The sequence below is a fragment of the Crocuta crocuta genome, unplaced genomic scaffold (genome assembly GCF_008692635.1).
Source record: "Crocuta crocuta isolate KB4526 unplaced genomic scaffold, BGI_CrCroc_1.0 scaffold97, whole genome shotgun sequence".
NCBI classification, from domain to species: Eukaryota; Metazoa; Chordata; class Mammalia; order Carnivora; family Hyaenidae; genus Crocuta; species Crocuta crocuta.
Genome location: NW_027531999.1, coordinates 2185913 through 2254420, shown reverse-complemented (window position 1 = coordinate 2254420; position 68508 = coordinate 2185913). Strand labels below are relative to the sequence as shown.

Below are 68508 nucleotides of genomic sequence, written 5' to 3'. Positions count from 1 at the left end.
GTCTCAAACTCTAAAGTGGACATACCTATTTCTCCTTGCAATTCTATCAGCTTTTGCCACACATATCTTCAAGCTCACTAATTCTTCCCTTACTCAGCTTCCAGTCTATTGATGAACCCATCAAAAAGCATTCTTCATTTCTGTTATATGTTTTTTATTTCTAGCATTTCCTATTGATTCTTTATTAGGATTTCCATCTCTCTGCTTATATTACTCATCAACATTTTCCATGCTGTCTACTTTTTTCTTCAGAGCACATAATATATTAATCAGCATTTTAATTTTCTTGTCTCATGGAGCCTGAGTGGGTCAATCAGTTAAGTGTCTGACTCTTGATTTCAGCTCAGGTCATGAGCGCATGGTTCATGAGTTCAAGCCCTGAGTCGGGATCTCCACTGACAGTGCAGGGCCTGCTTGAGATTCTCTCTCTCGTTGCTCCTCCTCTTCTCTCTCCTCTCTCTCTCTCTCTCTCAAAACTAACTAAACTTAAAATGAATAAATAAATATGTGGAAACTAATTTGACAATAAACTATTTGTAAAAAAATAAATAAATAAATAAAACTATGTTTCTGTGCTTCCCCCCCCCCCAAAAAAAAAAAAAAAGAATAAATAAATAAATAAGTTCCTTGTCTCATAGTTCTAAAATCTTTGCTGGATCTGAATCTGGTTCTGATGCTTGCTTTGTCTCTTAAGATTGGTTTTTGCTTTTTAGCATGCCTTGTAATTTTTTGATGAATGCTCACATGATACACCAAGTATAGGCCTTTAGTGTGAGTTTTTATGTTTACCTGCTAGGAGTTGGGCTATGTTTAATGTTTGCCTTGCTGTGGTGTCAAAGACTAAAATTTGCTGTGGTGTCTAGAACAAGAGTTCTTACTTTGTCTTCCCTATTGTCTTTGGGTATTCCTAGAATAGGAATTTAAGAATGGCGTCTGAGGCATGCAGTTCTTTTAGCTTTAATCTCCTGTTATTATTCAGGAGGCCTATTGATGAGGTGGCAAAGTGTGGGAGAAGCGGTCTACAATCCTATAATTAGGTCTCAGTCTTTTAGTGAGCTTGAGTTGGTTATTTCCTTTCCCCCATGTCAAAGGCTAGAGGAGGCTGGAGTTGGGTCTTTCCCTTCTGCCAGTTGGGTTAGGGTTTGGTAAAACCCCAGTCAGTTAGGCTCCAGTAAAATAGTTTTCCTTGAGGGACAACTTTGTTAAGGAGAACTGAGAGCTCTTTAGCACTTTAAAAATGATTACTTTCCTCCTTCCCCTGGAGGGATTTTTCTCTCTTCCTTACATCGAAGAAAATCTGGTATAGCTCTCAGTGGTAAAATTTAGGAAAGTGTAAGGGCCTTCCTAATCCAGGGCCTCTTAGGAGTTTTAAACTCTCAAGTGAGTCTGCAATGAGTTTCCAACAATATTTTAGTTGTAGTTTAAAGTTTTCTTACTGAGGGGTGCCTGGGTGGCTTAGTCGGTTAAGCGTCCGACTTTCGCTTAGGTCATGATCTCGCGGTTCGTGGGTTCGGGACCCGCGTCGGGCTCTGTGCTGAATGCCAGCTCAGAGCCTGGAGCCTGTTTCAGTCTGTGACTCCCTCTCTCTCTGACCCTCCCCTGCTCACGCTGTCTCTCTCTCTCTCCTAGAAATAAATTTTTTAAAAAAAATTTAAAAAATAAATAAATAAAGTTTTCTTACTGATACTGGCTCCAGCTGCTGGCTTTTGCTCCTGGGCTTCTGTTCCCTGTTAACTGTGAGTCTCTGTATCCACTTGGCTGTCTCTCCATTTTCAGGTCAGCAGTTTGCCCTGTGACTTCAGTTCTCTGCTAGATCTAAGAAGAGTTGTTGATTTTCAATTTGTTCAGCTTTTTTCTTGTTGTGAGGTTGGAAGTGATGACTTCCAAGCTCTTTACATGTCAGAGGGGACCAATATGGTTTCAATGTTAACCATTTGTGAACTATATGATAATGAGCTTCATTTTCCCATCTGTGACTAATAATACCTACTTTGCAAATTTGCAAACATTTGGGGTTTGTGTATGCAAATCACTTAGCTATGGTATAGGAGTTTAATGAGTGGTTGCTTTTTTATTGGTTGACGGCACACTTCTCCGAGGATCTGGACACATTCCAAATAGTAATCTAATCTGGACTAAGGATTAACAAACTTTCACCATAATTAAACTAAGTAAAACTTTATGTATTCACGTCTTTCATTAGAAAACGAAAACTCAGTTCAGTTTTCAGTATCTTCCAACACTTACTTTATATTATCATTCAGTAAAAATTGGTTTTCTGAATGATGAGTGTATTAAAACTTCATTCATTCCATATATATAAATTACTTTCTTGATCTTCTTGTTTTGTATCTGCAGCAGCAAATCACTTAGGACCAGAAAGTTCATTAGAGTTAGAAATGGAAGAAATGAGAATGAGTCCTAATTCCATCACTAATTAGATGAATGATTTTGGGCAAGTCATTTTCATACTTGAGTATCAGTTTCTTAATTCAAATCACAAACTATTTGAAATAGATGATCAAAAACTCATTTCAGGATTAAATATCAAGCTTTTTTTTCCAGGAATCTCTACACCCAAGTGGGGCTCAAATTCATGACCCCAAGATCAAGAATTGCATATTCTTCTAACTGAGCCAGTGAGGCACTCCTAAAAATTCAATCTTTTAATCATTGATCGAATTAAGAACTAATACTTTTCATTTCTTGATGTATTAAATATTTATTTATGAGCTCTTGGGTATACTGCACAGTATTAGCCATAAGGTATTAAGATAAAGAAGTAGAACCAAATAAACATAAAGCTTATAGTTCAGCTAGGAGTCAAGCATTATGCCAATAATCACACAAGTAGATAATCACACATTGTGGTAGGTTTTGTTAAGATAACTTCAGTGTTAGTGGATAGTGGGCCCTAGAAAAACTGATTTTATTGGAAGGTCACAAAATATTTTTCTGAGTAAGTGACAGTAAGCAATGGCCAGGTAAAGGGTAGGGAGTAGAGAGCATTCCTGGCATAAGAAATAGCCAGCAGAAAAGCCCTGAGACAGGAAGCGCTTGACACATTAAAAAAAAAAAAAATGCAAAGGTGGCTGGTTAGGCTGGAGCCTCGTGAGCAGTGGGGAAATGATGGAAGGAGCCTAGAGGAGCAGACAGACAGGGACTGGACCTCCAGAGATCCTTGCCTTGTCAGACTTTGGTTTCTCTCTTAGTGTAATGGAAAATAACTAAGTTCTTCCAAAGTTCCTTGAAGCTAAGATTTAACCTCACTCTGTAGACCTTACTCTCGTTAAGATCTACAAAAGAACCTGTCTGAAGAAATTGTATCTACAATGACTAATACAAGAGTAACTCAAGAGGCAAACACTGAATTGTCTTTGGTGTAGGATTTAAGGCAATAGTTCTGTGTTGGCTACAGAGTGGAATCCCCAGGAAAGTTTTAAAAACTCCCACTGCCTTGTTCCCCCTTTTGTGAAATTTCATCTAATTAGTCTGGGGTACAGCAAGAGAATTTCTCAAGCTTCTCAGGGATTCAAATGTGCAGCCCAAACTGAGAACAATTGGGAGGGAGAGCTAGAAAGTGCAAAGTTTTTGTTCCATCACATATTCATCCGTTTTCAGAAGGAATTTTTTAAAACAGCCAATATGTTTGCCAGGAAGTGTTCTCAGTATTTCACAAAAGTAGACCCTTCTAATTCTCACAAGAATGCTCTGATTATTTTCTTCACTGGATAAACAGGGACATTAAGAGTTTGATTAATTTGCCCAAGGCCGCATCACTAGTAAACAGTAGAGCTGGTATTTGAACTGAGGCAATCTGGCTCCAAAGTCTTCATTCTTATCTACTTTGTTATAAGATCTCTATTTTTGGAATCAGAAGAGAAGTGAAACCTGCCTGCTTTTCACATTGTCAGTACTAGTCTAATAACTACTTATGGGACTTCAAGTCCTCCAAAAAACCTACTTATTAGACTTCAAGTCCTCCAAGACCTGGTCCCTAATAAAAAAGAAAGAAAGAAAGAAAGAAAAGCACCCCCAGGGTACGTGGCTGGCTCTGTTGGTAGTGCACGTGTCTCTTGATCTCTGGATTGTGAGTTCAAGGCCCACACTGGGCATAGAGCTTATTTTTTAAAAAAAAGAAAAGAGAAGAAAATCGCCCTATATAGATTAAGACCAGAAAAAAAGTCATAAACAGAAAATAATCTCTCCCCCAAAGAGAACAACTTACATTGTTTTTTAAAACTACTTAATGAAATTCAAGTACAGTAAAGAAAAAGTACTAGAAACATATAAAACAGAAATCTCCAACTAAATATGTTGGTAGATAAACTGAAAAAGATTCATCACTATAATGGCCTGGAAGGTGAAGTGTAAGAACTCTCTCAAGGTGCAAAGGAAAACCAGACATGGAAATCAAGAGGGCAAACAAGCAATTAGAGCAGAGAGGCAAGAGACCCAACATATAAATAGCAGGCACTCTAGACAGTCAAAAAGAAACATTCAAGAGAGCTGAAAGATCTAGTTTTGTAAATTAAAAAGGCTCCCAGAATCCAGGGTAGACTGAATTGATAAGAAAATACACATTCACAACCTGATAAAATTTCCTGAACTCTGTGAATAAAGAGCAAATATTATTTGCTATCATTTAGAAAGAACAAATTGCTGAAGAAGAAAAAAAGAACCAGATTTGCATTGGACTCACTGTCAACCCCAGAAGCTTCAAGGCAGTAGAATAGCATCTTTACAAAGGGAAAAGGCAAGATTTTCAACTTAGCTATGATGTAATTAGTCTGTCAAGTGAAGGATGAGTCCTTTTTTTTTTTTTTTTTAAATGCTTATTTATTTTTGAGAGAAAGCAGAGGAGGTACAATATTTGAAAATGGGCAGTAATTCAGGGATGCCTGCCTGGGCAGCTCAGTTGGTTAAGTGTCCGACTTTTCATTTTGGCTCAGATCATGATCTCATGGTTTATGAGATGGAGCCCCTGAGTGGGGCTCTGCGCTGACAGCATGGAGCCTGCTTGGGATTCTATCTCCCTCTCTCTCTGCCCATCCCTGCTCATGTACTCTCTCTCTCTCTCAAAATAAACAAATAGACTTTAAAAAAAGAAAGAAAGAAAATGCACAGTAATTCAGAGAATAGATCATTCACATGCCTCATCTAGAAAAAAATCAAGGAAAAGAAAACAAATAAACTCATGGATATGATTAATGAAAGAGAGCAAAAATAGACACAATTGGGCATGAGAAAGAAGACATACAACATATTCAGCAGAGATTAAAAGGATTATAAGAATAGGACTAGCAATTCTAAAACAACAAATCTGAAAGCCTTTGATCAAATGGATAATTTTCTAGCAAAATATAATTACCAAATATGTGCACTTTATATAAAAACTGCAATCTCTATAAAAGAGATAGTAAAGATGATCTCTTTAAAAAAATTTACTGCTTGGAAAAGGCTCCAGTACGAGATGAATTCACAACTTCTAAAGAACAGAGAATTCTGTTCCTTTTCAAGAAAGTTATTGTTTAAACTGAAGGATTCATAATTTATTATAAGAAGCCAGAATAAGTTTAAAATATATTTTAACATTTCCATATAAATGTTAGGCATATTTTATCCAATTCCATAATAAACACAATCGGGGTAACAGCTAATTAATAATACATTACTGGGGCACCTGGCTGACTCAGTTGGTAGAGCATGCAACTCTTGATCTTGTGGTCATGAATTCAAGCCCCGTGTTGGGTATAGACCTTACTTAAAAATATTTATATTACTTTTGGAAAAATGTTACATTAATGCTACATTTGCATCCAAGAATATAGTGTGTTTTCCCATATCTTCAGGTCTAATGTTTTTTTAATTATGCCTACCAATAAAATTTTATAGATTTCATATATTTAATCAATATTTTCTTAAGCATTTTATAGTTTTTCCACTATTAGGAATAAAATATGGCATATATTTTCATTCTCTATTTCTAGGTGCTTGTTGCCAGAACATTGAAAAGCCTAATGAATTTAGTATGTTGCTTTGATACATAGCCACTTTACTAATCTCTTACTAATTCTACCAGTATTTTATTGAATACCTTAGGTATATAATGGGTAGAAGCAATAAAGATGTTATTAATGCTGTCACGTCCACAGTTTCCTGGAAAATAAAAAAAATTTTTTAGAGAAAAAGAGAGTGTGAGTGGTGGAGATGGGCAGAGGGAGGGAGAAAGAGAATCCCAAGCAGACTCCAAGCTGTCAGCACAGAACCCTTGCACAGCCTAATGCAGGGCTTGATACCACAACCCTGAGATCATGACTTGAGGAAATCAAGAGTTAGAAGCTCAACCAACTGAGCCACCCAGGTGCCCCTAGGAGTTGTTTGGTTTTTTTTTGTTTTTTGTTGTTGTTGTTGTTTTTTTAACGAAAACCACACTGAGGGGGCATTATAGAGACATAGAGAAGACAAATCTTGTTAATTTCTTTTTTCCACAGAGCATCCCAAGGGTTTCTATTGGGGAAGAAAAGAATGGTTGAATTTCAGCCAAGCTTCACCTCCTTTCTAGTCAATCTTAATAAATAATGTAGTTCATAAAATCTATGCCTTTGAGAGGTGTTTTGTTTGCTTGCATAGAAGTGACAAAAAATATTATCAAAAATGGTTTTCAATAATTCACTGATTTAACAAAATATTTTTAAATGCCTACAGTGTACCGGGCACACTGTATATATTTTGTATGCACTGGGCATACAAAAGTAAGAAACAGTCTCTGATGTAAGGGGGCTTACAAGATAGTAAGTAAACAAGCTCCTGAACATTTAATTTTGATATATAATCGCAAAAATAAGAATATATATACAGCATTATGGAAGCATTGTGAAAAGAGATTCCTAATACATTTTAAGATCATTTTTAATTATACCTGAGGAGTGCTATGGAAACAGAGTGGTTTGAGAACTGAAAAAGTAGAAATAATGTATGAAGACATCTTACTTAAAAATGAATTTGAAGTGGAAGACTCCTTCAAAGATGGAGAGGCCATATAGTATGAGATTAATATCTAAAGTTATACTGTTTGTGTTTGGAATTTGGCTCTAATGTTTCTTAATGTGATCTTAGTCAAGTTACTTAACCTTTATGTACCTTGGTTTTTCTTCTCTGTAAACTGCAGAAGAAACTAATAGTACCCATCTCATAGCATTGTTACTGGAATTAAATTAGTAATGTAAATAGAAGTGTGGTACATAGAAAATACTGAATAATTGTATTCCTGAATATTCCTTTTATTATTAGGTAAGAGAGTTGGAAGTTGAGGAAGAATATACCTGTTGACCTAGTCTGTAGTGATCTCAACAGAGTCATTTACTGAGAGCACCTGTTGTGGGTTTAATTAAGGCCAGGAATGTTGCGGACGAAATGACACAAAGGACAAGACACACACACAAGACAGACACAGACACAACTCCGGCTGGAGGAACAATTCTACGCAAGCCCCTCTTGCGGTTTATTTTATACCCGGTAACTGGATACAAACTGAAATCTACAAGATGCATTCCTTTACCAATTAAGGGCAAGTAGCCAAACACATTTCAAGGACAGGGGGGAGCAAAGGGAGGAAGCGACCACAACATGTTTACTAAGAGGCCTGCCCACAATTCCAGCCTTCTCCTTACTTCTAAGGAGGGCATGTTCCCTCGTTTGCGAGCGGACCATTAAACTTGGATATTGTGTGCAGGCCTCTTGGCAGAGCATCCTATTTGCAGGCATGCTTTGCCCAGGCAGGGAGCTCCGTGTGCAGGCACATCCCTGCGTCCCTAACCACACTTTCTTGTGGTCACTGTCGGGCTCCCACACAGGAATACCAATTAAAAGCCAGAGGTTGTCAGACTAGATTTAAACAAAACAACACAAAAACAAGACTCAACCATATACTGTTTATAAGAAACCCATAAACATAAATTAAAAGCAGGAACATAGAAAAAGATATACCATACAAACAATAATCAAAAGAGTGCTTAAAAAGAGTTACAATAGCTATATAGATATTTTTTAAGATTTTATTTTTAAGTAATCTCTACACACAATGTGGGACTCCCAGATCAATAGTCACTGACTGAGCCAGCCAGGTGCCCCTGCAATAGCTATGTTACTATCAGACACAGTAAACTTCAAAACAAAGACTACCATGGAGCGCCTGGGTGGCTCAGTTGGTTAAGCGTCCGACTTTGGCTCAGGTCATGATCTCACTGTTCATAGTTTTGAGCCCTGTGTCAGGCTCTGTGCTGATAGCTAGCTCAGAGCCTTGAGCCTGCTTTGGACTCTATGTCTCCCACTCTCTCTGACCCTCCCCTGCTCAGGCTCTCTCTCTCTCTCTCTTTTTCTCTCTCAGAAATAAATAAAACATTAAAAAATTTTTTTTAATTAAAAATAAACAAAAACAAAAAACTAACAAGGACTACCGATATCAGGAGTAATGAGGTAATTACATAATAACAAAGGGGTCAATTCTCCAAGAAGATCTAAAAGTAGTAGATGTATACGCACCGAATAACAGAGCTTCAAAAATAGATGAAACAAAAACTGATACAGCTGAAAAGAGAAATAGACAAATCCACAATTGGGGTTGGACACTTTGTCCTAGAAGTATTAGAAAATCAATAAAGATAGAGAAGATCTGAATAATTCTATCAATTCACTTGACCTAATTGACATTTATAAAAAAACAACTTGTCCCAACATCAACAGAATGCACATTCCTTTCAAATACATAGAATGTTCACTAAGACCAGATTCTTGACCATAAGACAATCTAAAACAAATTTAAATAAACATACAATGGATGGTCTCAAACCATGACAATTAGATTATAAGTCCAAAGCAGAAAGACATATGGCAAATTCTCAAATATTTGGAAATTAAATGACACATTTATAAGTAACTATTAGTTTTATATTGCTGCTATAACAAATTGCCACACTTTAATGGCTTAAAACAAAATAAATTTATTATCTTACCATTCTATATGTAAGACACAACATGGGACCCCACTTTCCTTTTCCAGCTTCCAGGGGCCATCTGGATACTCAATTCATGATTCCCTTCCCATATCTTTAAAGCTGGCAATGCTGGATCATATCACTCTAACCTTGTTTTTTTTATCACATCTCCCTTCCTGCTTCTGGCTTCCACTTTTAAGGATCGCTGTGATTACACTGGGCCTGCCTGGATAATCCAACATAATCACACTATTTTAAGGTCAAATGATTAGCAACATTAATGCCATTTGCAACTGTAATTCCCCTTTGTCATGTAACCTTTTCACAGGTTCCAGTAATTAGGGGCTGGGAGGAGAAGAAAGGGGATGTTCTTCTGCCTTCCACAACAACCTTATTTGCTCAAAGAGGAAGTTTTAAGGGAAATGAAAATGTGTGTGTGTGTGTGTGTGTGTGTGTGTGTGTGTGTGTGTGTAATGAATACATTGCATTAAAATTTGTTTAAAATTTGCGGATACAGCTATTATAAATAACTTGTAATAGAAAAGAATAAAGATCTCAATTCAGTAACCTAAGCTTCCACCTTAAAGAACTGGAGAAAGAAGGGCAAATTAAATCCAAGCAAGCAGAAGTCAGGAAATAATAGAGTAGAAATCAATGAAGTTGAGAACTGAAAAACATTTGAGAAAAATCAATGAAACCAAAGCCAATTCTTAGAAAAATAAATAAATAAAATTGATAAACCTCTAGTGAGACTGACCAAGAAAAAAAAAAAAAAGAATACAAAATAAGTAATATCAGAAATAAAAAGGAAGAGTAGTACAGACCTATCGACACTAAAGAATAATAAGGAAGTTGGGGTTCTTAGGTGGCTCAGGCCAACATCGGCTCAGGTCATGATTTCAGGGTTCGTGGGTTTAGGCCCCGCATCAGGCTCTGTGTTGACAGCTAGCTCAGAGCCTGGAGCCTGTTTCAGATTCTGTGTCTCCCTTTCTCTCTGACCCTCCCCTGCTCACGCTGTCTCTCTCTCTCTCTCAGAAATAAATTAAAAACATTTAAAAATTTTTTAAAAAATAAAGAAATATTATGAACAACTCAAATTAGGACCAGAAGTAGAATGAGAAAAGTTTAAAACTGATAAAAGGCTATGGGAGGAAGCTGAAGCCAGAAAAGAAAAGGAACTGATAGGTAGCCCTGAGAATGAAGTTAATGACGATGAATTTGTGTTGATGCACACAATCTAGGTGGCTCAGAGAATTTTTCCAGTTTACATGAAGGGTAGTGTTCTGCGATGATGTAGTAGAAATATAAGGATATAAGACAATAAAACATGTTGGTAAAAGAAGAGTTTAGATGTTCAATATGGAGTCCAAACCTGGCAATGAGGGAAGGCAGGGGTATCAGGGAGCTAGCAGTAGGGGGGGATGGAGAGGGGTGATAGATGGACTAGCGATGGGGGTGAATTTTCTGCATTACAACTCCTCTGTAAACATTCTTTCCTCAGCAGCTGTTCTTGGTCTAGCGTCATGGAGAATTTCACCCTTTACACACAAGACTGGAATTTAGTGTAAGTGATTCAAGGGAGGGACACATATGCAAATAGGGTTGGGGAGTCTGCAGCAGATGGAGGTTCCAAGAATTGGAGGTTTGTACAAAGGAAAAAAGATTTATTGAGAATGAAGTCATAAGAGAGCTGGTATTTGTGGGGGATTGGTCATATATTTTACATCTACCATGTTCTATGCATTATTATGGACACACGATATAATGAATGGTGATCAAGGCAGACAGATCCTTATTGCCATAGGGTTTATGGCTATAATACTGATAAATAAATAGGTAATTGTAATATTCAATGATATATGCTAGGAAGTACTTAGAAAGTGGTATAGAAGAAGGGCAAGATTTTATTTTATTTTATTTTATTTTTTTATATTTTTATTTATTTGTAGGAGAGAGAGAGAGAGACAGCATGAGCAGGGGAGGGTCAGAGAGACAGGGAGACACAGACTCCGAAATAGGCCCCAGACTCTGAGCTGGCAGTCAGCACAGAGCCTGACGCGGGGCTCGAACCCACGAACCGCGAGATCATGACCTAAGCAAAAGTCGGACGCTTAACCGACTAAGCCACCCAGGCGAGAAGGGCAAGATTTTAAATGAAACCTTACCAAGCAGGAGTGAGTGGCCAATAGGAGAAAACACTCAAGCAAGTGGTGCTGAATACTATAATCCTCAGTATATATGTACTTACAAACTTCCCGTGAGAGCATCCATGGCCATTGGAAAGCTCTCCAAAATCACAAATCTTTCATAAGAGTGCTCAAATTATTTCATCAGGGCAAAACAATTTCTCTGTTAAAAGACTTTCCCATCACTGTACTGATTTATTTCTCAAGTAAATATAAAAGTATAACTATTCAGGCCTAGCTGAAGTGTTCAAGTCTCTTTAGAATTTCCAGCTCTGTGTAACTACTGACATTTAGTTTTAAGAAGTAAGCATACTGGCCTGACTCAGTGAGACTGCTAACATTCCAAACTGAACCTTTTCAGTAATTTGGAAATTGTTGGTACACAATTCTATTGCCAATCATGCCAAACATACACTTTTATCTGATACAACTTCACATTCTGGCTATTTCAAAATACAATTTATAAATGTAAATATAAAATACACATCAGAGAAGCCTGGGTGGCTCAGTCAATCATATAACTTTGGCTCAGGTCATGATGTCTCCGTTTGTGAGTTTGAGCCCCATATTGGGCTCCCTGCTGTTAGCACAAAGCCTGCTTCAGATCCTCTGCCCCCTCTCTTTCTGCCCTTCCCCTGCTCTTTCTCCCTTTCTAAAATAAATAAACATAAAATAAAATGAAATAAAATACATATCACAAGTAAACAAAGTGGCTTTTTGTTTTTAAGTTTATTTATTTATTTATTTAGAAAGAGAACACACACATGAGCCAGGAAGGAGCAGATAGAGAGGGAGAGAAAGAGAATCCCAAGCAGCACTGTGCTGTCAGCACAGAGCACAACGTGGGGCTTGAACCCACAAACTGTGAGAGCACGACCTGAGCCAAAACCAAGAGTCAGAGGCTCAACCCACTGAGCCACCCAAGCACCCCACAAAGTGGCTTCTTTACTTGTCCTTTTTAACTTCTGAGATTGTATGTTTTTAGTGGAAATTGGTAAGTTCTAAGAATCTCAAAGATTGGCTTAGATTCCTATTTTTCATTTAAAAATTTTTTTTTATTTTAGAGAGAGGGACCGAGCACAAGTGGGGGAGAGGGGTGGTGGTGGGGGGGCGGAGTTGAGGAGAGACAATGATATCATGACCCTGGGATCACGAACTGAGCCGAAATCAAGAGTTGGATGCTCAACTGATTGAGCCACCCAGGTGCCCCTTAAATTCCTTCTCTGACAAGAATATGTATCTTGAGACACTTTTTTGGGGACACTTTTAATTATTATCGTTACCTTAGGGATAAATACCTTGGAAACTATCCCTTCCTCCTTTCTCCTTTCGCCACATGTCTCTTGGAATATTCTTGTTTTCTATACTCAGAAGAAAATCTCCCAATGCTTTCTTTCTTTTTCGTGTTGAGGCACGTCTGAGTTAGTCTTGAGTGTGTGCTAGCCAACCAGGTAAATTTCATTGAGCTGCTTGTGCCCCTTTGTGGCCAGTGCTTACAATTACAGTTCAGTTTTGTTTGCCAGTGCGGTCTCTAAACTGTTGCTTTAGATGCATGAATAATCACCTCTGAAAGCTGGAAAGAACCACAGGGAAATGGGAAGAAAGCCTACTAGAAGCTAGGGGCACAGAATTGCACGAGAGGAGTGGATACCTGAGCAAGGACCAGATTCTGGTTGAAAACAGAAGGAGGTATGGATGCTAGGTTGGCATCATACATGGCCACTACACATTACTGCAACTGTTTCCGTGTTGCTTCCCACACTAAAATACAAGCAAGTCCATGAAGGCAGAGACATCTTGCCTGACACTTGGCAAAGGTTGTTGAACAACTGAACAAATGGTTTAGTTTATAGCAAGTTCACAGGAGAGGATAACTATTTTTCTTTCTATTGTCCTTCCCCCCCCCCCAGTTTTATATATTTAAGTAATTTCTACACCCAACATGGGGCTTGAACTCATGACCCGAGGTCAAGAGTTCCATGCTCTTCCAACTGAGCCAGCCAGGCACCCCTCTTATTGTTAATTACTTGCATTAGATGCTTTAAATGGAAAATGTTTTGACAATTCTATTTAATAAAGCCCCATATGTCCAAAAGCATTTCCCAAACCTAGTATTCTATAGGCTTAGCGTTATGTGTTCACTTGTTGTAATTAATAAATGTTAATGGGGCACTACATTCCAAGATCTGGAGATTTAAAAAATGTGAAAGACACAGTTCTAGCCCCCAGAGGAGAGCACATCAGATTATAGTGTTTTCCTTTCCAACCCACTTTTCAAATTACAGGCAGAGTGATTTTTTTAAATTTTTTAAAAATGTTTTATTTATTTCTAGGAGACAGAGAGAGACAGCGTGAGCAGGGGAGAGTCGGAGAGAGAGGGAGTCACAGACTCCGGAACAGGCTCCAGGCTCTGAGCCGGCAGTCAGCACAGAGCCCGACGCGGGGCTCGAACCCACGAACGCAAGATCATGACCTAAGCGAAAGACAGACGCTTAACTGACTAAACCACCCAGGCGCCCTAGAGTGATTTTTTTTTTTTTTAAATTAAATCTGATTATGTCAGCCCCTTGATTAAAACCCTTCATTGCTGAAAGGCTCTTCCAGTGCTGGCCCCTGGCTTCCTTGCAGGTCTATCTGGAGCTCTTTCCCTCTCTGAATTCTTATCACATTTTCAGCTGTTCAACCTTAGATGCTCCAAAGCTGTTGGACACAATGTCCTCTCTACTTGCAAAGCTATCTTTCCTTCTGGCCTAGGTTACTCCCCCCCCTCCCCCGGGGATGATTCTTTATTTAAAAATTTTTTTAAAATATTTATTTATTTATTTTTACAAATAGTTTATTGTCAAGTTGGTTTCCATATAACACCCAGTGCTCATCCCCACAAGTGCCCCTCTCCGTGCCCATCCCCCCCTCCCCCAGCCTAGGTTACTCCTAACCAAATGCATGCATTACTCTAGCATGCAAACCCACTTGAGTCCTGATATACCTTTGCAAGATACTCTGAACTGCTTTATCAAGATGAAGGCATTCATTGTGTAATTGACTGTTTTTGTCTTCCTCTGCTAAAATGTAATCTTTTAAAAAAAAAAAAAGATTGTATTTTTAAGCACTGTCTACACCCAACACGGGGCTTGAATCCAGAACCCTGAGATCAAGAGATGCATTCCCAACAGACTGAGCCAGCCAAGCACCCTTAAAACGTAAGCTCTTGATGGTAGAGACATTGTATCATGTTCAGTACAGTGCCTGGTACGTGGTGAGCACCTTCAAGTATTTGTTAAAGGAAAGGACTATCATGTTTGATGTGGAAAAGAAGTCTGATGAAAAAGAGTATGTTTGGCTGAGTGACTAGATTTCCAGTTGCAACATTTCAGAACACCTCTGTGGTTTCTTGGAAGAGCGTATTTCATAAAGAAGAGGGGAGGCAGGTCAGGAAAGGTAAGCAATCATGAAATAAGTCAGGTCTCTCAAGGTGGGATCAACATGGACCATCAGAAGCTTTATGGAAGAGAGAAAAACTGGGAAGCCAAGATATACTGGCTTAAGATGTATCATTCATTCATTCATTCATTCCCAAATATTTCTAGAATTCCTATTACGTGCTTGGAACAGGAGTTAGAAATTCAAAGGTGGGCCACTCTTAACACAGTTCTTGTTCTTAACAAATCTACAGCCTACCGAGAGACAAATACTCAAGCGAAGTAATTTCCATGAAGGGCTACTAAAGAAGGTCTGTACACGAAATACCTAATTTGGGGGCGGGGCTGGGGGGCCGGGAGAGGAGGAGAGGGATGGACAAAGTGAGAAGGATGGGAGATCAGGCGCGCCTTTTCGGTTTAAACTGAGACCTGAAAGATAAGGAGGAGATCTGACGGCCTGCGGAGCTGAAAAAAGTTCAATAGCTATGATTCGGGATCCCATCGAGAAATGTCAAGAGACTGAAGGGCACCTTGGCAGATTTGGCTTCCAGCGACCCCGGGGGTGAGAGGTCATTAGCCTCCTGAACAAGAACGATAACGTTCTGCCCTTCCACATTCCGGCAGAGCTGGGTTTATCTCAAATTATCTATTCCTTAATCCCGTAGACTCCCACCAACGGCACAGTGGTGAGGACCTGCAGACAGGCTAACTCTGCGGGAGACTGCGCGGAGGAGCCCCAGTCACAGCCAATTCCACCCCGGGAAGAGGCCCCAGAAACCCCACCCACGTCCAGGCACGTTTTCCTGGGCCGAGTCCCAGGGGCCGCCCACGGCCGCGGCGGTCACGTGACCCGAAGTGTGACGTAGGAGGAAGGAGACGCCATTAGAGGGAGGCGGAGAGGGAGTGCTCTTCGCCTTTTCTCGGGTGCTTGACGTGGTGGCGGCTGGGGCCCCTTCATCCTCAGACTTCCCTCGGCCCTTCCAGGCTTCGCCCCGAGGCGAGAGCGGAGACGGCGCCCGGGGTTGGCGGGTCGGTGCGGACGGGCCTGCGCCGGCCGCGGCTGTGAAGGCGCTGCGGAGGCTGTGGGGCGCTCGGCGCAGCTCTAGGGCTCGGGCGGCCGGGAAACGGGATGGCTGCGGCCGGCAGCGGAGGGGCGGCGGCGGGCAGAGCCTACTCATTCAAGGTGGTGCTGCTGGGGGAAGGCTGCGTGGGGAAGACGTCGCTGGTGCTGCGTTACTGCGAGAACAAGTTCAACGACAAGCACATCACCACTCTGCAGGTGCGGGCCCCAGGGAGCGGAAGGTGGAGCCTTGGGGCCCCTACCCCTCCGGGGCTGTGAGGACTTTGCTACCATGGTCCCCTGGATCTGGGCTCACAAATCTCAGGCCTGTCACCGCCAGAATGCCTTTCTGAATTCGCCCCGGGGGCACGCAGGGTCGGGGCATCCTGTAGACGTAAGGACAGGCTGTTGGGAAGGGAGAGGAACGGCCCTGAAAAGTCCCCCGTGTGGCTGCGCATACTGTGGAGTCCCTATCGCATGGCTAGTTTTCCCCTTTGATTTCACTTCCGCTTGGGCCCTAGGTGCCTTCACCCTACAGTCACCGACTGTCAGCCCTTTTTCTTTCTTTCGGAATTAGGAACTTAGCTGCGGATTTTATTTTGCGAACTAGGTGCTTTGTAACTTCAACGCTTACTGATGACTAAGTGTTTACGCAAGTTCCATTTTGTCCTGTCTTCGAGTAACCTGCTGATTGGCGAAACAGTCATTTTTGGAGGCTTTTTGAAATGACCGCTTGCGGGCGTGGGTTACGCAGTTTCATTGTTGGCCTTCGTGGGTCCGACCTAAGAGGCAGTCATTCTGTGAGGTCGGTCGACCCACATGCACAGGGAAAAGTCATGCAAATACTAGCCAACAGTTGGTCCCCAGGCTAACAGCTTCGTTGCTGCTGCTACTTATTTTCTTTGCTTGCAGCATAGGGCCGGCTTTCTTCTACAGTTCATCTTAAGGTTAGGAAAAGTTTTAAGCGTAATCATAGATTGGGGGTGAAGCCAGTCCTTTGAGGCAGTTGTGATCTGGTCCCTCTCCCACAGAAGTCAGTTTGCACGTGTTAAAAGTATCAACTAATCTGACTTGATCAGTTTAGTTACAGGTAGTAAAATCGAGTGTACTTTTCTTTTTTTAATGCTTTATTTATTTTTTAGAGAAAGAGACAGAGTGTGAGCAGGAGAGGGGCAGAGAGAGGGAGACACAGAATCGGAAACAGGCTCCATCCAGGCTCTGAGCTGTCAGCACAGAGCTGGGGGCGGGGAGACTGGAACTCACCAGCAGTGAGATCATGACCTGAGCTGAAGTCGGACGCTTAACAGACTGAGCCACCCAGGCGCTCCATAAATTGAGTGTGCTTTTCAGCCTGGTTGTCTAGGTTCATATTCCACTTCCATCTATTTAGCTGTGATCTATTATCTATTTAGTGTGATCTTGGGCAAGTTAATTAACCTGCCTGTGCCTAAGTTTCCTCATCTGTTAAGATGGCCGTAGTAATAGTATCTAGCTCATGAGGTTGTCAAGACAAATATAAAATCACTTAGAACCTGGTCTGTTGTAAGCCCTCCAACTTTATTACTGGCCCAAATTGCACAATAGACCTTCATTAGTGATTGTGTAGTGTGTAAGAACATCGACACTATTTAATAGAACACACAATGTCATAATTGTTGTGGCATTTGATATTTGATGCTATTATTAAACTACTGAGTCTAGAATCCACAAAGATGCTCTGATCCCACGTTCTATTTTTACTTCTGTTTTTACTCCTCTTATGTAAAGCATAATATCTGAAAAAGTGAATGGCAGGAAACTCCTTGCACTTAACACAGTTTTAATAGTTGTTACTGTTGAGTGTTGCTAGTAAAGTCAAGGGAATTTGTAAAGTAAATACCTATGATTATTTGGAACTTAGAAATTTATTTAGGTAAAGTAATAACCAAAGCTAACATTTAGTGATTTCTTACTGTGCTGAGTATTTTACTTTTTTCTTGTCATTTAATTCTTCTAACAGCCTTTGAGGTAGTTTTATTAGACCCATTTTGTAGGCAAAGAAACAGGCTTGGTTAAGTTGAATAATTTGCTGGCAGTCATTTTGCCACAAGTCATGCACGGTGCCCAAGATGAAATTTGAACCCAGATCTGATTTCAGATTTTGAGCAAGTAAGTCACACTGCCTCTGGAAGGTGATAAACCACTGCTTTAGTGGTTACCTTTGTGCTACAAATCTAAGGTAAAAGAGAAAATCATTATACTTGAGCCTCCACCTTTAAGATAATTTAGTCCTTCAACTCAAAAATTACACCTTCATTATTCATTTAAAAAACATCCTTGAAGCTAAAAGCAGCCTAAAGATTTTTAAATCTTAGAGACCACTGCAACTATACTGGAGAGGATGAACTGATGGTAGATTTTCAGTATCAAAAACATAGCAGTCCTGATTTTAATATTTATATGACTCTTGTCATAAACAATGTCAGGATTATATTGTAAAATTGAGGATTTCATTGCATAAAAATATATGGAAGCAGTGTTGTATTTAATCTCTTTCTCTTACATATCAGTTCATCTCATTTTAATTTTTTTAGAGAATTATAACCTATAAAACACAACCATATATCATTTTAATTGCCAAATGGAGAGGAGATTGTGCATCAGAAGATTAGAAGACATGAGAGGAAGAGTCTCTCTTTTTCTCAGCAGAGAAACCTATCTGTGAATACTTTGTGTTTTGCAAAGTACAGTGTCTTACAGTCATATTCAAACAGTTATGAAACTGAGGAAAACCTAAGGTAGTTTATGGTTCACTCTTCCAATCATTTGTTTAATATTTCAGTCAAGTGATTGTTCACTTTTGTCTGAACATCTTGGAGGTGAGGTGAACTGATACAGAAAGTGGAAAACTTGGTATGTCCTGAGATGGCCCATTTCATTTTTGGACAGTTTTAATTTCCAATAAATTTTTCTGTGTATAAGACCAAAATCTGTTTTCCTTGTAGTTTCCAGTTCCAATTCTGTCCTCATCCCTTCTGATAGTTGAAGACAGCTATCATATCCTTTGGTCTTGTCTTTTGGGTAAACAGCTCTGGTTCCTTTAAAGGAATCTCCTATGACATCCTTATCATTTCGCTATTTAATCATTGTCCTCTTTCCTTAAAATGTGATTCTGTGAGCTGTAGAAATTATTCCAAGTGTGCTTTGAGTTAGCAAAGTTCAAGCTATCACCTTCCCTATTGAGAATCCTTTTCCAACACTGAGATAGAAAGGATTCTATAAGCTTGTGGACCGCTGCTACATTTATTAATTTTGGGCTTGCTGTCTTAATCTTAATTGCTCTCCTCCCCCCCCAAAAGGCTTTACATCCCTCAAAATCTTTTTTCTTTGATTTTATAGTTTTTTTTTTTTGTCCTAAAAGTATTCGAACATTAAAATAGGCTTTGATAAATTTACTCCAGTGGTTAAAGCCTGTTAATGTCCTTCTAAAGTTTGTTTTTAAGTTTAAGAATCATTGATTGAGCTCCTGTGGGTCAGGCACTTGGTTGAGTTCTGGGCATGCAATGAAAAAGAATGTATGTTCCCTACTATCTGGATTAGCTGCTCATTTTAACTTTGTCACCTGAAGGTTTGCTAAGAACGTCTTCAGTATTTCATCAGGTCATTAATAAAGACTTTGAAAAGAGGAGACAGAGGGCCAAGTACAAAGCTGTGCTACAGGTCTTATTATAGTCCAGTGATGCGTGGCCAGAGGTGTATTTTTCTTTAGTTGTGCAGAGTTCTAGGATGGGGCTTTTTCAGACTATGCTTGAGCCATACATAGCCTTTCTCCTTGAGTGAGAAACAGTTATTAGAGGTGTGTTGTCCATATTAATGATAATGGAAACAGAAAACAGCTTGAGATTTACTGTTACGGGCTACTAACTAGTGAGTACAAAGCCTTTAATGAAGATATTATTCCAGCATTATAAATCTAGCTTTTTGCCCTAGTTACATCAGTCTTGCCCACAGGGAATATCATGAGATGTTTTGTCAAATGCTTGCAGAAGACAAGATACACTGTGTTTCTGCATTAGGAAACCATATGATGTGGTAAAAAGGGACAGGACTTTGAAGTTAGACTTGGTTTTGTATTTTGGCTCTTACTTCATAAGCCATTATGATCTTGACAGGTTATTCTAATGCTTGTAAACTGGCTCTTGAACTGTGATATGGGAGAATCTCACTTATAGGAGGTTTTCTTTAGGGTTTTTTTTTTTTTTTTTTAAGATTTTATTTAAGTAATCTCTCCACCCAGCGTGGGGCTCAAACTTACAACCCCGACGTCAAGGGTCACATGCTTACTGAACAAGCCAGCCAGGTGCCCCTTTACTTACAGGATTTTTTTGTTGGTTAGAGAGCCATCATAGGTAAACCTCCTAGCACAGTGCCTGGCACATGTGTGTTTAATAAGTGTTTGCTGTTGAATGAATAGATGGGACTTAATTTGTGTTGGTTTTGTTCATGGTAAATCAGTGAAAAAGGTAAGGTATAAAATTGCTTATAATTTTATACATAATATGATTATGTATATACATTATGTATAAATATGTTATTTTTTATATACATTTATTATTACCATATATTTGTTTATTGTCCATTCTAGAGTTTTGTCTGGGATTTACATCTCTGGAAATTAACTTCTTTCTTGAATACTGTGACATTGGCCATACCTTGGTGTTTTAGTACTGTTCCCTTTTTGCAGAGCTTCTCCTAGGTTACTAATAAATGACATAATCTTGTAGGTGAGCTCTCTAAGAACTCAAGATCTTTTACCTAGCTCAGGAAACTTGATCTTATATGGAATCCCCAAGCTCTCTTATGTGATTGATCTAAGCAATTAAAGTCAATGATCATTTTATACGTTTAACATTGTAATAGCTGGGGAATATAAAGAATAAGGTACTTTGACCATTATTTAGCTTTCTTGATTTTATTCTTAAATGCTTGTGCCATTTTATTGTTAACCACCTTTTATCTTTGGTATGTCTCTTTGTGTCTGTGTTCTTGCGTGATCACTTCCTTTTCTTTAGGTGTATGCCATTTCCCACCCTTATTTGAAAGTGTTTTTTTTTTTAAATTTTTTAATGCTTATTTTTGAGAGACAGAACATGAGTGGGGGAGGGCAGAGAGAGAGACACAGAATCTGAAACAGGCTCTGACAGCTGAAACAGGCTGTCAGCACAGAACCTGATGCATGGCTCAAACTCATGACCGTGAGATCATGACCTGACCCTAAGTTGGACGCTCAACTGACAGCCACCCAGGTACCCCTGAAGGTATTTTAAGATCATACAATTTAAGTGTTTTCTGTCACTTTCCACTAGTCTTTTATATAAAAAGCAACATTTTTATAATCTGAACCATCAGTCATCTTCCCTTTGAGAATTCTAACTGGAATTCTACCTATCTGCTGTGTAGTCTAGGATAGGTGGCTATCATTTGATTAGCAAAGCACTGCTGTAAGGTTGGCTAGGTAGATAGTATCTTGATAGTTTGGCAGGTGAGGAAACTAAGCTTTGTATTAAATTTCTGAGGTCCCACAGATAGTGATGGTGTACACTTTTTCTTAAAGTCTACTACTTTTATCCCCCATGCACCTTAACTAACATCCTGAGCGAAACTTGGCTCTCAGATTCTGGCAGTTGCTTTTACACTTGACATTATAGTCTCTGGTCTAGGACTCTTGGTTTCCTTACTTGTAAGATTAGTGTTTTGAATGTCTGAAACATCTTCCAAGTAGTTCTGGAAGCCACACCATTGTCAGACAGTCAATCATTTACATTATCTTTGGGGGGAGGTGGGGAAGAGAGAGATTCTTAAGCTGGCTTTACGCTGAATGGCTGATGTGGGCCTTGATCTCACAAGAGTGAGATCTTGACCTGAACTGAAATCCAGAGTCATACACTTAATGGGTTGAACCACCCAAGCACCCCTACGTTATCTTTATAAAATACAATAGTTGAAATCTCCACACCACCCCCTCTTGGCATTTTAGTAGATACATGTAGGCTAAGGAGAGTGGGTGATTTTCTTTTCTTTAAAGAGTTTTTCTGAAATTTGGTTTTAAGTTTCTGTTTTTTTTATTTCAGAGAGAGAGAGAGAGAAAGACAGCGTGAGCTGGGGAGGGTCGGAGAGAGAGGGAGACACAGAATCTGAAGACAGGCTCCAGGCTCTGAGCTAGCTGTCAGCACAGAACCCGACATGGGGCTGAACCCATGAACCATGAGATCATGACCTGAGCCAAAGTCGGACGCTTAACCAACTGAGCCACCCAGGCCCCCCTTTAAGTTTCTAATATAGAAGTATTCCATGTCTGATTGCCATTTTCTGTTTTGTGTTTTGAGCCACTCCTGAGAAGTAACTTTGTGACTCTCATTTTCAAAGTAGTTACTTGGAATGTAAACTGATTATAATTCTTGTACTTTTTGGAAACTAAGGATTCACTTTGGAATACAAAGTGAAGTATTCAAGCAGCCAGCTTAGCTTTCTTCCTTTTTTTTTTTAATTTTTAATGTTTTATTTATTTCTGGGAGAGAGAGAGAGACAGCGTGAGCAGGGGAGGGTCAGAGAGAGAGAGAGTCACAGACTCTCATACGGGCTGCAGGCTCTGAGCTGGCAGTCAGCACAGAGCCCGACGCGGGGCTCGAACCCACGAACCACGAGATCATGACCTAAGCGAAAGTCGGACACTTAACCAGCCACCCAGGCGCCCCTTTCTTTTTTTTTTTAATTGAAATGCATTTGACTTACAACATTGTATAAATTTAAGACATATAACATGTTAATTTGTTACATTTGTATATTGTGATGATGATTGCCATTGTAGCAATCCAGCTTAGTTTTCTGATAGCTAATTTTTATTGCCCTGCTACAGAGGACTAATTTTATAAATTATTTGCCTGAGTCTTTTTGTGTATTACTTAAGTAGTAATGGATACTTTAAATACTTAAGTCTGAAACAGTGTTAGTGACTGTAGCAAAAACAATGTGTTTAGTTTTATACACACACACACACACACACTCACAGATACACTTATTAATGAAGGTATGTTGAACTTAAAAAGATAATTGTAGGAAAGTATTTGCCTACAATTCAGTTACTTTGCTGCTTTAGGTATGTTACTTTGCCAGCAGTTAGAAAGCACAGTGAGTAAGAAAGCACAGTAGAAAGCCTAATAACAACAAATACAAAAAATTGATTAAGTTATGAGAAGACTGATATAGTTTTTCTTATTATTTTCTATAATTTTTAAAATTCTTTTAAAATACAAATTAAAAAAAAATAAATCCACTATGTTTTTGGATAAGAAGTCCAGTAAATAAGTATCAGGTACAAATGACAGATGTATGCCTCAGTTGATGAAATTGTTGATTTGTTAATACCCCTAATGTTTGCAAAATGAGGTCATTGGAATTATAAGTAGTGGTGCTGTAACTCAGGGTTTGGAGGAATAAGGTGGGATATCTGCCATTACTCTGATTCTCATTACTTTGTGCCTACCCTGAGAATATTTTTGTGAGTTGAGTTGATATCCAGGAACACTTAGTGTCCACATAGAGGAATGCCAGGTTAGGAATGTGTATGTTCTAGAGTAAACAGATTTGTGCAATGGAAAAAGCACTGTGGAGTCAGACTTTTACCCACTGCAGCACCCAAATGAGTTGTCTGACCTTGAGTGAGTCACTGTATTTCTTTAAATCTTGGATTCACAACTGTAAAATAGGGCTAATTAGCTACTTCACACAGTTGTTACCAAGATTAAATAAGAAAGCCCGGCATAGTGTTTGGCACACAGTATATACTATTTTTTCTTTTTCCTATATTTCTAGAACCTTTTGAATTGATACTATAATGCCACTTTCCTCTCCCCCTTCTAGTCTGGGGATTCTTCACTGAGATGTTACCAGGCCTTTAGAAATCCCTTGGGTTAAGTGTGTGAAATTGTTTTTGGTATGTGTATGTGAGTGATTTTCTTGGGAGTGTATCAGCGCATAGCTCTCCTCAGATTCTCAAAGAAGTCCCATGATCATTTCTCCCTCTCACTTTCATGTAACAGAATTAAGAACCACTGCCCCAGATTAAGTATAACTATAAGTGGCATCTGAGTAGTCTGCCCAAATTAAGTATGCCTCACACAAGTGGTTATTAAAAAAGGTAAGACAAATGTCAGCCTTCAAATAGTTTGCACTCCATCTCAATATTATATAAAATCTTTCAGCTTTATTTTCCAAAATAATTATATTTGCTTTTAAAACAGATATTTGTTTTTTAAGAAAATGTCTGTACTATATTAAAAACTTAGGATATATATAACATGGGACAACTTATATTACACGAGGAATTTTCCATATATTGGGACTTAAGTAGTTCATTATGAAGGAGAAAAAAAAGATTTAGTGAGGATCCTTGGATAATATATTAGATATTTGAGTTAAAATAATTAGATTTATAAGGAGACTTTTAGGGGCACATCTCTTACATAAATTGAGTTTTACCTGTGTGGATTTATCTAGGTACATTGTAGATGTACCTAGATAGGTACATTATACCTATAATAACAGTATTTGTGTGTCTATTGTATATGTGTGTCAGCACTGGCTCCTGCCTTCTCCAGAAGAGAAGTACTATCTCAGATCTCACTGTGGGAGATACGCTAGCATAGTGGTTATGAGTCGTGTCTGGAGCCAGCCTACCTGGATTTCAAATCCCACTCTGTCACTTACTATGTGACCTTGGGCAAGATACTTATCCTTCCTGTGTCTAAGTTTCCACATCTGTAATATTTGGATAATTATATCAACTTAGGACACTATGACAATTAAATGAGTTAATATTGAAAACCTCTTAGAGGGGCGCCTGGGTGGCTTAGTCGGTTAAGCGTCCGACTTTTGCTTGGGTCATGATCTCACGGTTCGTGGGTTCGAGCCCCGCGTCGGGCTCTGTGCTGACTGCCAGCTCAGAGCCTGGAGCCTGTTTCAGAGTCTGTGACTCCCTCTCTCTCTGACCCTCCCCTGCTCACACTGTCTCTCTCTTTCTCCTAGGAAAAAAAAAAAAATTAAAAAAAAAAAAAGAAAACCTCTTAGAATACTGTCCATTTCATTGTAAGCATCATGAGCATGTTAAACAAAAATATGTAGTCTAGTTGACAGACTTCTACCCATGAAAAGATAACTTGCAATATAAGCAAGGCAGTATATGGTATACGGTAAAGATTAGGTTCCCTGTAATTCTTCAAGATAGAGAAACTCATTGTGGATTGTATGAGTGGTATGAGAAAGCTTAAAAATTCAAGGAAGATAAGTATGGGTCATGAGCTGGACGTGGATAGATGGGATTCAAATAGAGAAAAAAGACCTCCAAATTAGAGGGGAATTTGATGGACAAATGGAATTGGAGGAATGTATATGAACCATATAAGGTGAAGAGTAAGTGGAGAAATACTAGAAGCTATTTTAGGAAGATATGGACAATTATGGAGGTCCTTGGATGCAAAGATAACAGAGATTTTTAGTTGCAGATTACGGTTCCCTAACTTTTATAAAGGAGAAGCTTATGAATAACATTATAAAAAGTGCTCAGCACAGTACTTGGTGGAAAGTAAACATTTGGTAATTGTTAGCTATTATCAGTTAGCAATAGAAATAGAAATAAAAATGTAGAGTTTCACTGTATGGATGGGCTGTCTTTGTATACCTTTTAAAAATTGCCTACGGAGGGACACTTAGGCTATTTCTTTTTTCTTTTAAAATCAATATTGATGAGGGGCGCCTGGGTGGCTTAGTCGGTTAGGCGTCCGACTTTCGCTTGGGTCATGATCTCGCGGTTCGTGGGTTCGAGCCCCGCATCAGGCTCTGTGCTGACTGCCAGCTCGGAGCCTGGAGCCTGTTTCGAAGTCTGTGTCTCCCTCTCTCTCTGACCCTCCCCTGCTCACGCTGTCTCTCTCTCTCTCCTAGAAATAAATAAAAATATTTTTTAAAAAATCAATATTGATGAGTATCTTTCCATAAAATTGTATATCCAGGGTTCCTTAGGAGAGACTTAACACTGTCCCTTAAACTCATCATGGGAAGCTGATGGTAAGTTTCCAAGGAAATGGTAAGAAGGGAAATGATAGAGCTTTATCAGCTCTAATTCATTCTTGTTTATTGAGAAATCCCCACAAACCTTATCACAAAAAGGTTATTTTGATATTAGCTGCCAGCAGGGATATAGTTCAAGTAAGCTTATTAAAAATGATATCTTACTAGAATACTTCAATGAGTTATGGTAAGATTCATTTTTAATCATGGAGACTTTAGGAAAATAATTTGGCATATTGACTAGAGTGTGAGGTGAGACCAAAGTTATAATAATATGAGATTGGTTGTCAGAGAACTCCAGAAGAAATATGAAGACAAGTTTTGGTAGTTTTGTTTTGTTTTGTTTTGTTTTGTTTTGTTGGAATACAGAATGTCAGGAGAGGAAGAGGTGGCTTAGTCATTTAAGCGTCCGACTTTCGCTTGGGTCACGATCTCGCGGTTCGTGGGTTCGAGCCCCGCGTCGGGCTCTGTGCTGACTGCCAGCTCAGAGCCTGGAGCCTGTTTCAGTCTGTGACTCCCTCTCTCTCTGACCCTCCCCTGCTCACGCCGTCTCCCTCTCTCTCTCCTAGAAATAAATAAAACATTAAAAAATAAAAAATAAAAAAAAATAAAGTACTAACATTGGAATGGAAAGCCAATTTTGAAAGGAAGATCAGTTTAATTTTAAATATATCTGAGAAGAGAGGCATTTAAGTTGACCTATATAGTAAATATTTGGATGGGATTCAGATTTTGAATTTCTTCTTATAGCATTGATATTGAAACCATGAAAATGGTTGATGTCAGGTAGATCACACAACTAATAAGTCACAAAGCTAAGGTTCAAGTCCATAGTTCTGATTCAAAGTTCATATTCTTAGCTCCTCTGCTCTAATGAGTGGGAGAGTTCCTTTATTTAATTTCATTATCAAAACATATATTTGGTCTTCTCATTTTCCCAGTTATTTATTTTGTTATTTTGCCATTTATTTTATGCATTCCCTTTTCTATGTAATCTTTGTTTCATTTAATAAAATATTTTCAGTGTAGTTCAGGTTTTGAAGGAAGGCATTCCTGGATTTGATCTCTGCTCTGCCATTTGTATCTATCTATGTATTCCTTAGTTAATCACTAAATTCATTGGCTTTTTCTTAGTTCTACATTTCCTTGGTGTACATACAGCAGAAAGTACTTCCTGAAATCTAGGTTCCTTCTTCAGTAATAATTCACCTTAGCTTTTTATGTTTTACCTTATTTCTCTGTACTTTCTTTTATCTGGATATACCTAAATGTGATGGTCTCTGCATAACTTTGGACTTGGTTCTCTATTCCTTTTTTTAAATGTCACCTGACTCTGAATTCTGATTATATTTCCTCTTCAGTTACTCTAGATTCTGTTTTCTCTTTTCTATCTTTGTGGACTTGGTTCAGGCCCTTTTTGTTTTTCTCTCCAACTTTGTAATAGCTTCCTGTCTCCAGGTCCAGTCCTGTCCTTTCCAGTCCAACGTCCTTTCCTACCCCAGAGTCATTCTGTTAAGAAATAGATCTTATAATTACCCAGTGCTTAAAAACTCTTCAATAATTCTCTATCATCAACAGTATTATTCTTAACACATATTCCTTAGGATGAATTAGTCATTTCTCTAAGAGAAAATAGGTCAAATGAGTTTGGGAAATGCTTGTATACATGCAGTTAGTTTTCTTTTGGCAGAATCTTAGTGTGCCAGTATGTATTATGAATGTACAAAAGGAATGCAGAGCAATATGCTGCATATCCCAAATACATATGACTGTAGTATACGTTTAAAAAAAAATACATATCTAGAGTCTTGGGACAGGTGTTATTGAGACCCACAAAGTCTCTACATCTAGACATGGAATCCTAGCACTTTTTAAAATTCATTCAGTCTTTGCCTATTTCTGTAGTCTCATCTCTGGTATTGATCATACTACCTTGGGGTTCTCCAGTGGGGAGGGAGTTATATGTTTCAGGCTTCAGTGGCTTCACCCATCTGTCAGGGAAATCCCGTATTACTCCTAAAGGGGAGATCATCACTTTCTCTCTGAAGCCCTCTTTGACTCATCCAGGCAGGCTTTACACTTCTTTTCTCAGTACTCTGTTTAGAGTGTACTTGGCAAGTCTCTCCCCTTTTAACAATTGTCACATGCTACTGTACTTTTCTTTACGTGTTTATATCTGCTATATATATACTGTTAGCTCCTTAAAGGCTAGAACCATTTCCTTTCATTTCTGTGACATTAGTACTTCAGATAATTACTAGATATGGATTAAATGAATTATAAAATAATTGCAGGAATATTTCAAATAATATTAGTATTCATACAGTTAAGTAAACTACCTGTAAATATTTATCTCACTTAGAAATCTCTTAGTTCTGGGGCGCCTGGGTGGCTTAGTTGGTTAAGCGTCCGACTTTTGCTTGGGTCATGATCTCACGGTTCGTGGGTTCGAGCCCCGCGTCAGGCTCTGTGCTGACTGCCAGCTCAGAGCATGGAGCCTGTTTCAGAGTCTGTGACTCCCTCTCTCTCTGACCCTCCCCTACTCATGCTGTCTCTCTCCTAGAAATAAATAAAACATTAAAAAAAAAAAAAAGAAATCTCTTAGTTCTTTCTACAATGATTAGGTAAGGTGCCATCAAATGAAATGCTCTAAGAAAAACTTTTAGGGGGAATATCTAGGAAAATATTTAATTACTGTTTTCTGTTTTTCTTTTTCATGACTTGTGTCCATAAAACAAAATACCATTTTTTTGTATTAGGATATAACTAATATTCTGTCTTCAGTGAAAATAATGTTTAGTCATTAATAAAAACTTAATGATTACTTTTTCTCCCAGATAACTTATTTTGTAATGAGATTATCCTTCCATCTATAGTTTTTAGGATAAGAAACATTTTATATGAAATATTGTTTAATATGTATCTCTTTTCCTAGGCTTCATTCTTAACAAAGAAGTTAAATATTGGTGGGAAAAGAGTAAACCTTGCTATATGGGTAAGTTAACCTTTTCAATTGAGTTAGTGAAGGCTTCTGCTATTCTTGGTACTCTAATAACTAATTGGTTGAAGGAATAGAAATTTGAATTTCTTTTTTCTTTTTAAGTGAAGTTTAGCTGAAACTGTTTTTAATAAACATTTTTTTTTCTAAACTCAGGCTAATATACAGTTGTATACATGAATATTGCTTATCATAACCTTTGAGCTAGGGGAAGAGTAGACTCAGAGGGATTCCATATCAGAGAAAGAACAGGGTGGTTGAACAGCCTGACTGTCCTACTTTCCCTCTGTGTTTCCCTGTTCCAGTTTTCCAGGGGAGTGCCTAGGAGAGGGTAGGGTGAGGGTAGTTCATCAGAGTACCTTTTGGCCCATGATTCTGGTGCACACTCCCTTTCCTTGTCTTCTCCCTTTGTGGGAAACCTAAGTTTAGGGCAAGGCCTTATCCCTGGCTTATAATGGCTTATAATGCCATTTGGGCATTCTGATTGTCTGTCAATTGTCTGTTTTGTTTTTTTAGTGGGGGTGGGAAGATTGCTGAGGAGTAAGAGGGTTGGGAGTGAAAAAGTAACCTTTGAATAATGGTAAAACATTGTTGGTTATAACTTCTAAAAAATTTTCATAACCTGTTGTTTTTTCTTTTAACAGTGCTTTGAGATTATCTGTGACTTCACCACTTTCCAATTAATTAAAAGTTTACTATAGTTGCAATAGCAGATTTATTTTTTTTCTTCTGATCTAATAAGTATTTGTTGCTTTATTTAGGACACAGCAGGTCAAGAGAGATTCCATGCATTGGGTCCAATTTACTACAGAGATTCAAATGGAGCTATTTTAGTTTATGATATAACAGATGAAGATTCCTTTCAGAAGGTATTCTATTTACTTATGGGCAGATGACTTAAATAGAAGAACAACACTGATTTTTCAAGTCTCCATTCACATGCCTTTGTTTACTAACGTGAGGAGTCTTGGTTTTAAAAGTAAAATATAGTTTGTACATAAATGATTACCACTCATATTTCTTAATGCAGTATTTAATTCATGTTTACATTTTGAATAACAGTTATTAATAGTTTTATTACATGGCTTTCTCAGATATTAGGAGAGGGAAATAATTTGAAATAAAGCCAGAAAAATTGAAGTGCTATTTTTCTCCTTGTTAAAGAAAAATCACATCTATTTCTTGATTCCATATACTTGGTATGCTTGCACGGGCTATCTAATTGTAAAAGTGAAAAAGAAGAGGGCGCCTGGGTGGCTGAGTTGGTTAAGCAACTGACTTTGGCTCAGGTCATGATCTTGCCATTCCTGAGTTTGAGCCCCATGTCAGACTCTGCTAACAGCTCGGAGCCTGGAGCTTTTTTCACATTTTATGTCTCCATCTCTCTCTCTGTCCCTACTTAACTCTTGCTGTGTCTCACTCTCTCAAAAATAAGTAAACATTAAATCACCTTTAAAAAATATTGCACTCTGTATTTCTCAAAAATAAAAATAAAACACTAAATATTTTTAAAAGAAAGATGATAAAGAAGAACTAAATTGAATTAAGCTCTTTTTTCTCACTAAATGTCCTGGAGGATATAAGTTTGAAATGACAGTCTAGGTAGTGTTTATTTTAAAGTTTTTTCATTTTTTTTACCCCTCTTTTAAACATACACCACAAATGTAGAGTTTTTGAAGTTGTTTGGACCAAAAATAAGTTACCATTAAATTTACCTCTGAATTATCATCAGTCAGGATGGTGACTAATTGTTTATTTGAACCGTCCTCTGAAAGCCCCTCATAGAATAAATATTCAGGGGTGTGAACTAAAAGGGGTGATTTCCAAGGCAGAATGTTTTCCTACCTTAACTTTCAGGTTTGTTCCTGTTGAAATTACTTGCTGTTACAGATTCAAGTATGTGTGTATGTGTGTGTGTGTCAATCTTTGGATTATTACATGTGGAAAAATTTAGTTCCAGGAATAGAAAAATGACATGATAAGTAACTTGTGGGTTTAATGATTCCTGAAAATTTTATTTTGGGGCTGCTATTTGTTATCCCTTCCTACCTTTTGGCATAAGTAGAAATGGTTTGAGTGTTTTATTAAGAAAAGTTTGAGTCTTTTAAGTTGAAAAGTGATCAGTTATCTCTTGCTACATCACAAAACCCCCAAAGCTTGGTGGTTTAAAACACTGATGTATTAATCTCATGATTTTGTGGGTTGACTAGGCAGGTCATGTGGTGTCACTCGTGCAGCTATATTGAACTTGGAGTTTGGCTGGGTCAGGACCATCCAGGAAGGCCTGTTCTCCTCCATATGGCCGTTCACTCCATCTGTTTTCTTATCCTCCAATGCTCTCTCCACATGCTCTCTCACTATTCCATATTTTAGCCTAAGCTGCTTATGTAACAAGTGGATCCCAAGAGTAGCTGCCAGGCCCTCTTAAGGCTTAAGTCTGAAGCTGGCATAGCATTACTTCTGCCATATTCCCTTGGTCAAAGCAAGTTACAAGGCTAGCCCTGCTTTACAGGGAAGGGAAATAGAAGGTATATCAGTTCTGTGTGATTTGATTACTTACAAATTAAATTGCATTACAAAAAATGAAAGGAGGTATTCAAGTTTGTTCTTTTTCATATTTTATTATAATCAATATATTTAAAATCATGAGTTCAAAAGATTAATTTACTTAATTTGAATTTACTCTCAACTGCGCCTACTGCTGTGCTTCATTCAGAGTGAAAAATGTGTTTGTTACTGGAGTCTTTGTACACCAGTGGTTTCCACCAGGAGGTGACAATGACTGGAGACATCTTTGGTTGTCACAGCTGGAGGATAGTACTGAATGATATCTAGTGGATAGGAAGCCAGGGATACTGCTAAATACCATACATTGCACAGAATAGTCCCTCACAACAAAGAATCTGAGCCAAAATATCAGTATTGCTGAAGTTGAAAAATACTGTCATACACTAAAGGATGAAAATTTATTTTGCCATTCTTGGTGTCCGTTTACATTTTTCACCCCTTTAAGTGTATGATACAGAAACTTCTATGCCCTCTAATTTGGAACCAATGAAGACTTTTTAAAAAAAATTTTAAAGTGTTTATTCATTTATTTTGAGAGAGAGAGAGAAAATGCATGAGCAAGGGAGGGGCAGAAAGAGAGAGAAGGAATTCCAAGCAGGCTCCACACTGCCAACACAGAGCCTGACGTGGGGCTTGAACTCGGGAATCGTGAGGTCATGACCTGAACTGAAATCAAGAGTCAGACACTTAACTGACTGAGCCACACAGGCACCCCAACCAATAAAGACTTTTAATTTTAAGCTTGATATTTTTAAGTTCAAAGTGACTCTGCAAGCATCTGTTATCAGAGGCAGTGGTTGACATGCTTTTGCTCAGGTAAATAGCTTGGTTTGGCTCTGTGCAAGATTTATGAAAATTGATAATTAGAAGTGTCTCTGTCTATAGTATATACAGTTATAGAGATAAATCATTCCATTGGATGTTTGTGTGCAGTTTGCAATATGATCCATCAAAGTATGATCCTAAGTTAATCATTTCTAGAAACACCTAAATATATGGGCTGTTAGACAAATTCTGCGGTATTTTGGCATTGTGGGGTTTGGGGTATTGTAATAGTGGTCATTGTAACAAGAATTGTTTTAATATTTACTCTTTTGTACACACAGGTAAAAAACTGGGTCAAAGAATTACGGAAAATGTTGGGAAATGAAATCTGTTTATGTATAGTTGGTAAGCATCATCACTTTTTAAAAAAAATGTCCTCTGTTTTCTGATGTTTTATTAGAGAAAAGCAAATAAGTAATTCTCATTTTTAAAGTTATGTGAGAAAAGAAGAGGAATGACATTTTAACATTCAATATTTTAGGATAAGTTAGGATTTGGAAGTAGTCTTTCAGGAGATTCAAACTTCAGGGAAGGGCTTGGGGAACAAGTGGGAAACTAACCATGTAAGGCTGCAACTCCCAGCCTTGCTTCAATTTGATCTTTAGTTTTTCACTGTAAGATTTTCTTTAGAAAAAAAGAATTTAGAAACGAATTTAAAATAAAATTAAAGCTAATGACTCAAGCAAGTATTCTTGTTTTATACATTTAACTATACACATTTTTGAGTTAAGGACAAATTGGACTCCAAGGATATGAATAGATTATGATATTAGTGTAGAGGAATATTCTTTTTTATTTTTTAATATTTTTATTTATTTCTAGGAGAGAGAGAGAGACAGCGTGAGCAGGGGAGGGTCAGAGAGAGAGGGAGACACAGACTCTGAAATAGGCTCCAGGCTCTGAGCTGGCAGTCAGCACAGAGCCCAACGCGGGGCTCGAACCCACGAACCGCGAGATCATGACCTAAGCGAAAGTCAGACTCTTAACCGACTGAGCCACTTAGGCGCCCCTGGAGGAATATTCTTAATAGGAAAAATAAAGGAACTGTAGAACTCACTCTTGGACTTCTGGAATTTCTCTTTGGTTCCCTTTTTCTTTAGATTATTATTTCTATGATCTAATAACTGATTATTGAGCAAGAAAGTATACCACACACTATGCTATGCTCTTAGTAGATATTATCTCATGTAATCCTCATAACCTTATGAGGGATCTATAGAGGAAGCTGATCCCTGGAGATAATTTAATGTGTCCGTTATCAGGCAGCTATCAGAGATGGGATACAAATTGAAATCATTCTGATACCTGTGCTTTGTTATTAATTCTTATGATGAGTAACCTCATACTGATTTCTTGCTTCCTTTCTGCATGACTGGAAGGGTAAAAATGGCTTAGGGAAAACCAGGGTGGATTTAGTAGAGGACCTAGAATGGAATGATTGATTTGGGTGTATTTGGCTTTTTTAAGAAATTTTTTTAACTAAAATTTAGATTTCTTACATTGTGTCACCATTAAATTGGTAAACTTTACAGTTCCAGTTCAGGGCACAAGTCTAGGAGAAAAGGCCATAGAGATGGTCTGGCCTGTTTTTTAAGTCTAGATGCTAGATGTTAGGCTAGATGGCAGGAGTATTTCAGAATGGAACCCTGGAGTAATAAACTGTGTGGGAGTTTGGGCCAAAGCTGCAGCTAGTCATTACTGAGTTTGGCCTGGCTTTGTCTAGTATCTGGGACTTACTGGGAGTGGAAGTGGCCACAGTAGGTGGATGACTGAAGAAGATTTGATTATTGGAGATTCTGGTTATCTCTCAGAAGACGGAAAGAAATGATTAACATATACGTAAAGTCAAAGAAGCCCCCAGAGCTTGTGACTTGACCAAGGTTACAAAGTAATGTTTTTTAATTTTATTTATTTATTTTGAGAAAGAGAGAGTGTGTGAGCANGGGGGGGGGCAGAAAGAGAAGGAGAGAGAGAATCCCAAGCAGGCTCCCCACTATCTGCAGGGCCCCACAGGGTTTGATCCCACGACCCTGGCGTCCTAACCTGAGCCAAAATCAAGAGTCGGATGCTTAAGTGACTGAGCCACCCAGGCACCCCTAAGTAACATTAAAAAACAAACAAGCAAAAAACTGGATAGGGGCACCTGGGTAGCTCAGTCAGTTAAGCTTCCAACTTCAGCTCAGGTCATGATTTCGTGCTTCGGGTGTTATGAGGCCCTTGTCAGGCTCTGTACTGACAGCTCAGAGCCTGGAGCCTGTTTCAGATTCTGTGTCTCCCTGTCTCACTGCCCCTCCCCTGCTTGCTCTCTGTCTCCCTCTCAAAAGTAAATAAAAATATTTTAAAAAATAGCTGGATAAATAAAGCTTATGAAATAATTTGATTTGTATATTCTTCATATTCATACTCTAAGAAGGTTTAGGAATATTGGATCTAGTAGCTTATTGCCCCTCGTAGAGTTAGATAATCCTCATTTAATGTTATATAATGTTTAATAATGATTGGTATGAAGTATAAAAACCTCTCCTTTTCTGTTGGCATGTGTGACATGGAATTTTGTTATAATTCAGTGATGAAAGAATTTTGAGAGCCCACTTACTGCACAAGGAGAATTTCACAATGTTAATGTATCTGTTTAAACAGTAACTTAGAGGACTCACCTGTTTCTTTTTTGTCCCAACACTACCCCAGTGCCTTCCCATCACCATCGCCCACCTCCAGATACTGTCTTGACTTTTTACTGCGTGGACTAGCTTTGTTTTGAATTTTATATAAATGGAATCATATAGTATGAACTCTTCTATCTGATTTTTTTGGGGGGCCTTTACATTATGCTTGCAGGATTCCCCTATGTTCTTGTATTTAGTTGTAGTTCATTTTATTCTCTGCTCTCTAGTACTTTATGAGTATTCCATAATTTTTCTTTTGTTATTCGTAGTCATTTACATTATTTTATCCCCTATTGATTTTCATTCTACTTTTTATAGCAGTTCAGTGTTTTTTCTGTTTTATTACTAAATTAAAAACAATAACATTATTTCCTAGGATTGTGGTGAAAATTCAATAATAAACACTTGGCATAGAGAAGGCATTTGACAAATATTTGTTCCTTTTCCTTTACATAATACAGTCAGTCCTTCAAACATTTGTATGGTTCACCTGAAGTGAAGGTCTTCATTCACTTCTCTAAGTCTTCATTTGTTTTTCATTTGGAACTTTTAGACATTCTCATTGTCCTGATTACTTTTTCCTAGGTTTATTTCCATATATAAGTGTGTCTTCTACACTTGAATACTACAGTCTAGACATTGTTTAAAAAAATTTTTTTTTAACGTTTATTTCTTTTTGAGCAGGGGAGAAGGAAATAGAATCTGAAGCAGGCTCCAGGCTCTGAGCTATTTGTTAGCACAGAGCCTGATGCTCAAACTCACAAACTGCAAGACCATGACCTGAGCTGAAGTTGGAAGCCCAACTGACTAAGCCACCCATGCACCCCGAATCTAGACATTATTGAGCCAGTGTATATACTTGGCTGTCTTTAAAATTCTCCATTGTCATTCTACCAACATTGGCCAAGATTGAATACACTTTTTGGCATCCATGTCAATTCAGTGTCTCTCGTACATAGATTATAGATTATAGTTAACAAAAATCTGAATCACTGTTTTATAAGTATTGCTCTTCTGTCAAGCTTTTCCCATCTTGTTGTTTTGTAATTAAGTTATTTAAACCTAAGTGTAGGAACTTTAACTTACAATGTTTCTGAATCTTTATATTTGACAATATGGGCTTTTTCATGTAAATTAAATAGTCCTTATCTAAACCACTTATAATGTGTTAACCAGTAATGGAGAATCCCGTATTTAGCTAGCAAAGGTTTTTTCCTCTCAATTTTAATTAGTCCAATGATTAGCATTCTTAGCTGTGGTTGGTTTGCTTGATAGTATTTTGCTTCTAGTTTGTCCTTAACATTTGTGTGTTTATTAAACAAACAGTTATTTTTAATAATAGTTACCATTTATTAAGTTCTAAGTACCACACATTTATGATTTCAGTAAGTCTTCTGGCAACACTACAAGAAGGTATCGTTGCTATTTCCATTTCACATATGAGAAGTAGGCTAAGAGTTTGATACTTCCTAAAGTACATAGCTAAATAGAGTAGACCTGGGATTTTAACTTAGGTGTGTCTGCTACATCAAGCCCATAGTCTTAACCAACACTATATAAATTGCTTACTATGTACCAACTCTGGGAATATTGTAGTATAAGAGTAATTGGAAAGGAGCATCTGGGTGGCTGAGTTGGTTAAGTGTCTGACTTCGGCTCAGGTCATGATCTCGTGATATTTGAGTTTGAGCCCTGAGGCGGGCTCTGTGCTGACAGCTCAGAGCCTGGAGCCTGCTTTGGATTCTCTGTCTGCCTCCCTCTGCCCCTCCCCCACTTGGACTCTGTCTCCTTCTCTCTCTCTCCTCCCCCCAAATAAATAAACATGAAAAAGTTTTTTAAATAAAAATGAAAAGAGTAAGTGAACAAAATAGATGTTGTCCTTTTCTTCCCAGAGCTTATGTATAGGAAGAGGGAGAAAAACAAACTATTATTATATATTACAGTAAATGCAATGACAGGGGAAGTACAGAGTGTTATGGTAGCACAAAAGCAAACCTAACTAAATTTGAGGGGGTGGGGATATTAAAGGAAGATTTCCTAGAGTGTTAGATTAACTAAATAAGCTAGATGAAGCCAGCAGGGTGGTGGTAAAAAGTGTGTTGCCTGTCATGGGCTTTAATTTTCTCATAACAGTATTGATTTTCCATTTGATCATTCACTGTGATGAATATGGCTGATACTAATAACTGCTCCTTATTAAGTGTATGCTATATACTAAGCCTTTTACATATATTTTCACATCAACTGTGCTAAGTTTGTTGGCTACATTTCTACAAAGTGATACTAAGAGAGGTTAGTCATGTCCCCCAAATTATATAGTTATGAAGTGACCCAGGACAGAAAACAAGTTTTATCAGGTTTAAAGCCTTTGAAAGCTTCTTTTGATTGATTAGGCCACACACTATTGAGTCTTAGCAAAACAGGCTTCTAGCTCTTTATTGCCATTAGGCCATCCGCCCTTAGCAATGGGTATGTCCCTTCCATGATCTTAATTCAAGTGTGTATTTATAAAAAAGATAACAAGTTTTTACTTCTTAGCAGGGTGGCTTTTCATCTTACTCTTCAGTACCTTCAGCCAATTTTTCCTAATCTTTATAGTACTGTACTTGGTGGTAATCTTTTTTCAGGTGTTTCAAGCTTATTTAGAAAGTTCCCTATGTAGCTGCATAGTAATATTGAAACAGATATGAGCCTCAAAGCCTTAATTCTTTAGATCTCTTGCTTTTTAAAAAAATTTTTAATGTTTTTATTTATTTTTGAGAGAGAGAGAGAGATAGACAAAGTATGAGCAGGGGAGGGGCAGAGCGAGAGAGGGAGACACAGAATTTGAAGCAGGATCCAGGCTCTAAGCTGTTAGGACAGAGCCCAACTCAGGGCACAAGCTCATGAACCATGAGATCGTGACCTGAGCCAAAGTCAGACGTTCAACTGACTGAGCCCCCAGGCGCCCCTAGATGTCTTGCTTTTAAAAGAACTATAGGCACTTAAAAAGTTTTCAGTTTTGGAAAAGTCACCAAAATGCAGTTTTTTTTTCTCACTTAATCTGTGCTATCAATCCCTTATGAATACTGATTGTTCAAAGAAATAGTAGTAAACAAAAATTTTTTGTTTAAAAAATGATTAAGTTATTAAGGTAGCTATTTTAATGATAACTAGATTTATTAAGGTTAGGTAAGTTTAAAGTGTCATCAGATAATATTAGATCATAGCAGTGTCTGAATAATTTCCCCCAAATATTCATTTGAGGCAGTACTCAAATTATCTACTTTCTGTATCCTCATTTTTTCAAAAACAGATATTGATAATCCTGGTGGAATTTGAAGACAGAGCCATTAAATACTGCAAAAAACAACTCAGGGTTTTAGGTAATTGGAACAAAAGTCTTGATCGAGACTCATGGCAGAATCTTGTGCCTGTGTTGGGACCACAGACCACTAGGTGGTGCTTTTTGCATTCTTCATAGCATAAAACACTTTGTTTTTCTTCTGCTGACTGTTGGCTATATTGGCTGTAATATTTAGCAAATTTAAAATTTTATTGACAAGTATAATGTGGAAAATCAGAATTAATATGGTTTTCTTGCTAAGGTAAACAGATCCCTAAAGAAAGAACAGTTTATTACAGAATTTGTTGGTAATCACTGAGATTTAATATAATCTATTTCCCTCTCATGCTTTGGCTGTGGTGTCAGACAGTGACTAGCAGCTGCCCACAATTGGGTGCTCAGATTATTTGAGGCCCTCCACATACAGAACCTCTGGGCTTGGACTTTTCAGTTGTAAGCATTGCATCTTTCATTGGGTGCTAATGTCAGTGCTTCATCTGAAATCATCTTCTAGATTCTCTAAAGTCCCAAGAAAAGGTGATGTTATTTACAAAGGCTTCCCTTTTCCCTCCTTAAGTCAAAATAGAAGAAATGAAAATAAATTTGTTTGAAATATCCTTTCTTTTGTATTCTGTCTGTCCAGCCAACTCACCTCAACCTCTACCCTGTATTTAAATAAGGAATCTGCATTTTGCAGTTTCTTCACTTTTATTCTGGTGGTTTTTTAGCATAATCTCAGTTTTGTTTTGTTTTTAATGTTTTTATTTCTGAGAGAGACAGCGTGAACAGGGGAGGGTCAGAGAGAGAGGGAGACACAGAATCTGAAACAGGCTCCAGGCTCTGGGCTAGCTGTCAGCACAGAGCCCAACGCGGGGCTCGAACCCACGAACCATGAGATCATGACCTGAGCCGAAGTCGGACGCTTAACTGACTGAGCCACCCAGGCGCCCCGCATAATCTCAGTTTTGACCCACTGTTTAAGGAGAGTTAAACTTATTTTCAGTAATTTTAAATTCACATGATATGCATATATTAAGCTCTCTCAAGTTGTTAAACAGTTTCCTCTCCTGTGGTGATGAAATGCTTAAAGAGCCATAATACCAAATACCCTTACGCTAGCCTAATGTCTTTCATGAATAGTAAGATAGCCTTGCTCAATTATTCACTGCTTCTATGTTGATTGGGGACCATTTACACTTGGCTAAGAATCATAGGTTTATCCCTAGGTTCCCAAGTGAAGGTTGTCTCTGTTATATCCTAAATCAAAGACTAGTGCCCATCTCTTTGGAAAAGTTAATTTCTCTGACAGAGATGGCACCTTCAGGAGGGATTTGCATTGGGCCACTTGAAGGAGGTTGAGGCATTTACCTTGACAGACATGATCTACCCTTATATCATAGGGTTTAACTTTATAGTTTCAGGACGTGTAGAAGTTTGATGGGGATTTGTGTTGTTTTTCCAAGTATTAGAATGGCAATTGTGTATTTAGAATTGGCTTCGTTGTATTGTAAAAATGAATCAATATTAAGAATTGGCATCTTTTTCAAACTAGGTAATAAAATAGACTTGGAAAAGGAGAGACATGTTTCCATTCAAGAAGCAGAATCGTAAGTGGTCTCCCTTTCTCCCTCCCTCCTGTCACTCCCTGGTAGCAGTCCTTCTCTTTGCACAGTGTGCTTTACCATTTATGTACTACTGAAACCTCTTAATCTAAAATGAGCTATTGGAATCAGTGAAGCATGTTTATGTTGGTAATTTCTGGACTTTTGACATTTAAAGATACTCCATTCTCACTTCTCTTTTTGATCTCAGTAAAAAATATAAAGAGTGATGCAAAAGAAAGCTATCATAATCAAATAGTGAATCACAAAGACTTGTATTTGGGTTCCAAATTAACTCAAAAATTTCAATCAAGTGTTGTTATTCTCAAGTTCTTAATTAAAATTTGGTTCGGTGTATCTTAATTTAACCCAGTGTGGGTTAATTAGTAATAAGTCACTAAAATTGCTACTTAAAACATGACAAAAATGAAAATTTTTTTGTATCAATCACTGATGTTACTCTTTTTATTTTTTTAAGGTATGCAGAATCTGTGGGAGCAAAACATTATCACACTTCAGCCAAACAGAACAAAGGAATTGAGGAACTCTTTCTTGACCTTTGTAAAAGTAGGTGTATTCAGACTTTATATGTTTTAGAAATAGCTCTTTTAAAAATATTGATAATATTTTTAAGTGATGTTTTACAGTCTCAATTAATGACCACACTGATGATTTGTCACATCTACCAGTACTCTTATTTACTTAATATTTTTTTCTTAAACTCATTTTTTAGCTTAAATACCTACCTTAGCTCTATTTTAAGCAGTAGTTAATGGATACGAAATTAGTGAATATGGTATGTGCTAAATGCACTTTAAATACATAACTGTCAAAAATAAAAACAGTATACAGATTAAAACAGATTTAAGAGATGTAACAACCTGTTGCAATGGATGGACCTTATTTGGATCCTGATTTGACAAAGTAGTGAAAAAGGACATTTGTCAAACAATAGGGATTATATAAACATTCACTGGATATTTGATGATATTAAGAAATTATTATGGGGTGCCTGGCTAGCTCAGCTGGCAGGGCATGTGGCTCTTGATCTCAAGGTTGTGAGTTGAAGCCCCACATTGAGTATGGGCGCCTGGGTGGCTCAGTTGGTTAAGCATCTGACTCTTGGTTTCAGCTCAGTTCATAATCTCACGGTTCATGAGTTCAAACCTCACATCAGGCTCTGCAGTACTTGTGCAGAGCCTACTTGGGATTCTCTGTCTCCCTCTTTGTCTGCCCCTTCCTTACGCTCTCTCAAAATAATTATTTAAAAAAAAATTTAGAAGAAAAATTATTGAGGTTTTGCTTCAAGATAGTAACATCAGAAGATCTTGAACTTATCTTTTCTCGTGGACACACTGAGTCTAAAACTACATATGGAACAATTTCCTCTTTAAAAAACAAAGTCTTGCTGAATGACAACTATACATTAGACAAAGAATAAGAAAAACACACTGAAGAAGGTAGAAGAGGCTGAAACACAATGTTGCTATAAACCACATCCCTGGTATGATGACCCACAACCAGAAGAGAACTTAAAACGCATAGTTTCTCCCTAAAAAGTGAAGATTTTGAACCCCACAGTGGGCATCTCAACTTTTAAGACATTAATGAGAGATGAGTCCCCCAAATATCTAACTTTAAAAATCAGCATGTCGGGACGCCTGGGTGGCTCAGTTGGTTAAGCATCCAACTTCGGCTCAGGTCATGATCTCACGGTTTGTGGGTTCAAGCCCCGCGTTGGGCTCTGCTGACAGCCAGCTCAGAGCCTGGAGCCTGTCTTCGGATTCTGTGTCTCCGTCTCTCTCTGACCCTCCCCTGCTCACGCTCTGTGTCTCTCTCTCTCTCTCTCTCTCTCTCAGAAATAAATAAAACATTAAAAAAAAAATCAGCATGTCTCTCATATCCCAAGACCTATGATACTGAAGCAGTCCGAAAAACTTTTTTTTGAGAGAGAAGAGCTCAAGTGAGCAAGGGGCGGGGGGAGTCCCTTGAGGGTCAGAGAGAGAGAAGCAGGGCTCAATCTCATCCAATGCAGGGCTTGAGCTCACCCTTGTGGGACTCAAACTCAACAAAAAGTGAGATCATGACCTTAGCCAAAGTCTGCAGCTTAACCAACTGAGCCACTCAGGTGCCCTGAAAAACTGCTCTTAAAGGGCTGTGTGCTTGGACTCACCTGCCCCAGAGCCCAGGTCAGAGGCAGCTGATCACGTTAACTTAAAGTGAGGGAGGCTTAGGGTACCTAGGTGGTTCAGTCAGTTAAGCATCCAACTCTTGATTTCAGCTTAGGTCATGACTGCAGGGTCATGGGATCAAGCCCTGTGTCAGGCTCAGCACTGAGTGTAGAGCCTGCTTGAGATTCTCTTTCTCTCCTTCTGTCCCCTTCTCTGCTTATGCTCTATCTCTCTCAAATAAAAAATCAGGACCAAGAATACAGGCTCCCTTGGCCTTCAGGTCAGGTGATCAAGAGGTGTTTCCTAGGTGGCAGATGCAAAAATTGGGGCACCAGATGTGTGTAAAAGCTCTCCTCCGGAAGTCCTGATTAACTGTTCCGTTTACTGTATAGAAAGCAATATGGAGAAATAGGAATATGTTCCAAATGAAAGAACAAGATAAAATCTCAGGAAAAAACCTTAATGAGACAGAGATAAGTAACTTACCTGATAAAGAGTTCAGAGTGATGGTTATAAAGATCCTCAGAATTTCAACAGGAGATGGAAAATATAAGAAAATACTAAATAGAAGCCATAGAGCTGAAGAAAACAATAAATGAACTGAAAAATACCCCCAAAGGTATTCAACATCAGCCTAGATGAAGCAGAAATGAGCAGTGAACACAAAGACAAGGCAGTGGCACTTACCCAATCAGAGTAGCAAAAAGAAAAAACATGGGGAAAAAAAAGTGAAGATAGTTTAAGGTATTTATGGGACAATATCAAGCACCCCAACATTTGTATCATAGGAATCCCAAAAGAAGAGAGAGAGGAGGGCAGAAATCTTACTTGAGGAAATAATGGCTAAAAACCTGGGTAAGGAAACAGATATCCAAGTCCTGGAAGCCCAGAGAGTTCCAAATAAGAGGAACCTAAAGTAATCCACACCGAAGATACATTATAATTAAAATATTAAAAGTAAAAGACAAGGAGAGAATATTAAAAGGGGTAAGACAAAAACAGCTTGTTACATATAGGAGGCTCCCCATAAGATTATCAGCAGACCTTTCAGCAACAGTGTACAGGGCAGAGGGAATGGCATGATATATTCGAAGTACTGAAAGAAAAACACCTACAAACCAAAAATTCTCTACCTGACAAAGCTATCATTCAGGAGTGAAGGAGAGAGAAAGAATTTTCCAGACCAGCAAAAGCTAAAGTTCATCACCGCCAAACTTGCCTTAAAGATATGTTAAAGTGACTTCTTTTACCTGAAAAGAAAGGGTGCTAATTAGTAGCAGGAACACACATGAGAGATGAAATCTCACTGAAAGGTAAATAGTAAAGGTAGTATATTAATTGAGTATAAAGCTAGTATGAAAGTTAGAAGACAAAAGTAGTGAAAATAACCATAATTGTGATAATTAGTTGAGGGATGCGTAAGATGAAAAGATGTAAAACATGACATCAAAAACATAAAACATCACTGGGGGAGTAGTAATGTTGAGTATTACAGTGGGATCAAGTTTAAAATACGTTAACAACTTAATGGGATGACTGGGTGCTCAGTTGGTTAAGTGTCCAACTTGGGCTCAGGTCATGAATCTCATGGTTCCTGAGTTCAAGCCCCACGTCAGGCTTTACTGACAGCTCAGAGCCTGGAGCCTGCTTAGTATTCTTTGTCCCTCTCTCTCTGCCTCTTTCCTGATTGTGCTCTGTCTCTCTTTCTCTCTCAAAAATAAACATTAAAAAAATTTGTTAAAGATATTATCAACTTAAAATAGACCATTATAGATATGTTGTTATATGTCTCTTTGTAACCACAAAACAAAAACCTAAATATACAAAAGAGAAAGAGAAAGGAATATAAGCATACCGCTGAAGTATGTCATCAAACCTGAAAGTAAAGAGCAAGAGAACAAGAAACAAACAAAGAGGAATTACAAAAATAGCTAGGAAACAAAATGGCCGTAAATATACCTATAATTACTTTAAATGTAAATGGACTAAGGTCTCAAGTCAAAAGACATAAAATGGCTTGAATGGATTAAAAAAAAAAAAACAAGACCAGGATGCCTGGGTGGCTTCAGTCAGTTAAGCATAGACTCAGTTTCAGCTCAGTTCATGATCTTATGGTTCATAGGATCAAGCCGTGGTTTTGGCTCTGCACTGAAAGTATAGAGCCTGTTTGGAATTCTCTCTCTACTTCTCTCTCTCTGCCCCTCCCCCACTCACACCTCTGCGCGCTCTCTCTCTCTCAAAATAAGTAAACTTAAAAAAGAGGTCTTTAAAGAAAAACAGGCCCATGTATATGTTGCCTTTAAGAAACTCAGTTTATTTATTTTTTAAAAATGTTTATTTACTTTTGAGACAGAGACAGAGCACGAGTGGGGGAGGGGGTGGAGAGAGAGGGAGACATAGGATCTGAAACAGGCTCCAGGCTGAGCTGTCAGCACAGAACCTGATGCTGGGCTCAAACCCACAGACCGCAAGATCATGACCTGAGCCAAAGTCGGACGCTTAACCAACTAAGCCACCCAGGTGCCCCAAGAAGCTCAGTTTATTTATTTATTTTTACTTATTTTTTAATTTAAATCCAAGTTAGTTAACATTCAGTGTAATAATTTCAGGGGTAGAAATTCGTGATTCATCACTTATATATAACACCAAGTACTCATCACAAGTGCTCTCCTTAATGCCTATCCCCTATTTTGCCCATCTCCTACCCAACACCCCTCCAAACCTGTTTGTTCTCTGTATTTAAGAGTTTCTTATGTTTTGCTTCCCTCTGTTTTTCTTATTTTTCCCTACCTTCCCCTATGTTCATCTGTTGAGTTTCTGAAATTCCTCATATGGGTGAAATATGATATTACTTTTCTCTGACTTATTTCACTTAGTATAATACACTCTAGTTCCATTCACATTGTTGTAAATGGCAAGATTTCGTTCTTTTTGATCACTCGGTAGTATTCCATTATATATATATATATATATATAACGTATCCTCTTTATCCATTCATCAGTTGATGGACATTGGGGCTCTTTCCATGATTTGACTACTGTTTTTTTTTTTTAATATTTTTATTTATTTCTAGGAGAGAGAGAGAGAGACAGCGTGAGCAGGGGAGGGTCAGAGAGAGAGGGAGTCACAGACTGAAACAGGCTCCAGGCTCTGAGCTGGTAGTCAGCACAGAGCCCGACGCGGGGCTCGAACCCACGAACCGTGAGATCATGACCTAAGCGAAAGTCGGACGCTTAACTGACTAAGCCACCCAGGCGCCCCATGGACGACTGTTTTATGCCATAGACAAAAATTAAGTTAAATGGATTGAAGACTTAAACCTAAGACCTGAAACTCCTAGAAGAAAACATAGGCAGTAAGCTCCTTGACATAGGTCTTAGCAATGATTTTTTAGATCTGACAGCAAGAGCAAATGCAACAAGAGCAAGAATAAACAGTAGACTATGTCAAACTAAAAGCTTCTGTCCAGCAAAGAGAACCATCTGAAAATGAAAAGGCAACCTACCAAATGGAAGAAAGTGTTTACAAATCATATGTCTCATAAGGGGTTAATGTCCAAAATATATAAAGAACTCCTGCAACTTGGTAGATTAAAAAGAAAACCTTATAGACACTCCAATTAAAAAATTGGTCAAACATCTGAAAAAGCATTTTTCCAAAGAAGACATAGAGATGGCCAATAGGTACATGAAGAGATGTTCTATGTCATTAATTATCAGGGAAATACAAACCGAAACTATCATGAGATGAGATAATACTTCATACCAGTTAGAATGGCTGTTATCAAAAAGGCAAGAAACAAGTGTTAGCGAGAATGTGAAGAAAAGAGAACCTTGTGCACTATTGATGGAATAAACGTGTCCAGCCGCAATGGAAAACAGTATGGGTTTCTTCAAAAAATTAAAAATAGAACTGTGATATGATTCATTAGTTCTACTTTTAGATAGTGGAAGAAACACTAATGTGGGAGGATAAACCTTATTCATTCATTTACAATAGCCAAGATATGGAAATAACCTAAGTTTCCATCAATGGGTGAATGAATAAAGAAAATGTGCTGTGTATATATATGGTAGGATGTTATTCAGCCGTAAAAAAGAATGAAATCTTGTCATTTGTGACAACCTTGAGGGCATTATCCTAAGTGAAATAAGTCAGAGAAGGATAAATAGCATGATCTCTCTTATATGTGGAATCTAAAAATAAATAAATAAATAAATAAAACCAACCTCATAGATACAGAGAACAGAGAGGCAGGGGTTTGGGGGTGGGAGAAATGGGTAAAGAGTTTTGTTTGTTTTTAGTTTAAATAAGTTGAGTTATTCTTTATTTTTAAAATTTTAAAGTGTGATTATAGTACTGTAGTTATACTTTTTTTAAAAGTTCTTTTTAAAAAAGAGTTCTTATTTTTTAGAGATCATATTAAAATAATTTATAAATAAAATTATGTGTCTAGATTTGATTCAAGATAGTGGTAGGGAGGGCACGTGGGTGGCTCAGTTGATTAAGCATCGGACTTCGGCTCAGATCATGATCTTAACAGTCTGTGAGTTCTAGCCTCGCACTGGGTTTCGTGCTGACAGCTCAGGCCCTGGAGCCTGCTTCGGATCTGTGTCTTCCTCTCTCTGCCCTTCCCCTGCTTGCACTGTCTCATTCCATCTCTCAAAAATAAATAAATGTTAAAAAAAATTTTTTTTAAATGATACTGGTAGGGATGCCTGCTGAGTATAGATGAAATAGTGTGATGGACATAAGGATTTTCATTATGCTGTTTTTATGTTTTTATAGATTTTTGAAATTTTTCGGATTAAAATGTTTTTTAAAAGAGAGAAAGGAAAAGGTTTATCACCAATAGAATGTATACCATACTTAGGAAAACCCTAGTCTGTGGAATATTGGATTGAAATGATTCTGTCAATTATATTTCTTAATTTATGGACCTCACATTCTTTTGAGAATTTGATGAAACTATGGTTTTTGTGTCTAGAAAAATGTATATATACACAAACTTTGGAGTAAATTTCAGTTTTTCAAAAAACTGAAGGTCATTCATAATTCTTGTAGAGCTTTAATTCTCTAAGTGAGGTCTCCTGACCAGCAGCATCAGTATCACTTTAGAATTTGTTAGAATGTAGATTCTTAGGCCCTACTAAGTCAAATGAATCAAAATCTCTGGAGGTGGTACCTAAAATCTATGTTTTAAAAATTCTTCCATATGATTGTGATTCACACTGAAATTTGAGAATTTATTTCTATTCTCGATGCTTGTGTTTACATATCAATCACTTGGGGATCTTGTTAAAATATATATTTGATTGAGTTGGTCTGGTGTGGGCCTGAACTTTACATTTCTGATAGGCATCCATGTGGCGATGATGCTGGTCCTCAGACCATACTTTGAGTACCAAGATTCTAGCTCTAAAGCTTAGAAATGTTATAAATTTCATATATCTTTATAGGAAAAAACTGTATTTCTCATGTTTGCTTAAAAACTATAGAACATACAGAAATACTAATATATCTTATATATTTTTGTGAAACAAAAAAATAGAGATTTTGAAAACTTGAAGAAAAATAAGTAGAAATTAGAATTTGTAATGTTTTCTAATTTCATCTCATTGGATTTTCCTGTACAATTAAATTTGGAAATCTTCGTTTAAGAGCAGTCTCTGGTTCCAAGTTTAAGAACCATTGTTCTTTTTTTTTTCCATTGTTTTTAATGTTTATTTATTTTTGAGACAGAGAAACAGAACATTAGTAGGGGAAAGGCAGAGAGAGAGGGACACACAGAGTCCAAAGCAGGCTCCAAACTCAGAGGTGTCAGCACAGAGCCCAATGCGGGGCTCAAACTCACAAGCTGTGAGATCATGACCTGAGCCGAAGTCAGACACTCAACCAACTGAGCCACTGAGGCGCCCCTAAGAACCATTGTTCTAGGACTCCCTCTTTTCTTTCTTCATCTTTTCAGCTATGTATTCAGTGAATATTTACTTCTAATATGTGCCTTAAATGTTCATTTTTTAACTGTCTTCAGAGCAGAAGTTCTAAATTTTAATAAGGTCTTATTTGTCAGTTTTTCTTTATGATTTGTGTCTTTTGTATCTTATATGAGAAATCTTTGCCCAACTCAGACTCACAAAGATTTTTTTCCCTACAGAGATTTCCTCCTATGTTTTCTTCTAGATATTTCTGGATAACTGTGCATAGCTTGCGTTTTACATTTAGGTTCATAATTCATTTTTTAATTTTTGAATATGGTCAGAAGTATAGATAGATCGAGGCTAATTTTTTACATGTAAATGTCCAGTTCTAATACTGTTTCTTGAAAAGATTATTCATTCTTCATTGAATAGTCTTGGCACATACATCAAAAATCAAGTGATCATATATATGTAGGAGTCTATTTCCAGACTCTGTTCCATTCATCTTTAGAGCTCTCCTTTCACCAATATTTCACTCTTCAGTGGGGTAAGTTTCTGCTGTATCTTTAAGTTAGATAGTATCAGTCTCCCAGCTCTGTTCTTCCTCCCTCATCTTAAACTCTTTCATTCTTTCAAATATTATTTGTATAAAAATATTACATTCTTGTTGAAGAGTAAATCTTGTTCCCTAAATATCAGTTGTACTGGAATAATATGAACTACTTTTTTTTAAATTTTTTTTTCTTTGAGATAGAGAGGGCATGAGTGTAGGAGGGGCGGAGAGAGAGAATCCCAAGCAGGCTCTGCACTGTCAGCACAGAGCCCAATGTAGGGCTCAAACTCATGGGCCATGAGATCATGACCTGAGCCGAAGTGGGTGCTTAACTGACTAAGCCACCCAGGTACCCCAGAATAATATGAAGTTCTTCGACATATTGCTAACTATATATGAAAATCCTAAGGATATTACTTGTATATAGGCATTTGTTCAAAATAAAAACTTTTTTCTCTCTATTGATACCACTGTGGCCATTATGCACCTGGACAAATGCAGTTGCTATTTTTTTTTAAACTTGCAGGAAAAGCTATTCAGTGAGCTGACAAAATGTTCATTATATTTAGTTTCCTTGTTGGTTGGAAGTCAGACATGGCTATCATGGTGGTATGCTGAAATTATATAAAGAGAAAATCCATAGATTGTGATCCTAAATTTCTGTTTCTTCCCTCTCTTAGGGATGATAGAAACAGCACAAGTGGATGAGAGAGCAAAAGGCAATGGCTCCAGTCAACCAGGAGCCGCGAGGCGAGGTGTTCAGATTATTGATGATGAACCTCAAGCCCAGAGCGGTGGCGGAGGGTGCTGTTCTTCTGGATAACTGTTCACACTTAAGAGATCAAATAAACTGTGGATCATTGCCCTCAACATGAAGACTGCCATATTCCAAGTCACATTATTTTACCAATGGAATTATAGAATTAACAGTATTTTAAATTACGTTTATAACACTGCAGAGACCTTAAGTGCTAAACTTAGTGGAGTTTGTGACCAGAGAATTGGCATTTTTCTACAAATGTTAACAAAGCAATTACCAATGGCCTTTTTACATATTTTTTTCTTTAATAAGGAATAATATGCATGTAGAAAAGACCTACTTAAAGGCTTCATTTATATTCTTTTAAATCAAATCTTTATTTAATAACTTATATATGTTGTTGGAATGGTATACATTTTTGCAGCCCTTTGTATTTTGTGGTAGTTTGAATTGTATCACTTCTAAACAGCAAACTATTTTTGTTTTCCTTTTTTTTTTTTTAATTAGCAGATACCTGAAGTACTATTTTTGCAGGGTTTGCACAGGCCCCTTAACTGTCTACTACTTTGATATAATCTATATACAACCTGTATGCTGAGCTGGTAAAATACATTGTAAAATTACATATTAAATATTTTATCTGCTTTTACAAGCGCAAGGTGCAAAAATATATACAGTAGTCTCATTGATGACTGTAAAGTGAATTAACATTTGGTGATAATGCCTAAGCTTTTTGACTCCGACATAAAGATCATAGCTCCCCTTCACTTTTGTCTTAACTTGAAAGTGGCGTGTTTCAATTTTCACATATACTTTACTTGAATTATTGCTGTTGTCATATTTTTGCCTCTGTAAGTCTTTCTGATGATTGAACAACAGCATTTGCCTTTTGGTTTGTTGGGGTTTGGGGTTTTTTTTTTTTTTTGCTTTTTATTTTTGTTTGGGGGGAATTTTTTTGGATAAAAGAGATGAATTCTGCTGATTTTGCTTTAGAGTGGTTACCTTAGAAGTATTTGAGTGGAGCATGCTGAGTCTCACTTCTGCAATGGCTTTAGTTTTCTCTTAGGCTTTATATGAGATGGGTTCACTGGCATGAGAAGAGAGAAAGAGGCCCCAGATAGTTGCCACTCACCAAAACTCATTCATACAGCATGTTAATGGGTAGTTTATGCTCCTGGGCCAGCACTTTTAAATCCTTTTTGAGCAAATTACATTTGTTCATTGCTTGCCAGAGATGAACACAGAAAAATTTGTTCCATTTTATAAGAGCTGTCCTGAGTTTCTATGAAGGGAAACATTTCATGTAATGCGGTTATAGCAAACACTGGAAAGATTTATTATAAAGTTATATTCTTGTATACTTTGTAAATTAGTCTCATTAGGTTTTTTTTTTCCTAAGCATAGGACTGAACTTAAAGTTGTTAATTTAGTAGAATCAGACAGTGCTCACAGAAGGATCACAAATTGTGGAAATTAACATACATTGTTCTTGTTCTAATATATATATTTTTCCATTTCTGTCATGCTTGGAAAACTAGTAAATGTTATGTCTAAGATAAAATGGAATGGCCCCTGGATTTACTTCTTACAAGAAGCAGTAGTATGCAATAAAGTTGTTAGCATGAGCAATTAAGAGAATGTAAAGAGGTTATAGTTGCTAAAGCAGTACTACCATATTTTTAAGTTAATAGCTTAAGCTTTCCCAAATGGGTTTAAAGTTGAATGGATTGACACCTTTATGTTATGCTGTTAGAATTTTTACTTAGTATTAAGGGTTCTGTGAGCCCTCACTTTACCTTCTTTGCTTATTCTCCTTGCCAAACCCAACAGACTGTCCTCTCTGTTGTGTGTGTTTGGGGGAGGATGGGAAGAGTCAGAGAGATAAGCTAAAACTGTTTTGTTTTGTTTTGTATTTTTAATCAGATGATTGTATAGTCTCTCAGTTTCCTATGAAGTTTGTGTTTATGCAGGACATCAGGAGAGACCAGGGGAAGGATGAGGACAAGTACAGGAAAAATTGTTGTTGCCCTCCTGGTTCTTCCACCAGTAGTAAAGAAAGCCTTGCCATTTCTACTATTATACATGTAGATGGGAAAGAAGCTCTTCTTCAGAGTGAACTGTTTTTTAAACTAATGAGCGATGAAATTGAGCTTTATTCCAAAAAGCAGGGGCGCCTGGGTGGCTCAGTCGGTTAAGCGTCTGACTTCAGCTCAGGTGATGATCTCATGGTTCGTGGGTTTGAGCCCCGCGTCGGGCTCTGTGCTGGCAGCTAGCTCAGAGCCTGGAGCCTGTTTTGGATTCTCTATCTCCCTCTCTCTCTGACCCTCTCTTGCTCATGCTGTCTCTCTCTCTCTCTCTCAGAAATAAATTTAAAAAAACATTTAAAACATTCAAAAAGTAAAATCATTAAGCCTGATAATTGGAGAGTTGTACTCTCAATTTTTGACCCTTTGTTAATGATATTAAATCCAGATCAGAACCTCCACTCCAAAGTTGCCACATAATTATTGATAGGCTACAACCAGTCTCCATATTTTTTTTTCCTTTACTCTCCTTTAGTTCTGTGTATCATTCTTGACTTCAAGCACTTGATTCTTTTTCTCACCTTGTAATTTAAGCTAATTCAATAGCAACAATAAATACTAAGGAATACCTGTCCTTGCTTTAAAATTTGAAAGGTCTTTAGATAGTTTGAAGGAGGAATGAAAGAGGACCAGCCGATCGCAGTATGTGCATAAAGGAGAGATAAAGAGATGAGAAACTAAGGCTGAGGAAATTTCTCTGATACTTTCTTTACCTCTTTAACATTTTTTGTGTTCCTGTCCTTATAAATTGTGCTATTAGGAAGAAGACATGAGTTATTGTATTGTGTGTTAAAAGTAGTCGGTAGGTAGAACCAATATATTTTTCAACTAGTAAGTGTATACACTTAGTATATATAACTAAAAAGTGGTATAAGATAGTCATTAAAAATACTTGAATATTATGTTAAAAGTATACAATCATTGTTTCTGTAATGATGGTCGGTATTCTGCATCTTGTTTTGCTTTGTGATTATAGAGGAAGATCAATGTTTTTAAAAATGTATATTGCAACAATTTTGGGGTAACAGCAGTCTCAAAAAAAGTGTCACATTATACCTTATGAAATATGAGTGTTCGAATTTGTTTTGTTCTGGGAAAATCACCTGAAAATACCCTGAAGCTATGGCTGTTATAGCTAAATTGAAGTCCTTTAAAAAAAAAATTAACCATATATTATTAGTGATTACTTTTTATTTGGTATTAGAGTAAGAAAGAAGAATGATACAGGTTTTTAAGTAAGAAAAGATAAAATTTGGGATATATGACAGGAGGTTAGTGAGGAGTAGACTGGAAGTCAGGTAGGTATGAAACTCTACAACCTGACTTTTCATAATTGTTTTGAAATGCATTATCATTTCTAAATAAGGCAAGTTATGCGTTGTACCAAATATTTAGAACATATACAGAATGAATTGGCATACTATTTAATACAATTTGGAATTTTTTGTATTGTAAAAGCTACCAGGAATCTAGATCATTGATCTTATCTCTAAATAATAGAATTTATCCCCTTATAATTACCACTTACATTCTCTCCAGAAGTGGCTTGATCTGTGCCTTTAACTTTCGAAATTCATCTTTTGACTTCTGTTTGCCATACAGTTTTCTTTATAGATGCAGTCTGGCAAAGAAGGAATACATATTTTTTGAGTATTAAAGCTGTTGAGATCTTCTAGAAAAGGATGTAGATTTTTGCAACCAGCAGGAACCTTACAATGATGTCTAAAGTACAGAGACTAAGTAGATCATTATTATTTTCTAAATTTCAGAATGTATTGCCTAGATTTTAGTGACTAAAAGCTGGGATTCATTGAATATATGCATTCACTTGATTTCATAATAGACATTGTTCTAGTATGTTGCTGTTCAGTCAACAAAAACAATAATGTATTTGGACCAAAATTCATGTTACATATAGTCTGAGCTTGATGTCTTTCCCTTATCAAAGAAAACAAATTAATCAGAATTCTGAACAAAATTTCCTAAATGCAAATATTATAGTATTAATTGTATGTAATGAAAAAATTTAGAAATGCTCTTTAAGAGTTTCCAATTTCAAGCAGCAATGCTTCTCTTCTAAACAAATGCCACTTTAATTTGATAGACGTTTAGCACTGCTTGTGCTCACTATGATTTCTATAGCATCTCTTTTCTGAGAAGCTGAGTATGCTTTTAAATGTTAGCCTTTCTACGACAACTTTTTCTCTCCAGTAGATAAATGAACATGGCAAATTGATGTTACATGGCACACCAAGTAAGAATCTTACTCTCTAAGCATCTTGTCCTCTTCAGAGGTCTGCACTATTTCCAAGTGCATCACATTAAAGCCAAACGATGAGCCTGTCCACCTCTATTCCCAGTGTATCAGTTCTCACCTTGATTTTGATACTTTGGGACAACGGTATCATCTCTTCATTATCAAATACTCAAGAAAAAGCTAATATGACTTCCTTAGGTTCGAACTTCTGTAGAGCACTGAGAGGTGAGGGCCAGCAGGGATAAAGTACGGTAATGTTGAAATACAGACAACAGTGGTATTTGCTAAACTGTATATTTGGTAGCAAGCTCTTTTAAGGAAACCATCATATGTAGTACTTCCTAGAAATGTAAAAGCTCTTCATTTTTTAAAATTATCTGAGAATATATTCTAGGAAGAAGAAAAAAAAGTATGAATATTGTGAAAGTGCCCCTCAGGCACGTCCCACCTAAATGGAAAATAGTGCTCTGTAGCAACTTTTTCTCTTCAATTACCTTTTTGCTGTCCATTTATATATGTACCTATCTATAGAAATACATAGTTTTGTGGGTTCTAAATTTTTATATAAATTCTCCCTTACTATGCATATGTTTTGCAACTTGCTTTTTTCTCTTACCATCATTTTTAGGAACTGTAATGTCAGTATACGCATACTTTTATTTTCTCCTATATCACCTTTGGATGTTTTTCTTTCAAAATAACTTCTGATTCTCCATGAAACCTTCCCCAAAAGAATCTTGTCAGGTGGATTTCAGTACGTTCTTAGAATGTAGGTGCAAGCCAGGGTCTTCCTTAAGCATGTGACTTGGGATATTAGAAAGGCATCTGCTGGCACACCTAGGTGACTCAATCGATTAAGTGTCTGACTTCGGCTCAGGTCATGATCTCACAGTTTGTGGGCTCGAGGCCCCTGTCGGTCTCTGTGCTGACAGCTCAGAGCCTGGAGCCTGCTTTTGTTTCTGTGTCTCCCTCTCTCTGGTCCTCTCTTGCTCCTGCTCGGTCTTTCAAAAATAAACAAACATTGGGGGAGGGGGGGAAGGCATCTGCTTATAATTCATTTGAAGTACATTACTTTGGGCCTACTGTTGATAATTAATATATACAATTTAAGAACTTAGCAGATTCTTTATTCAGAATAGGTTTTTATTTGAGGGAAGAAGGAAAAATGGGGAAGGTATAGCTGACAGGGAAAGAGTACAGAGTAAGATAAAACAAGTCTTAATACAACTCCGAGTAGTTACATAACACAAGACGTCATGGTACCAAAAATTAAAACTTACGTTTGGTCTGTCTTTAATGAAAACAAGAACAGTTCCTTTTCAGATTTCCCTTCCCTCAACATCCCACATCCCCATTCCTTTTGTTTTTGTTTTTGAGAGAGAGAGTGCGCACTGTTAGAGCAGAGCCCAACACGGGGCTCCATCTTCACTGATAGAGAGATCATGACTTGAGCCGAAATCAAGAGTCAAGAGCTTAACCAACTGAGCCACCCAGGTGCCCCTCCCCAAATCCCTTAAGAAAAAGGTAACAATTATTAACAGTTGGGGTGTGTATCTCTCATATATAAATGTTTTTATTTATGTTTGGCCTTTATGAATTTTCAGTTCTCTGAAATCAACTTCTGTAACAGATTCCAACTTCAATCAACTGACCAATTTTCCGAGAACAAACCAGAATCATACTGCTTTAAAGAACATTAAATCGGTGGTGACAGTTCTTGAACTGGAAGTTAACTAGATTCTTAGTATGTTTTATGTTTATCTTAATTAAGCCTAAAGAATAACTAGCATTCTGGGAAAGTCAAGTCACTGGTTTCTGTATCTTGTGGAAATAGGGTTGGGAAAGAGGAGTGTGCTAATACCTGTGTAAGTCTGAGCTGGGCTTGTTCTCTTAGCTTATTATCTTGAGCATTGCAATTGTCCCCCACAACTACTTTATAGCTATTTCTGTCACATGTTAAGCTCTAGCTTAGCATGTGAGTGCCGTGACACAAAATTAAGTGTATGTGCCCCAGAACAACAAATTTATTCATATTTGACTTCTAATGAAAATAATTCAGAGGGGAAATTAAGCACAAGTTTACATGATTTTGTTAATTGTTTCTGGATGGTCTTATAAAAAAATTAAAACACAGTCTGCTCATCATGACTATTCTATCAGTTTCACTCATTTATTGAGTACCTATGCTCAGTGTACATACAGCAGAGAAACCAGCCTTCCTTTAAAGTAGGAGCACAGAGATGGGGAACAGATGACCTTGCCTGTACTCTAGGAGGTAAGTAGTTTATCTGTAGATATGAGGTCAGCTGAGCACATGTGTTCACATTCTGTGTTTGATCAGATACGTACGTGTCAAACTTTTGGGGTGAGGTAATTAGAATGACAGTAGCCGAAGTTGATAGTGAATTTGAGGTAAAGCTGGACAGAATGATTTTGAGTCTTAGAAATAATATGTTTTCAAGCCAAATTAAAATAGAATAACTTATTTTCTAGCTTCAAGGGGACAATTAAGTGATCTTTTAGCCCAAATTGCTTTTCCAAATTTTGTTGTAGCAGTGAAGAAACACATGCTTTTTTGCTTAACAGCTGCTTTTTATTAAACCTAGGGAAAAAATGAATTTTAAAAAGCAATTGTATTGTTTTCTTTGCTTTTGACAGATGGTATCTTGTTGCTGGATAATTGCCCAGGACACAATCCATTCCTAAGTCCTAGTTGGCTCATTTGGGGAGTGTATCACAGTATAATTTGTGTATTTCTTTCTTCTTTTTTTTTTAAAGTAGGCTCTATGTGGGGCTTGAATTCATAACCCTGAGATCAAGAGTCACATACTCTACCAACTGAGCCAGCCATGAGCCTCTAAGTTGTGTATTTCTTTTTTTGTTGTTTATTTATTCTGAGAGTAGAAGGCAGAGCAGAGAGAGAGAGGGAGAGAGAGAGAGAATTTGAAGCAGGCTCCATGCTGTCAACGCAGAGCCTGATGTGGAGCTTGAAACCACAAACGGTGAGATAATGACCTGAACCAAACCAAGAGTCTGACACTCAACAGACTGAGCCCCCATGCACCCCAGGTTGTGTATTTCTAAATGCATTTTTCAGATGCACTTTTTTCCTACCTGAAATTGAAGACATAGGCCAGAAAGATAGCTGGATTTTCTGATAATCTTTCCAATGCTTTTTAAGGATATTTTTGGCATTATAGTATATTAATAAAGTTAAATTATCAGTTCCCTTCTTGGCCCTTTCTGGGAGAAAATAGAGTGAAATCATCATTTTTAAATAACTATTTCTGAGCCAGTTAGCAAGAAGTAACATACTCATCTGTATTAATTCATCTGCACAATTCACAAAAGATGAATGATTTTAATGATCTAGTGACAGCTCTTCAAAATATAAAAGTCCTGTGAGAGAAAAGTGACATAACAAGGATACGATGATATTTGGAGGACTTTTTCCTGTTTCCTGGGTGACAAAACTATTCATCTTGTCCGAAAGCTCTACAATATAAGCTCCCCTTCACTCCCCCCCCCCCACAACTGAATCCTGTATTAATATTTTAAAGTCTGAAAATGTTTAACTGAAGAAGTGGCATGGGTAGTTCCTTCCCTTCAGATATTTTAAGGCTAATAGTAGTGGCACAGGCCTGGGGAAGAAATACATACTTCATCAAGTGGAACTACTGATGTAGTTAGTATCTTTTAGACCTGCTCATGACTGATTTATCTTTCCTATGTAGGCAACTGGTATAGTTTGGAAATATTTTAACATAAGATCACATATGTAGTAAGAAGACTGATTTTCTTGTATAGTGTATAGAATTCAATCTTCTGTCTCATGCATGTAAATACGTTTGATTGGGATCTATTTGATTTTAAGGTTTAATAGCTATTCTTTTCTCCCACCTCACATTTTACCTAATCTATGTAGTTGTTAAATGAAATTATACATAGCTTTAGGGAAATTGCTATAGACAATGTATGAATTTCGCCAAGAACGTTTAAGCAAACCTGAGATTAAAAAGTTTTAGGTTTTAGCCTGCAATTTCATATGTAAACTCAAGAAAAAAATTATAGCTAAAAGGCCTACTTTGTTGCAAAATATATATGTAACACTTCAGAGGATTTCAGTTTTGGGTTCATTTGTGATTAGGACATGACAAAAGAGGTATGACTAAATAAGCAGATTCAGAATTTAGCAGGCACTCTGTTTTCCTAACAAACAGATGTAGAGCATTTTACTGGTGCTCAGAAAGATACATATAAAATGTACTGCTATAATTCATGCCCTCAAGGAGCTTAAAAACCTAAAAGAAATATCTAGTAGATGTGAGAGAATTTAGAGACATTAAATATGGAGGAGGTAAAATTGGTATCTGTAGAAGATAGTGCATAGTCAACCGAAAGTATCTGAAAACTAATAAAGTCACGGGGTATAAAATTAGTCACAGAAATTAAAAGCTTTCATTTAGCAAACAGTCAATCAGAAGATATGATGGAAGAAAAAACTCCTTTCATAGTAAGAACAAAGGAGAAGAAAATACCTAGGAATAAATAGTATGTAAGACCACAAAAAGAAAACTATGTTTCTCCTGGAAAGAAAGCACAAAACCATGAGGAGGCATATATTCTTGGATAGGAAGACTTACCAACATATACATGCCAGTTCTTTTTAAGCTAATCTATAATGTAATACATTCTCAATAAAAATACCAGGATTTTCTAAAACTAAAATCTGATTCCAAAGTTCCTATGAAAAAAGACTAGCCAGAAAAGCTCTGAAAAAGTGGGGAGGACAGACTAGTCTTACAAAATGTTAAAAATAGAAAACTCCAGTAATTAAAACAGTTTGGTACTGGCATATGACTAGACAGATCGTTAGAATAAAACAGGTCTAAACTTGACCCAGAAATGGAATTTAGCACAAGCTAAAATTGATATTTCATTTCAGTGAAGAAAATATGGCTTATTCATTAAAAGGTGTTAGGACACCTGGGTAGCTATTTATGGGAAAAAATAAAAGTTGGATCCATACCTCATACCAAAATAAAATCCAGTTTTAATTGTGACAATTGAATAGTCTAAAGTACTTGAAGAAATCATTGGAGAATCTTAAAAGATGAAGAATTTGATGTAAAATCCAGAAAAAAGGTATTCACTATAAGTTTATTATAATGTAGTGATATATATATCTCACTATATAAAATCTATATCTCACTATATAAAATAAATTCTTCATCACATAAACGAGCATAAGCAAAGAGAAATCACATATTTGAAAAAATTGCAAATCATATCATGCATATTTTAATATATAAAGAACTTCCAAAATTCAGTAAGAAAAAATTCAACAGTCCGAAAGGAAAAAGATCCAAAACTATAAACAGAGTTTTAACAGAAACGGATACAAATGACATAAACTGAAAATAAAAGTTCAACTTCACTGTTAAGAGAAGTACAAAATAAAACTATACTGAGATACAAGTTTTTAACCTATTTGATCAAGGAGATGTTTTTTTAATTTTATAAAACTGCTACATCCTAGATATTATAAGATTTGGGGAACAAGTATTTTTGCTGGTAGAGGTGTAAATTAGAACAACCACTAAAAATGGTGTGCTTACATATTGTAGATTTTACTCTTTCAACCACCCATTTTCTTTTCTAGTCAGAGAGGTTGGAAAAAATAAATTTTCCAGATTTTTTGTACAGCTAGTATTCTGGATGCTAATTGGATTTTCCCAATTACATGTTCTCTGTGTGACTTGAAAAGAGAAATGAGGTAGAGGTGATCTTTTAAGTTTCTTGCATGTTGTAAGATTATGGGAAACATGCAGCAGTGATCAAAGGTCTATCCTCCAACTTTTTGGATTTGGAGAAGTAGTGATGGTGACAGCAGCAACTTTTTTTTTTTTTAATGTTTATTTTTGAGAGAGAGTGTGTGCAAGTGGGGGAGGGGCAGAGAGAGGAGGAGACAAAGGTTCCCAAGCAGGCTCTGTGTTGTCAGCACAGAACCCAGCATGGGACTCGAACCCACAAATCATGAGATCAGGACCTGAGCTGAAGTCAGACGTTTAAATCGACTAAGCTACCCAGGTGCTCCGGTGGCAGCAGCTTCTTAAAATGACATTTTAGGGGGGCCTGGGTGGCTTAGCCGGATGAAAGCGTCCGGCTTTCGCTTAGGTCATGATCTCGCGGTTCGTGGGTTCGAGCCCCGCGTCGGGCTCTGTGCTGACTGCCAGCTCAGAGCCTGGAGCCTGTTTCAGAGTCTGTATCTCCCTCTCTCTCTGACCCTCCCCTGCTCATGCTGTCTCTCTCTCTCCTAGAAATAAAATAAAAATATTTTTAAAAATGACATTTTAATCCCTGAATTATGGTATCAGATCTTCTTTCTCCAGTTTCCCAGGAGTGAGAGCAGGTGGTGATTGCCTCTGGCTTCCAGCATGGCTCTAGAATTACTCCATAGGTAGTAGCCCCCAGTGAATCAGTTCTGTATCACGGTGGGATTTGTTCTGGGAGGCTCAACCTAGATTTCTAAATCCTGCACTTTCAGCCCTTCCAATGACTTTTTAAGTACCAAAGCCCCCATAACAAGTGCCTTCGTGTTTCAAATATCTAGAATGATGGGGTGCCTGAGTGGCGCAGTCAATTAAGCATCTGACTCCAGTTCAGGTCATGATCTCGCAGTTTGTGAGTTCGAGCCGCACAGCAGACTCTGCTGACAGCTCGGAGCCTGGAGCCTGCTTTGGATTCTGTCTCCCTCTCTTTGTCCCTCACCCACTCATGCTCTGTCTCTCTCTGTCTTTCAAGAATGAATAAATGTTAAAAAAATTTTTTTAAATTAAAATATCTAGAATGGCCTCTGTTTCCTACACTGAAAACTGCCTGATTGATTTGGCAATTGCAATCAGAACAGTAAATGTATTTACTTTTGATCTGCAGTTTTACTTCTAGGAATATATCCTATACACATGCTTGTATGAGAAAGTAATAAGTTTGTAAGGGTTTTCAATGCATTGTTTATAAACTGACATCAGTAGGGGATTTTATTGATCATAAAATCAATTATAGTGCAAGTATATAATAGAATCCTAGGTAGCTATAAAAAAAAGAATGAGAGAGCTTTGTGTATTTAAAAGAAGCAATTAATAAGGCATATGAAGTTTAAAAAAAACCTCAAATATCCATTGATGGATGAATGGATAAAGAAGATGTGGTATGTATGTACAGTGGAGTATTACTTGGCAATCAAAAAGAAAAATATTGCCATTTGCAACTACATGAATGGAACTAGAGGGTGTTATGCTAAGCAAAATTAGAGAAAACAGATATCGTATGACTTCAGTCACGAGGAATGAAAGATACAAAACAGATGAACATAAGGGAAGGGATGCAAAAATAATATAAAAACAAGGAGGGGGACAAAACATAAGAGATTCGTAAATACAGAGAACGAACTGAGGGTTGCTGGAGTGGTTGTGGGGGGGGGGGGACAGGCTAAATGGGTAAGGGGCATTAAGGAAGACAATTGTTGGGATGAGCACTGGGTGTTATACACAGGAGATGAATCACTGGTATCCACTTCTGAAATCATTATTGCACTATGTACTAACTAACTTGGATGTAAATTTTTAAAATAATTCATTTAAAAACATATTTCAAAGACATTAATTTTTTTAAAAGGCCATGGAGCAGAACTGTGTATACTGCTTTAAAACAAAGTAATTAGCTTTGTTGAAGTATACTAGACATAAAGTAAAGCACACATATTTAAAGTGTGCAATTTGACAAGTTGACCCATGAAACCATCATCACAGTGAAGATAATGAATACATGCATCACCCCAAAAAGTATCCTTTTTTAAATGTTTATTCATTTTTGAGAGAGAGAGAGAGAGCACATATGAGCTGGGAAGGGGTAGAGAGAGGGAGAGGATCTGAAAGCAGGGAGAGGATCTGAAAGCAGGCTCTGAATTGTCAGCACAGAGCCCAATGCAGGACTCAAACTCACAAACTGCAAGGTCATGAACTGAGCTGAAGTCGGAAGCTTAACCAACTAAGCCACCAGGCACCACACCCCAAAAAGTATCCTTATACTTCTTTGTAATCCTTTCCTCCCATCCCTACTTTCCTTTACAGTATATTCATTTGAATTTTCTAGAATTTTATATAAATGGAATCATATATAATGTGTAAACTTTTGAGTCTGGCTTTTTTCACTTTGCATAGTTATGTTAAGATTCATCCATGCTGTGTTTAGTGATAATTCATTCCTTCTTATTGCTATCCTTTCATATGGATATACTGCTTTTTGTTTATTCATTCACTTCTTGGTGGACATTTGAGTTGTTTTCCATTTGTGGCTATTACAAATTAAGCTTCTGTAGGGGCACCTAGCTGGCACAGTCAGGGGAGGGTATGACTCTTGATCTCAGGGTTGTGAGTTTGAGCCCCATGTTGGATATAGACATTACTTTAAAACAAAACCTAGAAAAAACACACATACAAATAAAGCTTCTATAAACAGTTGTATACAAGTCTTTGTAGAGATAGATTATTTCATTTCTCTTGGGCAACTACCTCAGAGTTAAAATGGTTGGATTATTAGGTAGATGTATGTTTAACTTTTCAAGAAACTGCCAAGGTGTTTTCCAAACTAGTACCATTTTATATTTCCATCAGTAGTATGAGAGTTTCAGTTCCTCCTCATCCTTGCCAGTACTTGATATGGGCAATTTTTAAAGTTATAACCATTCAAATAGATGAATATATATCATTGTGGTTTTCATTTGTATTTCCCTAATGACAAATGATGTTGAGAATTTTTTCATGTGCTTATTTGACTTCTGTATACCTTCTTAGTGACATGTCTGTTCAAATATTTGCCCATATTTACTGATTTTTATTTTATTTAGTTTTGAGACTTTTTAAATATATTTTGGATACAGGGTCTTTATCAGATATATGATATGGGGGCATCTGGGGGGGCTCAGTCGATTAAGCACCTGACTCTTGATTTCCTCTCAGGTCTTGATCTCATGGTTTCTAAGATCGAGTCTTGCATCAGGCTCTGCACTGATTTTTTTTCCTATGTATTTTTCTAAAAGTTTTATACTTTTAGGTCCATGACTCATCTGAGTTATTTTTTTATACAAAACAAGGTAAACATCGAAGTTAATTTTTTTTATTTTGCTGCAGCAGCATTTGTTGAAAAGACTATCCTTTCTTTATTGCTTTGTGTTTGCATCTTTGTTGAAAATCATTTGTCCACAGATGAATAGTTCTGTTTCTGAAAACTATTCTATTAATTTATTTGTCTTGATGCCAACACCCCACTGTACTGATTACTACAGTTTTATAGTTGGTCTTGACATCAAGTAATGTTAGTCCTTCACCTTTGTTTATTTCCAGAATTGTTTTTTGGCTACTTTAGGTTCATTTCCATATGAATTTTTTAAAATCAGTTTGTTAATTTCCATGAAAATAATTTTTAAAAACCCTGCTAGAATGCCGATTGGGATTGCATTGAATCTATAGATCAGTTGGGGGAAAAGCTGACCTAATTATTGAATCTTTCAACCAAGACAATATAGCTCTCTATTTACTTAGGACTTCTTTATTTCTTTCAGTGATGTTTTACAGTTTTTGGTGCACAGGTCTTTTACTAGATGTTTTTCTAAGTATTTCATGTTTTTGATGTTATTGCAAATTGTATTTCAAATTTTACTTTCTAAATATTTATTGCTAGCATATAGAAACCAATTCTACCTCTTGATCTTGCATCCTACAACTTCGCTGAACCCACTTTTCAGTCCTAATAACTTCTTTGTAGATTACATGGGATTTTTTTTTACATATTAAATTGTCAATCAATAAAAACAAAGAGATTTCTTTCTTTCTTTCTAATTTAGATGTGTTCTTACTTCTTTTTCTTGCCTTCTTGCAGTGGCTATAACCTTCAGTACAATGTTGAATAGAAGTGATTAGAATTGACATCCTTGCCTTATTCCTGATCTTTTTTGTTGTTGAAAAAGAAAAGGGTGATCATATACATATTTGACTCCAGAGACCTAGAATGTCTCCAAAAAGATACATAAGAAACTGATAATACTGGTTACCTCAGAAGAGACAAATTGAGTTAGATGGGGAAAGGGGAGAGAAGCATTATTCTCATTGGGTACGTTTTTGTATTTGTTTTTAAATTGCCTATTCCAGAAAATAAATAATAAAACTTAAGAAAGAAAAATTAGGTGTATAAACAGAGCATTTGCTTAAAAGGAAAAAAAACAACCTGAATATTTTTGCAGAAAAACATCTTAAGAATGTGACACAAGAGATCACAAAGTTTAAAATTAACAAAGGTAGATTTAATCATTTAAGAATACTTGAGAGTAGGTATTATTTACAGTAGACTTTAGAAGCGAGACATGAATTGAAGGTGAAGTAGACATTTTAAGAAGATAAATGCAATGGCATGAAAATGGGAAGTGGCAAATTTTAGGAAGCAAATGGACTTGACTAGGGGGTGGGGGGCAGTGTGCCTGGTAGAAAAAAATAAGGAAAGGTAAGTGCTTCAGAGAAGAATTAAGACTAATATAAATGGTAATTTTGTAACATTCAACCCAGTATCAACCTAACCAGGCACATATCTACTGACAATTATCTTAACTCAGCTAACAGATATTTTTTTCCTTTTTTTTTTTTTTACAAATAGTTTATTGTCAAATTAGTTTCCACATAACACCCAGTGCTCATCCCCACAAGTGTCCTCCTCCATGCCCATCCCCCCTCCCCCCACATCCATCAGTCCTCAGTTTTTGTCAGCATTCAAGAGTCTCTCATGGTTTGCCTCTCTCCCTTTCCCCCACCATTTCCCCCCTTCTTCTCCCCCTTGTTCCTCCGTTAAGTTCCTCCTAATCCTCCTATACGTGCAAACATATGATATTTGTCCTTCTCTGCCTGACTTATTTCGCTCAGCATAACACCCTCAAGGTCCATCCATGTTGCTACACATGGCCAGGTTTCATTGTTTCTCATTGCCATGTAGTATTCCATGTTATAGATAACCCACATCTTCTTGATCCGTTCGTCCGTTGATGGACACTTAGGCTCCTTCCATGTTTTAGCTATTATTGAGAGTGCTGCTATGAACATTGGGGTACATGTGCTCCTATGCATCAGCATTTCTGTATCCCTTGGGTAAATTCCTAGCAGTGCTATTGCTGGGTCATAGGGGAGTTCTATTGTTAGTTTCCTGAGGAACCTCCACACTGTTTTCCAGAGGGGCTGTACCAGTTTACATTCCCACCAACAGTGTAGGAGGGTGCCCATTTCTCCACATCCTCGCCAGCATCTAGAGTTCTCTGATTTGCTCATTTTAGCCACTCTGACTGGCGTGAGGTGGTATCTCAGTGTGGTTTTGATTTGTATTTCCCTGATGAGGAGGGATGCTGAGCATCGTTTCATGTGTCTGTTGGCCATCTGGATGTCCTCTTTGGAGAAGTGTCTGTTCATATCTTCTGCCCATTTCTTCACTGGGTTGTTTGTTTTTCGGGCGTGTAGTTTGGTGAGTTCCTTATAGATTCTGGATATTAACCCTTTATCTGATATGTCATTTGCAACTATCTTTTCCCATTCCGTTGGTTGCCTATTAATTTTCTGGGTTGTTTCCTTGGCTGTGCAGAAGCTTTTAATCTTGATGAGGTCCCAATCATTTATTTTTGCTCTTGATTCCCTTGCTTTTGGGGATGTGTCAAGTAAGAAGTTGCTGCGGTGGAGGTCAAGGAGGCTGTTTCCTGCTTTCTCCTCTAGGCTGTTGATAGTTTCCTGTCTCACGTTCAGGTCCTTTATCCATTTTGAGTTTATTTTTGTGCATTGTGTGAGAAAATGATCTAGTTTCACTCTTCTGCATGTTGTTATCCAGTTCTCCCAACACCATCTTGCTTACCGATATTTTTAATGAGTGCCTGTTATTCACCAGGTCCTGTGCTAGGTGTGGCTTGTGTACCTTGTGGTAAACCAAATGGACATGATCTGTGTTCTGAGAGAGCAAAGTGAGCAACCTCCATGTTCCCCTTTGTTTCAAAATTCTGGCTATGTGTTCAGTCTGATATTCTCTGAACACACCCCTAACCCTTTGTCCATCCTTAGATATCTCCATCACTGTAAAAATTCAAGACATTACTTGACCCTCCTTTCTCCTTTCCTTTCACACTTACCAGTATACTTACCAGTATAAGATATGAACTGAGACTGAAGACTGAGGCTAGATGCCTGGCTTTGACATTTTATGTCGCATTTCCTGGTGAGAGGTGGGCAATTTACTTAACTTCTTTGCCCTGCTTCTTCATTTGTAAAATAGAAATAATAATAAATAATTACTTCATAAAGTTGCTGAAAATATTAAGTGAGTTATTACATATAGAGTGCTTAGAACACCCCCATGATGGTAAATTATTAGTAAGCATTAGCAGTATGTTATCATTAGCAAAAGACTTCACTTGTGTTATTTCACCCCAGGCTAACACTTTCCACCAGCTCGATCCGACCTCCCCCCACCTGATGGTCTTTTAATAGATGACCTCATTTTTCTCACAACATAAACATTCTCTTTACTGTCCCTTTTTCTTTGTTTACTTCTACATGCCTATCACCTAAAATGATGCCAAAACATTATAGGCGCTTACTAAATCTGCATCGAATAAATGAACACGGAGTTGTGATTATCTTTTTTTCTCTCTTCTATGTTAGACCAGGAGCTACTTTGAAGACTGGAGCTGTTCCTCCTATCTCTTTACTAGCTCAGAGCCTGACTCAAATGGGACTGTGAATATGATGGATTCATGAAGAGTCACTATGGTTCCAGTATTTTTGGTAAGTGCTTCTGTAGGATACTCCAAAGCCTTTGAAAGTGATTTTTAAATTTTTTTAATGTTTAGTTATTTTTGAGGGGAGGGAGGGACAGAGAGGGAGACAGAATCTGAAGCAGGATCCAGGCTCCAAGCTGTCAACACAGAGCCCAATGTAGGGCTCACACCCACAAGCTGTGAGATTATGACATGAGCTGAAATTGAATGCTTAACTGACTGAGCCGCCCAGGGACCCTCCTGCCCCAGAAAGTGACTTTTAAATTCTACTTGCCAATCCTAGAGCTCAATGAGCTGGTATGAGGATTTTGCAAACAATGGAGATTTAAATCACCTAAAGAAATTGTATTAGTCAGTGGTCTCCAGAAAAAAAAAAAATATGACCAATTGATTATCTGTCTGTCTATCTATCTATCTATCTATCTATCTATCTATCTAGAGATTTATTAGATGAATTGGTTGAAAAGGCCCCCAATCTGCCATCTTCAAGCTGAAAGCCCAGGAAAGCCAATGGTGTAATTCTTTTTCTTTTTTTAAAAAAGATTTTATTTTTAAATAATCTCTCCACCCAACATGGGGCTTGAACTTAAAACCCTGAGATCAAGAGTTATATGCTACACCGACTGAGCCAGACAGGCACCCAGCCAGTGGTGTAATTCAATTTGAATTTGAAGGCCTGAGAACCAGAGGAGCTGATTATATAAATCCTAGTAACAAGGCAAAAGAAGACGAGATGAGAAGTCACAGTTCTTGCAGAGGGGCAGGAAAAATGGGATGAATTTTTCTTCCTCCATCATTCATTCTATTCAGGTTATTAATGAATTGGATGATCCCTAACCACCTTGGAGAGGGCAATCTACTTTTCTGAGTCCATCAGTTCAAATCCTAATCTCATCCAGAAATACCCTCAAACATACACCCAGAAACAATATTGTATCCAGGCACCTTGTGGTCCAATCAAGCTAACACATACAATTAACCATCACCCTGTTTATACCTTTAATTTATATTATTTATTAGAATTCTTAAAAATAATTCTTCTGCACCTCTATATTTATTGCAGCATTATTTGCAATAGCTAAACTATGGAAACAGCCTAAGTGTGTACTGATAGATGAATGAATAAAGAAGATGTGGGGGCACTTGGGTGGCTCAGTTGGTTGAGCATCTGACTCTTGGTTTGGCTCAGGTCATAATCTCATGATTTATGAGTTCAAGCCCCACATTGGGCTCCATGTTGTCAGCACAGAGCCTGCTTGGGATTCTTTCTCTCTCCCTCTATCTCTGCCCCTCCCCACCCCCACCCCGCTCATGCTCTTTCTCTCTCTCAAAGTAAAAAAATAAACTTTAAAAGAAAGAGGTGGCTGGCGCGCGCACGCGCACACACACACACACACACACACACACACTGGAATAATACTTAGCCATAAAAAAGAGCGAATTCTTGCCATTTGCAGCAACATGAATAAAGCTAGAGGGTTTAATGCTAAGCAAAATAGGTTAGAGAAAGACAAGTGCCATATGACTTCACTCATACATAGAATTTAAGAAACAAACAAACAAAAGGAAAAAAGAGAGAGATTTAAAAAACAGATTCTTATCTATAGAGAACAAACAGTAAAACAAATGTTTTACTTTACATTACTTTATTTTATTTTAAATGTTTATTTATTTATTTTGAGAGAAAGAAAGAGTGAATGCGTGTGAGAGCTGGAGAGGGGCAGAGAGAGAGGGAGAGAGAGAATCCCAAGCAGAATCCATGCTGTCAGCGCAGAGCCTGTCTCTAGGCTTGAACTCCCAGACTGTGAAATCATGACCTGAGCTGAAATCAAGAGTACGATGCTCAATGCACTGAGCCACTTAGACACCCTGAGCATAGACAGTTTTTAAATTCTCCAGATGATTTTAATTAACAGCCAGGGTTAAGAACCACTGGAATAGGTAATCCTTGAGAAATAGAGCAAGCCTACAAGGGAAGTCCAAAGTTCTTCTCGAGAGAGAGGCAAAATGTCCCCAATGGTTGCTTAAGTTTCTCTTTAGTAATAATGGGCCATAAACAGCCCATTACTGTGTTTTTATAGGCATGACTAGTAATTGGATCGAGACACTCAAAGGGACATAAGAGCAAAACCATGTTAAGTACATAATGATTACTTT

At 37.5% G+C, this 68508-nt stretch overlaps 1 protein-coding gene across 1 annotated transcript; it reads left to right on the top strand.

Annotated features, from left to right (window-relative positions):
* The first annotated feature begins 15636 nt into the window (after positions 1–15636).
* On the top strand, positions 15637–55640 carry RAB21 (RAB21, member RAS oncogene family). The gene is made up of 7 exons (XM_077775198.1): positions 15637–15880; positions 28698–28757; positions 29522–29629; positions 32435–32498; positions 39697–39751; positions 40224–40312; positions 49072–55640. Exons 1-7 carry the CDS (start codon positions 15731–15733, stop codon positions 49212–49214), a joined length of 669 nt encoding a protein of 222 aa, XP_077631324.1. The 5' UTR covers positions 15637–15730; the 3' UTR covers positions 49215–55640.
* The last annotated feature ends 12868 nt before the right edge of the window (positions 55641–68508 follow it).

Excerpts from the sequence above, each read along its gene's own strand:
- RAB21 (XM_077775198.1), top strand. The coding sequence starts at position 15,731 with ATGGCTGCGGCCGGCAGCGGAGGGGCGGCGGCGGGCAGAGCCTACTCA. Across the intron at positions 28,758-29,521 it reads GAGTAAACCTTGCTATATGG|GACACAGCAGGTCAAGAGAG; the intron begins GTAAGTTAACCT and ends TGCTTTATTTAG. Across the intron at positions 39,752-40,223 it reads TCCATTCAAGAAGCAGAATC|GTATGCAGAATCTGTGGGAG; the intron begins GTAAGTGGTCTC and ends TATTTTTTTAAG.